The following is a 72089-nucleotide window of genomic DNA, read 5'->3' on the forward strand; positions in this document are numbered from 1 at the left end:
AGTAACTCGTCACACATTTTTGAAAAGGAAGATATCAGCTACGTTTAACATAATAAGACTCCAATTCCTAGAAAAATCAATAGTACATATTCTTTGTCTATAGGAGAAAACTCTAAACTGCAAGCTGCTCAAACGATCACCAGCAGAGAAAGATGGAGGTGGCTCCCCTTCAAAACTTTGTCTTAATGTCTGCATTCTGTCAACAGTTTGGAAGCGTACAGTTCTTCAGTAGGAATCCAAAACAATTACTAGTTATATATTTTTATGAACTTGAATTACATCTAGCTTTTAGTTTATCGAACACCTGAATTAACGATTAAGTTAAAAAAAACAAATTCTCTTTAGAAATTTATTATCTCAGAAAAGTAACGCATGTCAAATAAAGTGCGCTTATTTGGGAATAGTTAAATTAGTTTTATATTTTGTCACTCAATGATAATCTAGTTACTCAATTCTCTGTTTCTCCAAATATATACACTCAGAACTAATTAGTTTCGCAGGCAGCAACGATGACTAAAGTTGTATGTGAAACTTGTCTTAAAAATATTTTTCTGCTATGAAATAAACCTACTTCTGTTCTATTAATGTTCTCATTCTTTAATAAAATAAAGCAATACATACATTTAACACATGAGATCCCTAGTACCTTTCAATAACTCAAACAACTTCTCTGGTCATTAAATTAACATACTTCATATTACTTTAAAACTGGTATAACTAATTTAATTTGTTACAAAGTTTAAATATAACTTTTAATATGATGATCATTATGCACTTTAATATGAAGATTATTTCGCAAGATGACTTTGAATATGGACTTACAGCTAACTCAAACGTTCTAAATTGGTTGAATCTCGTGAATTATCATTGTATTTGCTGTCTAAAATGTTAATAATGGTGAGGGAATTCACCTTATTAATATGTATTTGTTTATAATATTATTTGTTTGATTGTTCAAAGTTAAGCACAAAGCTACACAATGGACTATCTGAGCTCTGTCCACCATGGGTATTGAAACCGCTTTCTAGTGTTGAAAGTCCGTATACATTCCGCTGCTCGTCTTGTCAATTTGGTATAAAAATATGTAGTTAACTTTACTAATTCATAACTTATTTTGTAATTAAAGTTTATGAAGTTAGTCTATTTTAATTGAGATTATTGATAATACCAAACATAATAATTATACATTAAATTGTTAGTCTCTCATAATACGCACACTACATCTTGCGTATAAAGTAAGTATGAAGTAAAACAAAAAAAAGAGTTTTCATTAATTTTTGTACAAAACTGTATTTTCAGTAAATAATATTAGAAATGATTATTCTTTCTAGACGTATATAATGTTACTTTCTATCTTTTAATTGAAAACAAAAGTGCGAAATCATTGTCACACGTAATTTTAAAATTGTCTGATACTAATTCATGGTTAAAACATCTTAAAATCGAAGAGCAGTGACGTATCATCTACACCACATCTGACACATGAAAAGGTCAAATGTCACATAAAATAATCGGGGAAACCAAATACTGTTATTCCCTTGTCTTCAGTAATCGCGTGAAAGTTTCACTGTGTCGGTATTTGGGTATTGATGTTGTTAAATACCCAGGAGGGTCAGGTACATTTGACCTCTTCCTCCCTCCCGAACGATTATAGCGTCTGTCTTTAGGGTTTTTTTTTGTTTTTTTTAAGCTTTGGGCCAGAGTAAAAGTATAACATCGTACTCAGGCCCATTTCAGGGCTCAATCCATGCATGGACGAACAAGAAGTTTTTTTTTCTTTCCTTTTATTATTTCTTTTGTATTTTTTTCTTCATTTTTGTATTTTTTGTATTTCATATATATATATTTTTTGTATTTTTCTCCTTTTTCTCGATAGAGAGAATGCTACTACTACTTGTAGTAACACACACACACACACACACAGAAAAAAAGAAAGTAATAATAATTATTATTATTCAATACTTGAATAATAATTCAAAAAGAGAAGGAAAAATGATTAAAAAAAGAAAATAATAATTATAATAATAAAAAGAAACAAGGACTAAGTGTCTAGTGCATAGTGGCCAGCTTGTGTTACATTTCTTAAATATATGTTAAAAGGGGAGAGGTATTTAGGACCATCTACATCATGTACGTGATATCTGTCGAGATCACACATTAACTCATTTTTATGCCAATTCTTATTGAAATATTTTAGAGAATTATGCAAGAGTCTTTCAGATATTGTGTCTATGTTTGCATACTTGTGCATGAATGTGGTTGAGGTGCTCGCGTGAAACAACATAATTGTTGGTGCTTTTTTGAATTTCGCGCAAAGCTACACGAGGATTATCCGCCCTAGCCTTTCCTAATTTGGCAGTGTAAGACTAGAGGGAAGGCAGCTAGTCATTATCACCTACCACCAACTCTTGGGCTACTGTTTTACCAAAGAATAGTGGGATTAACCATGGCTGAAAAGAGAGCATGCTTAGTGTGACAGGGATTGGAACCAACAACTCCCAGATTACGAATCGAACGACCTAACCACCAGGCCATGCCAGACCAGCTACATAACTACTATCTGCACTAGCAGTCCCTAATTTTGAATTGATAGACCAGAAGGAATACAGCTCGTCAACAGCATCCATTACCACCACTTGGTCTTCTCTAATCGAATAGTAGGTTTTGATAATTTCCCTAATAACAACCCTAAACTGTGCAACACAAACCATGGACCCTCGAATTTACAATTGGGCACGATTATACAAGGCCACATCAGGCCTCAGAAAATATCCAACTAAGGCCCGATATTGATTTTATTTATTTGTCCTGTGATTTTTTTTTTAATATGAAATCATTCTGTTCGGCCCCTCCAAGGGTAACACAAATATTAATAAAATTACGATTTGTCTTGTTAATGAAATTAGATTATTTAGTTTCCTGACCATAAGACTAATCTTTTAAAACACATTTCAAGGGCTCAACCACTAAAAATTTGTTTACTAGAGTGAAGTTTCAGTGCAATCAATGATAACTTTTAAGCCTCCCCCAGTAGATCAGTAATAAGCTTGGCTGGTTATAACGCTAAAATTTGAGGATTGGATCAGAGAATGTATTTTCTGTATGTGTTTTTAAACAAATAACTTCTGGTCATAATAAATTTTAATTTATACCAATTATATTTGTTATATGTGGCACATCACTTAACATTCCAAATTATATACACACCCCTTGAATGAATCACCTGACCCACTTTGCACACGCTCTACCAAAGAAATAAGAAAGTTCATGAAAAATTCTGATTTCTTCAGTAGAGCATCCTAGCGAACTGAATTGCGTTAAAAATGTATTCAGTTTACGTTCGAGATTGAGCAAGACAATTGTTTATAGTTTTATACGAACATGTTGAAAGAAATGCACCACGTTGACCATTTTCTAAAAACCGAGATACTTTTTATATTTAAATAAGCGAGATATTTAAATTTTGATCTCATACAACTAGTGTGAAAAGTGAATTGAGTTAAATATAAGCATTGCTGATGATAGACATCGCGTAATATTAAAATATATAACTCGTTTTATTAAGCATTGTACTGTTGTGAAAAGTGTTTACGGTAAGAAAATTAATAGCGTGTTAAAATTGTCACAATACTAAACAATACTTCCTAAAGTATGTTTTAGTCTTAGATATTGCCAGGCAGTAAGAGCTTTTAGCTCGTAATCTGCAGGTTGTGCGTTCGAATCTCTGTCACCAAACACGTTCGCCTTTTCAGCGGTGAGGCGTTATATGTGAAGGTCAGTCCCACTATTTGTCGATAAAAAAGTAACCCAAAGGTTGCCTTCCTTCTAGTTTGTCACTTACGGCTATCGCAAATGATCAGGATGGTTAAGGCATTCGACTCGTAATCCGAGGATCGCAAGTTCGAATCCCCGTCGCACAATACATTCTCGCCCTTTAAGCCGTGGGGGCGTTATAAAGGCACGCTCAATCCCACTATTCGTTGATAAAAGAGTGGCCCAAAAGTTGGCGATGGGTGGTGATAACTAACTGCTTTCCCTCTAGTCTTACACTGCTAAATTAGGGACGGCTAGCACAGATAATCCTTGTGTAGCTTTGCGTGAAATTTAAAAAACAAACAGTCTATCACAAATAGCTCTCGTGTAGCTTTACGCAAAAATTCAAAACAAAAAATATACTGTTAAATAAAGAAACTGATATGTGAAATAAGGTATGAATTCAATACAACTATATTGTTCAAACTAAATCTAACTTAAAATGTTGTTTTAATGAACACAAAAGTTACGAACTTAATAAAAACGTATTGATTTTTCCACTTGATGAACACGCTGTCGAAGCAGGCATTCTGTACATGTATTAAAAAATACTTCCATTTGAACCTTATACACAAAATGAATTGAATGGTAGAAAATCACAGAACGTTTTGCTTAAATTTTATTAATTGCTTGCTGAATACAAATTGTGTTAACGCACAGTTTTGGAAAGAAATATTGCCAGAGCTGGCCCTAAAAAAATTGTGCCCTTTGCAACTCTTGTATTCGATATCTCAGCTCCTGTAAAATTGACAAGAACCACTAATTGCAATAGTGATTTTGGCGCCATGTTCAGGGGTACACGTTGCCCACTCCAAAGGCCAGTCCTGAATATTGATTCATCATGTATAATACTCATATCACCTCTCATATGGCATCGTAAAACTATCGAAACATGCAGGGTTTTTTTATTATTAGCAATCCACCAAAACAAGTTTCCATTGGCTATTTTAAACATTGTTTTTGCTGCTAATTTTAACGAGTTTGCACAAGTTACTTTGATTGAAGTCTAAACAAGGTTTATTGTGTATGGAGAATCACAGATTTTGCACATCATCTAATGCATGTTATGTTCGAAAGAAAGTGCAATCAGAGCTTTACAAATCTGTTAGTTTTGTAGATACAAAAGTGCTGATGATTACTCATAGACAAGTCACTACGTGCATATTGAATACAAGTGGAAGAATACCATATATAAAGTTTATGCAGCGTGTCCGCCTTAAAAAGCAACTATTAACACCACATTCGACAGCCTTCAAACCAAATGAGTATATTTGAGATAACATTGAAGGAACATTATCCATCACAACTCCTTGTCAACGTATGAGGACTAACTCCAAACCGTTTTGAAGAATTGGTTTTAATCACACAAAAAGTATTTTTCGAATTTTTGAAGTAAATGATTGCGGAGTCAAAGCTGTTTCGGCAGGAAAAAGGTTTCAGCCTGATATTAACGAAGGAGGGGTGACTAATAAAGTGATTTAAAGCTGACTAATTTTACTCCATTATAACTAACAAGTTCGTAGTATAAACAATAATCCTCACACAATAGGGTTGTTGCACCTTTGTATACTCAATTGAACTTAATTATTGAATTTGTATTCACTTATTTTTTATTTTGGATACATATTTGATTATTATCAATATTCAGTTTAATTCAAATTTATAGAGAGAAACAAACTTTCACAAACACTGCAGTAAAAGCATGGAACAATGAGCCCTGATGCAGTGGAGCGCCGTTAAGCCGCGGTATTTGGGGGGTCAACCTGCTTAACCGCGGCTTAAGTGGTCCGCGGCTTAAACCTTTGTGACTGAAAAGCCGAAGTCGCCAACAACTCCGCCGAGGAGCCTCATCCGGGCCATTGCGTGATCATTATATCGGATTATCGAATTAAAAATAATACTTTAATTATTGATCACTTTTTTCACGGATTTACCGCGGATTAACTTTAATGTATGAAGAGGTGTGATTCGGTAACAATTGTGGCCTCCATAAAGCAGACATAGAGAGCGGATAAGGTAGATTAACGGTCGATTTCTATTGTAATATATTTTATTTATTTCCCAAATTAAAGCAAATCCTTTTTAAATATCCCCTTGAAGTTATAAAGCCAGGATTAAATTCCTAAGCTGCGTTTTTAAACGTTCTTGAATTAGTGGTCAGTCGCGATAATCCTCGCTCACATCGCTTACAAGACTTGCTACAGCGGCTTAAGCGATTTCGCGGTTTATTGGTCCGCGGCTTAATGGCGCTCCACTGTATTGTGCGAGAAGTTTCATCTAAAATTGATATAGACGATACACTCTGGTTGTTATATCGTTATATATTCTTTCTAGTTTATTTTCATTCATAATCTATTAGAATCATTTATATTGTCTATTCCTGTTGATGTTCTATTGCTTGACTCCCTCGTTGAACAAGAAAATTATACTACTAGTTCGAATCACCGTCCTAACAAACATGCTCGCCTTTCAGCCGTGAGGGTGTTATAATGTGACGGTCAATTCCACTATTCATTGGTAAAATGGTAGCCCAAGAGTTAGTGGTGGGTGGTAATGACAAGCTGTCTTGCCTTTAGTCTTACACTGCTAGATTAGAGACGGCTAGCACAGATAGCCCTTGTGTAGTTCTGCGCGAAATTAAAAAAAACAAACCAAAACAAATGTAATTAAAAAAATAAAAATAAGTAAAAATAATAAAATAATTAGTGTTATAATAAATAAATAATTTGCTGGTACTTCTTTTCCAAATTTTGATTTGCAAGTTACTTAAATATAATTGGAAAATAAAGGCTTTGCCAACTAAATCTCCACACCATAAAAGTTGTTGTTTATTCAGGTTGTTGGTAGCAAAACTTGTGTTTCAACACTACCACAGCTTTTAATGAGCTCTAGTGTTAAATGAAAGACTTCTTCGGTACTGAGTGTAGTAGATATTATGAGGTTGATATATTTTAGAATATTTTGTGTGTTTTGAATTTGGCCAGAAAACAAACGTTACACATTGACTTTTTTATGAAATTATTATGATGTTTATGCGTTTTCTGTTTTGTTTTCCGGTTTATTGTCTTGTATTTTTCCATTTTTAGGTTTATTTGTTTGATATTTACCACAAAACTACAAAAAGCTTTACTCTGCCCATTACAGATATCAAAACCCTGTTTCTAGCATCATAAGCTAGCAGACATACCACTGTGACACTGAAGAGTTCCATTTTTAAGCTTAATGGAGTTTTCTCACCTTAATTAACTTGGAGGTTTAACACTTCAATACCATATTGTAGTTATAGGTATGGAGGTCAAGAGGTCAAATTGTGTAGCTAAGAGAAGGAGTAAATGGGCACGGTTTAAAGTGGACAACGAGGCGTTCATTGACTAGGAGACTACTTTTCTGTTTTATTCATTCCGCTTAATATAATATAATAACATTTTTGCGATAATTTTTTTTTACATATATACTTTTATATTGGCAGTTGGTAAACACTTTTAAAACACCCTGTGGTCTCTTCCTGTCTTATCCTAGATAAAACCTGTCGACACCCTAGAGAGTAGCTGCTGTTTCTTATCGGTGAAATTCAGACACAGTGACGTCTTTCTGATCCTTTGGAAAGGAATTAATGGCACCAAAAGCGTTACATATGTGTGCCTGTCTGTACCAAATTCTTCCTATATTTACAAAAATAAATTACTTCCGTCACAACAAGTAATGCTGTTAGCTGCGTTTGGTTCCTCTTAAGAAACACTGAAGTTCATCTGTCATAGAGTTCTGTACGAATTTCAAACTGCTTTACATTGTACTTAGTATAACGCATCTCATTAAACACATGTTAATCGTAAAAGTTGTTCTTAAAATATAAAAGATTTTTAATCAGTTAGCTGTGATTTGACATAAATTCCTCTAGAGATATGCTAGCATTCTTCGCTTTCTTTGGAAAACAGAAAGACTCATATTAACGAAGACTGAAACGACATAAGCACACACAAATGAACTCAGAGTGTGTGTGTAATTGTCTTGATTTTGGTTTAAACTAGTATTTACACTTTTATTGAAATTGTATAAATAACTATTTGAATCGATTTTCAGTAAAGACCTTCTTTACTTTTGCGCAACAGCAAGATATGAATTAGATGAATGTGAAATAATATTAGGTTTGTGTTTTGCATATTGTGTACAATGTAAACAAATAACATATTTTACAATAAGTTTCCAGATCTGCAGTGACGTCAATAAATGAATATTTTAAGTAATCTAGACAAAGAAGAAGACTTTGGTTCTTGTTGCAAGTTCTATCATACTTGTAATCTAATAGGATTATATGACATATTCACACTTTGACTGATTTTGTAATTAGCGTTACAGATAATTTATTATTACCAAAGGGCCTGGCATAGCCAGGTGGATTAAGGCGTGCGACTCGTAATCTGAATGTCGCGGGTTCGAATCCCCGTCGCATCAAACATGCTCGCCTTTTAAGCCGTGAGGGCCTTATAATGTGACAGTCAATCCCACTATTCGTTGGTAAAAGAGTAGCCCAAGAGTTGGCGGTGGGTGGTGATGACTAGCTGTCTTCCCTCTAGTGTTACACTGCTAAATTAGGAACGGCTAGTGCAGATAGCCCTCGTATAGCTTTGCGCGAAATTAAAAAAAAAAAATTACTGAAGTAAATTTGACGGCTGTCATTGATTGATGTTTACATCGATAGTGAAAATGTATTTTACATGATTCTGTTAAATATTTTATCCACTTATCGATTAACATTGACAGGAAATACGGTTACCAATGAAAAACGTGAAATTTATCACGCAAATGAATATTAAAGACGATTATTTACCTTATTTCAATAACGTAGAAATTAAAGACTTCGTGTCAGTTATACATTTTCACAGACATGTATTTCATTTCATGTGCAGATTATCAGCCATAGATAAAATAAAACAATGTTTCACAAAAGTTATATAAACAACGGTAGCCATTGAACTATGTATAAATTGCAGGTCACAGTTATAGGCTCTTCAGGCAAACACCTGAATTTATTTTTTTCTTACCAGGATATTTTAATGATCAATAGCAGGGTAAAAATAACCACTTTAAACACATTATGTAAATCTACTGTGAAAAGTATTTTCAAAATATAGTAATTTCCTTGATTTAGTATATCAAATTGTTTGTTTTTTTTAATTTCGCACAAAGCTACTCGAGAGCTATCTGTGCTAGCCGTACCTAATTTAGCAATGTAAGACTAGAGGGAAGGCAGCTAGTCATCACCACCCACCGCCAACTCTTGGGCTACTCTTTTACCAACGAATAGTGGGATTGACCGTTACATTATAATGCCCCCACGGCTGAAAGGGCGAGCATGTTTGGCGCGACGGGGATTAGTATATCAAATTAAGCGAATGTTTTACCAAGATTAACCCATTAACATAAGCTAGTAAATCACAATAACTAGATGAAGCAATGATCTAATTGTAAAAAATCAATGATGTTTGAAGAATGAATAATTTTACCGAAGGAACTGACGCGTGTTAAACGTACTACAAATATAAAGAAGCAAGAGAGAGAGAAAAACAGAAGTTGCCATCAATACAGAGTTGAACTTGAAATAATATTATTTATTTGTTTTACTTTTGACTGAGCTGATGAGCTGGGATTTACCTTTACAGCAAGAACATGAATTGTGAACCAAATATAAAACACACATATCCAGTCAGAAATAAAGAGGAATGCCTCATCTCTAACTTTAGTCATCATACACAAAATTAAATGTGTATTTTTCTGGTAAGGGTGAGTTAAAAACATGGAATGTAATTTCTAGTCAGACACTGATACAATAATATAGAAATAGTTTAAAGTGGGTGTTCTCTGGAGAAATGTCGCAGTATATACGTGTATAGCACCAAAGTTGAATATGAAGCGTGATCTATCATTTAAATAATTGGTTTGTTTTGAATTTCGCGTAAAGCTACTCGAGGGCTATCTGCACTAGCCTTCTTTAATTTAGCAGTGTAAGGCTAGAGGGAAGGCAACTAGTCATCACCATCCACCGCCAACTCTTGGGCTACTCTTTTACCAACGAATAAGAGGATTGATCGTCATATTATAACGCCCCCAGGGCTGAAAGGGCGAGCGCTCCGAAAATACGTACGATGTAGAGGACTCTGTTTAGTGAGGGTGAGAGTGCTTCAATAGTTAGTAGAAAGATTGTGTAGAGAGACACGTGTAATTTGAAAATGGCTAGTATTGAATATGCTGTACATCTTTTACGTCAAATTAGTCGTTATCTGAAACGTTACGAAAATCTTTTAGCAGTTGTCGGTGCACTATATGCTAGTAAAATTTCATTTATTGTTGCGTGGAAAGTACTTCAAGGCTTACGTGTATATATTCTTTCTCGTCTCCGTCAGCAAGATTTCAAGGGATATGGAAAATGGGCAGGTAAGTCTAACCTTAGGACTAATACTAACAGTAACTAAGTAATGATGTCAGATTTAAAATGTTAATGTTGCTACCAGAACTTTTAGTTTCAGCTAATACTTATACAGAACAATTCAATATAGTTATTAGTTTACATTAAAATAATTATAGTGGAAATAGAGTACAATGGTAACCAAGTTGTCAGATTTTTGTGTGTATGTGCAAAATAGTAGTATTAGTATTGTAAAGTTTTAAAAGTTAATAACATTTAATTGAAAACATTGTCATAAGCCAAGTTAAAGTAAGTTGGTTACTTAATCTAATTAAAATACACGTGTATAGGTCATAAACATATGTATTGGTTATGTATCAAAAATAAATTAAGATTTGTTAACTTGAAGTAGGTTAGAAAAACAACATTGACTTGCTACTTTAAAATGAGATAGTTTGTGTATATCTTGAATTTCAAAGTTGGTATGGGCTTAGATTTAAATAATGGGTGTTTTGTTGATGTGATACTTTCATATTGAAGTTATCCTGTTGTAAATTTTAAGTGCAAACTTTACTTTCTATGTAGAAGTGACAATATAAATATTTTTTAAGAGAGTTCATAAAAATTTTGCAATTTTGTGACAATTCACTGGAAACTGAATCTCCTGTAAAGTAGTTCAAAAAGATCAGTCATGGGATCTTTTTTAAAACTATTAAAATTAAGTTTATTAAAGTCTGTTTAAAGATTGTTATAAAATAACATCACATTTGAAGATAAGATTTTTAAAGTATGTATAATTACTATAGAAACTGTTTTATCAAAACATAAAATTATTTTGCAGCATACTTCCATAAGGCATTTACCCCATTGGAAAAATAAAAGTACCTTAAATTCAGCCTCGCTCATTTTTCCAAATGATTTTAAGTATTGTTATGAGCTAAAACAACATGGTATTAAAATAATGTACCTCTCTCAAAAGCTGCCAACTTAGTGATGATGTATACAATTAAAATATTAAAAATTATTTGGATTTCTTTTACCAACATTTTGTGTTACATGCTAATTTTGGCCTTTCAAAATTACTGTAATTTTTTAATAGCCATGTTTTGAACTTACTTCTTGAATTTTTGTTTTATTTGTCAGGTCAGACAATTAAATTTTAAAAAAATTATTAGATAGTTACTTGGACATTAAGCACTGTCATAAACTTTGATTTGGGTGTAGGTTATTTTGTTGCCTTGTGCTATAATGTTTCTTTGTTAAAATCTCTTTCATGTATCAACAATCAAATTAGTACTTGTAGCTCATATTTTGTCATAGGTGAAAGAATGACTTAGTTCAATCATTGACTTATTTAAAGAATGTGAATCATCTGTATGAAGCCTAGAAGAAAGTAACACAGTTGTGATAGTGACCTTTTTTTAGTCATTAATATGTCTATCAGTTCTTAGATTTATCATGATACAATGTACATTATTATGGACAAATTGAATGGGTTTCAAGACTATGGTAGAACATACACATACAGAGATTTGTGTTTTCAGCCTTTTATTAAATTGTGACTTTTTATACTTTGTAGAATCAAAATTAAACACTGCAAGTATGTGTAAGTACATAAGATTAGATAGCAAACAAAGATATGTTTTTTAAATATCACAAAACTGGAGAGTGCATAAGCAGAAAATATTTCAATATATTTCCTTGTATGTGAGCAGAAGTTTTATTCCGATCATCTACATGTAGATGTGTGTAGAAATGTCTTTATACAAATAGTATATTTAGAAGGTTTTTTCCTTGTTAGCTTGACACTTGAATTTTTATGGTTTGTGAATTTGAAATGAGGAAAATGTTGCCTTTATGAATGAGGATAAAAAAAATGAGAAGTAAAAGTCGTGTTAATGGTTTTTTTTTAAGTTTTGGATTTCATAACCTTGACCCCATGACTTATTTTTCTATCTTAAAATGTTGTGTGTTTTGTGTAAAATTGTATGAAGAAGCTGTCCAAGCAATTTAAATTGTTAACAAAAATTACTATTACAAATTTTATTTCAAGATTTATGCAGGTTAGGGTTATAGGAATGTCAATTTTAACTAAAGGTACTCAACATACCTGAATCTAATTCAGTTACTCAGTTATAGTGATATTTCACATCTCTATTTCTAAATGTATACATTTTGTTAGTTATATTTTTAGTTTTAAGCATTTTGAGGTCTAAAAAATGAAATGAAGTATTATAATAATAATAATAATAATGATAAAAGTTAAATATTTTAATGCTTTCTTGACCAATGACTTAATGTTATGGTGGTTTTAAAAATAATCAGTATTGTACAGAATTTTAGTTAGTAATGTTTTCAGTTATCCTGTCAACATGCATATGCATATAAGGTATAAAATTTGATTTGAAACACATTGATCAATTCTTGTCAGATTTGTAAGCTTTCATTACCAATTTTTTCATTTAATTTGGTCAGTGTTTCAAGACAAGTTGAAAAAACTGTCCAATAAATTGGTACTTTAATAGTAGATCAAGGATGAAATCATCTATCAGTTGAAGCCTAGGCTGTCTTTTCAGTTGATTACATGTGTAGCTTATTATTTTGTCTTCAGAAAATGAGACATAGGAGTTGAAGATTTTTACCTACTAATTTCCTGAATAAGCTTTCAGGTTTCAATGAGATCACTTCATATTCCTCCTTTCACAAAAGTTATTTGTATAACAAAATTATTTCTTTTGTAGCTGCTGTGTATGAGTAATTTATAAAATCCTGTTATTGTGCTGCTAGCCACAGAGTACTATAATGGTTTGAGTGGCTAAGCTGCCACTATATTGAACTTATGTTGTCATGCCATTGAGTACTCACTCGTCTATAACAGATATGTGACCCAAATTGTGAGTACAGTTATATTACCATAAACCTAATATAATGAAGGTAATTTGCCGATTATATGACTTTTTTTTGTAATCAATACCTGCTATTTTGTAGAATCTCAACATCCTCAACTCAGTGAGAAATACTTTAGTGTTAAAGCAAATATTTTTAATTTACCAGTTATGCCCACTTTAGTGTACAGATATGAATATTTAATTAATGTATTTAAGTAATCTTAAGGTATCATATTTTAGTTTTGAGACTGCTTGCATTAACATGTTTTTTTATGTAGTTATTACAGGTGGCACTGATGGAATAGGAAAAGCATATTGCAGAGAATTTGCCAATCGTGGACTAAACATTGTCATCATTAGTCGTAGCCTGGATAAATTAAAAGCAACTGCTGAAGAGCTGGGTAATTCATATACTGTTAATTATATTTATAAATTGATTGATTCTACTCATGATTTTGTGTGTGCAGTTAGTTTGTTTTTAATATTTTGTACAATATTGCAATGTTTTTAAATTTCCATTCAAATTTTTATTTTCCTGCTAGTATAAAGTATCAGTTATCTGAGGGCTTTTCTTAGTGAGCCAATACCATTTTTCTTTTTTATATTTTGATGTTTAAAATTATTTACCACTTGGAAAATATACTGCTACATAGAGCAATATGTATTGACTAAAATGTTTGATCATTTTTTTAAACATGACATTTTATAATTTTTGTATTTTTATATTTTTATGCATTCACCAGTTTTCTAATTTTATCTAGTTACTGCTTTTTCAGTTATAGCTCTTAAGATGCTTTATCTTTTCTTAATTGCCTTATGAAACTCCAGTGTACATATGACTCGTGAATTTAGCTATATTGATTACATTTAATGTTTCAAATGTTGATGAAATGAAAGGACTTAATTCTTTTTAATTTATCTATATCTATTGATATAGAACTAAAAAGTTACACATAGTGCATTGTAAAGAGTCTTTTATAATTTGATGTTTTTTTTTAAATATTTATAAACAAGTCATTGCTCATTCTCTTTAGGGTGGACAAGTGTGTATTTCAACCATGTCTTCATCGCTTTTTAAATATATAATAATAAGTTATTAATTTGTGTTTTCTATTATATTATTTATGGATATTCCAATTTAGATTTTAATCCAGTCTGTATACTGGAACCTATTTCCTTGTATAAGCACTTTTGCACCTTTTTGATGGAAAGATTGGTGAATGATTGAGAAGGTGAAAGAATAATCATATGGAGTTTCAGGGTTGTACAAGGTAGTTTCATGTGCCACATGTATTACTTGATTCAAAAATATTTAAGGAATGAATTTTGATGCCAAAATCACACAATGATACATGGACATTTGTATTACAGTTGTATGTATTTCATTGCTAAAGAAATTATGTTTGTGACTCACACTGTTATACAATAAAAATCTGGTGACACTGCATTCCTTCAAGTTATAAGCCCGTTTTAGTTTCTATTAGCTTCCATATAAGGAACAGTTTTTTATTTTAATGTTCCATTGATATCCTGTCAGTAAATTTGGCATTGATTTTGAAATAATATTTTAAAGTTTTAACATCACATTGTTTTAACTTATTTGCATATATATTATATATTAAAGTATTTTTTTTGTATGGAATAATATTTGGCTTACAATTTGTAAATTGGGCTTCAACAAATCCCCCCTTGATGTGGATTCCTGTATGTGGTGAGGGCACCTTCCAGAGATGGTTCTGTACTTTCAGTTTACCTCCTCTGGGATCTAAACATCCACCTGCATGTTTGCCATGCATGGTGACCCATGAAGGGGAGAAGAGGGTCCTGGTGGTTGAGGGACCCAACTCCAACACACCATTTTGGCTTTGACTTCCTGTAGACGAATGGTCTTGTGGTGGTCCCCCAAGATCAATCGGCTACACCATTTGGGCCAGGGTCAAGTGAGTGCCAGCGTAGGACGTCCTCAACAGGTGTAGTGGACATTGTCTGATACTGGTGTTCGGATATAGTGCTCACGAAACCTTGGCATTGCTGCAGTGACCATATATGGGACTGAAGTACATCCCCTTGTAGGGCTTCATGGTGGGTGGGATCAGTGGGTACCGAAATATTCTTTTTTTTATTACGGATACCCCTCAAGTAAAAATAAACAAGCATGACACCATAGAGAAAAATCTGACTACTGGTAAATGACCGTGCATTGGTGACTGTATGGTCCAACCCACAACTTGAATCTGTTCTATGATTTTTAATTATATGTTCTTTAACTGAAAACCTTTAGGGCAGATGTCTCCATTTTCTATTCAGAAGGTTTAGAAGGGCTTGCTGGCTCTCCCAAATCGGTAAAAATAATTACAGCCTGACGATATTTTAGTAGAAACAGCTTCATCATAAAATTTCAAACTCCTCTTGAAATCAAAGGCCATTGAGGATATACCCATTGAGGTTACTCTTCTTTATACTTTGAATTCTTCTAGAGGAGTTATAGTTGAGAGGGATTTAAAGACCATTCCTGAGTCTGAGACACTCGCAGCAAATATTTACTCATAGCGATGGGATTATGGAGTCAACAAATGTTGTAATATTAACATTTACAGCATCACGTCCTCCCACCACAATCAAGGCAGGATATCTGAATTGTAAGGTATGGTCTTATATTTCTAACCCTGCTAGATGTTTTCATTGTCAACGATTTGGTCACTCAAACATCTTGCCATGGTTTTTTAACATATGCCCGTTATGCTGGTAAAGACCATGATGCTTTTGAATGCCAACTACAACCTCATTGGATTAATTGTAATGGTCCACATCCTTCCTATTTTACTTCTTGCCCTCAATGGGTGGAAGAGAAAGAAGTACAATGTCTCACGACAGTTCATAATATTACTTATCCAGAGGCTCAGATATTACTATTCCCAGTTACATCTCAGACTTATGCTGCTGTAATCTGTTTCACTACTGCACATCATAATCTAGTACCTTTTAAAATCAACAAAGTTAATTAATCAGTATCTTCTTCTATCTCTGTCCCAACCACATCTTCCAGTCATTGCCCAACTTCACCTTGTTCAAGCCTGGGTGTTTCCATGGGGTCTTCCTCTCTTGACACCCCAAAAATTAAACAACCCATTCATTTATGTCCTCAGTCACTGAAACATATATCTACAAACTCTGACCTGCCTACTCGATCTGGAGTAGGATCACTATAGAGTGACCGACCCACATCCTGTAAAGAAAAAAAGCGCAGTCACAAGCAGAAGATCTCTGTGCCATATTCTCCTCCAGAATAAAGAAAAATGGCCATGCTAATCCAATGGAACTGTCGAGGTTTTCAATCAAGTGTGGATTATATTAAGGGTTTGATTGACTTTTCCACAGTGTCTTTCTTTACAGAAAACATATTTAAAACCTACTAATACAGTCACAATTTGACAATATGCTTTATACCGAAATGACAGGTCATGTTTAGGACAAGGACATGGGGTGTAGCACTGCTGATTGATCAACATGTGCCCACCTGGTCCTTGTCATTGAATACGCTCACAGAGGCTATAGCCATTCATATTTCCATGGCTCATACCATCACTGTTTGCTCTCCGTTCCTTACGCCTGGAAAAACATTATCCCTCAGACCTTGATGCCATCATTGAGCAACTGCCAACCACCTTTTTAACTTTGAGGGATCTTTGTGGGCATAACCCCCTCTGGGGTAGTTCTAGTATTGATGTGAGGGGTTGTGCTGTAGAGCATATGCTTCTGAATCACAACCTGTCTCTTTTTAATACTGGCTCTTACACTTATTTTCATGCACTTAGTCAGATGTTTACTGCTATAGATCTTTCTATCTGCTCCCCTTTGCTTTTCACTTGCTTTTCTTGGGAGGTTGACATCAATCCATGGGGTAGTGATCATTTTCCTATCATATCAAGAGAGATTGGTCATGGTCAGTGTCACCTGACCTGTGTGCCTCAGTGGAAGTTGCACCAGGCCAAGTGGGCCTCCTACCATCTTATGTAAATCATCGATAGATGATTGTGTGGCAGCAATAACTAACTGTATTGTCCAAGCAGTTGCTCATTGCGTCCCCATAACTTTGACATCTTTCCCACGACATCCCTGCCCCTGGTGGAATTCTGCTTGTTCTATGACATGAAAAGCTCAGACACATGCTTGGGATACATTTCATAGATATCTCATGCTTACAAACCGCATTGCATTTCAGGAAGCCCTTGCACAGGCTTGGCGAGTTAGATGTCAAAGCCAGAAGGAATCTTGGATTAAATACACCTCCAACATTTCTTCAACTACCAGTTCAAAAGTCATGTGGGACAAGATCCTGAAGGTGAGTGGACGGTATACTTCTGCCCCCTCTCTATCTTATTATTCAATGGCCATGAAGTTGCTGATGCTCAGAGCATTGCCAGAATTTTTGGTGAATGTTTCTCTTATGTATCTAACTCTTCAAACGCATCCCCTTCCTTCTTAGGTATTAAAACATGAGTTGAACATTTGCCTCTTTCCTCTTCGACTGATCATCCCTATGACTACAATTACTCTCTTACACTGGTGTAACTCAAACTTGTGCTTCATTTGTCTGGCAATACATCAGTGGGACCTGATGATATACATTATGAGATGCTATGTCACCTTTCTCCTGCCTCTCTTACTATTCTCCTGGCTGTCTTTAACCAGATATGGCAGGAGAATGTCTTTCCTGATGCTTGGCACCAAGCTACTGTACTCCATATTCTTAAACCTGGGAAGGATCCAAAGTTTCCTTTGAGTTACCATCCCATTACTTTGACGAGTTGTCTTAGTAAGACCTTAGAGAGGATGATTAGTGCTCGTCTTGTTTGGTTTCTCAAATCAAACAACCTTCTATCACCCACTCATTGTGGGTTCCAAAGACAATGCTCCATGATAGACCACTTAATTTGCCTTGAAAAATCAGTTAGAGAAGCCTTTTTGAAGCAACAACATCTCATTTATATATTTTTATTCTGTGAAAGCTTATGATGTAACATGGAGATATGGCATAGCGAGACCTTCACTCATACATATTGCGTGGCAATTTGCCACTTTTTATTAAGTATTTTTTAATGAACTGCTGATTCCAGGTTCATCTGGGCTCAGCACTTTCCTGTTTTTCCCACAAGAATTTGGAGTCCTTCAGGGCTGTGTTCTGAGTGTCACACTTTTCATTATAAAGATTAATGCCATCAGTGTACAGCTACCCCCTACATTTGCAAATGGTCTTTTTGTTGATGACTCTCACTTCTCATGTCAGTCATCAAACATGAGGTTTATTGAGCAGCAGCTACAAACTGCAATCAGTCATATACTCAAGTGGACCACAGCAAATGGTTTTCAACTTACTCTCTCTAAAACTGTTTGCTGCCAACGGGGTATTCATCCAGATCCAGAACTTTGTATTGATAATGCTGTATTTCCTGTGATCCCTGAGGCAAAGTTCTTAGGTCTTATATTTGACTGTAAATTAAACTTTATTTCCCATATCAAGCAACATTGTGTCAATTGTATAAGAGTACTGAACATCCTCCATGTCCTCTCTTCCACCTCTTGGGGAGAGGATCGATACTCCATGCTTAAAATTTATCATGCCCTTATCCAATCCAAACTTGACTATGTGTCTATGGTTTATGGTTCTGTCAGAACCTCAGCAATGAAAATGTTGGATTCTATCCACCATCAGGGGCTTTGGCTTTGCACTGGGACCTTTTGTACTTCTCCAGTCCAAAGTTTGTGGAGTCTCATGAACCCCCTCTGTATCTTATGTATGTTTCCAAACTTCACTCTTTACCACAGCATCCTACTTGGGGTTGTGTTTTCCATCCTCAGTGGGCCACACTTTTCTATATTAGAAAATCTGCCATTGTTCCTTTTAGCCTTTATATTCAGACATAATCAGAAAATGTAGATATATCTTTGAATAGCATAACAGTATCAACAGTTCGGTCTCTTCCAACATGGCTAATTACTATCACCAACTGTGACCTATCTTTGAGTCATCTGAGGAAGGCCGGTACTCCTGATTGGAAATATTGCTCTTTATTTGCTGAACATCTTTCAAACAATCCATCCACTCCCATATTTATGGACGGTTCAAAATCAAGTGGCTCTGTAGGTTCTGCCATGGTTTTTTACAGTTCAATTGTAGCACACAGAATCCCCTCTACAGTTTCTGTGTTCACTGCCGAATTGTATACCATTTCTCTTGCCTTTAATCATATTGAAACTATGCAATATATGAATTGTATGATCTATACTAATTCACTCAGCTGTCTATTGGCCCTGACATCATTTCTTGTTAGTTACCATCCTATTCTTTTCAATATCCAAAACAAACTGGCCCATCTCTCTCTATCATCTGTCTCTGTCCAGTTTTTTTTGGATACCAGGTCATGTTGTTATTTGTGGGAATGAGCTAGCTGACAGAGAAGCAAAGTTCATCTGCTCTGGCTCTATCACCACCATACCTGTTCCATACATGGACTATGGTCCAGTTATTAAAACCCGACTATACACCAGTTATCAGTTGACTTTCAAATCAAGCTTTCTTTAGCTCTTTGGCCATCTTGTTTCTGTAAAGATGGAAGGGAAAAGGTTGTTTTGGTTAGGCTATGCATTGGTCACAGTTTTTTAACTCACCACTTCCTTTTATCTGGTACTGATGCACCAATGTGTGGTCTGTGTGTCACTCAGGTCACAATTGTACATATTTTATTATCATGCCATCATTAAAACCAAGAACAACGATGTCATTTTAAACATATTTTTAAGGTAGATTTGCCCTTGACATTAGCTAATTGCATAGGTGATACTGGCTGCCTCACTCGTGTTTTTATATTTTTGAGAGCCATTGGTCTTTTTAAGTTAATTTAAGGTTTTTTTGGACTATACATTGTTTTAGAATTTCTTTTACACATTTTAATTTTATTTTGACCTGAAAACCCAGGACTGGAAAGGCCAACTTCAGGTGACTGACAGCAAGTTTGAGCTTAATGCTTCAGTCTTCCTGGCAAGTCTTAATTTTACAGATTTTACTTATTTTTTACCTTCATTTCCATATATCATTATAGTGTACTACATCTTGTTTGGCACAGATAGCTGAGTAGCTTTGTGCCAATAAACATGAAATACCTACCTACCTACCTTCAACAAATCCCATCAGTGCATAAAAATATTTTGTGGAGCCTTGTATTTTCACCCAATTTATTTATGCATGTGGATGCACTAAATATAACTCTAATGTAGAACAGTTATGGATTCTAGGAAGTCCATAACTATTTTTGCATTCTTTGTTACCAAAATCAAACTTTATTTATAGGGTTTTAATGGCAAATTCACTACTTCATGTGCTTTCAAGAATCAAGTGCTGTTATTGCATAATGTTACTAATTTTGTACTATTTTTTTTTATGCTATCAGTTCAACCAATTGGTGAGTGTGTTTAGACTTGGACTGGGCCAAAGACAGTTATTTCAGGCAATACTACCAATTGGTTGTGGATGTAATGTGATAGTTAGTATGTATTTGTTGCTGTGAAAGCAAATATAGCCCCTATTACCTGCTACAGACAGTGGTGTAGTTAGGTTAAGCACACTAAAAGGCCTTTGGTTATAATTGTACAATGTTATAATGGTAAGTAGGTTAGACTTATCTTAAAACAACCTGCTTCACCTGTCAGTATCAGTGATTATTTTTATTTTACTTTCATTCATTGCAATAATCCAATTAAGATAAGGTATTTAGTCTACTATTTTAATAATTACATATATTGATGTGTAACTTTATGTTATATTATAAAGTTTAGTAATGAATCCTTTGTTTTTTAGAGTAAAACTGCATGTTGCTTAACATCAGTGTATAACCAACTCAAAACCATCTGTAACTTCTGTATCAAACCTGGTTCCTAGATCTGAGAATATTTATTGAATCCTGCTCTAATTATATCACATAGCCTTCTTTATAGAATAACATTTGTAAGTGAAGTTGAAGAAACTGGATAAATTGATGCAATGTTTAGACTTAAATTTCATGTGCAATATGTGTATGTAAGTGAATACCTAAAATATGTATTATTAGTAGTAATATTACAATAAATATGTATTATTAAAAGTAATATTACAAGTACAAGGCAAATATTTTTCTACTTTAATCAAAGTTTTTAACAAGTACTGCTATTTCAATTTAGAACCTAGGTTCAACTTTGTACATGTGTGTGTGTGTGTGTGTAATATAAACATATGTAATTTACATACTGAACAAAAAATGTTTTAATTTTGTATAGCTCTTTAAAAGAAATTTTAGTTATTAGATAAATTATACAACATTTTAGTTTTTATGAAAAATAATGGATTCAAAGTGTCTTCAGTCATGTTACATTTTTTAAAAAATATATTTAGTATAGCTACATATACAGGAAAAACATTTTATTTGGTATATTATAATCACTTAAACTGAAATTATTTTCACATAGAGAGAGATTTTCATATTTCTACCAGCATCATCCAAGCTGACTTCACTGAAGGTACTAGAAGCCTGTATACTAACATAAAGGAACAGTTAGCAGATAAAGAAATTGGAATTTTGGGTGAGTTTATTACTTTTAATTTCCATCCTCTTTGGCAGCATTGTACATGTGTATTTGGATTTTGCACTTTGGTTTTCCTACCTAGTGTTCTTATGTGAAAGCTTGTGTATAAATTATTTTTTATAGATGTTTTTTTGTGTGAAAAAATCTTGATTCAAGATTGTCTATTGTTTGTAGTCATATTAAAGTTTCAGCAGAAGTTGTAAATTGTAATTTTTTTAAAACAAGTAGTTTTTGCATCTAAGTTACTGTAAACCATTCTGTGTTGATGTCTGCATTCATGCTGTCAATAAAACATGATTCATAACATTTTGAATATTCTTCACATGTTGCAGATCCTTGCATCACTTACCTCCAATTTACTACTTTCCTTTTTTCCACATAACTTATTGTTTGTGTTTTAGAAAATACATATTTTTTTCTAGGTGATTCCATTTTTATGTGTATTTGTCCAAATGGGATTGTTGCTTGTTCAAGAACTTTGTGTTTGCCTTAGACACATATCAACTCTTTACAATGGAGATCCATGAAAGAAATTTCCCTCTGGAAGTGGACAATGTATGCCATATGGTTGCAGATATCTTGATAGATACCTTTGCCATCTCTATGTGAAGTTAGATACTAGTTCTCACTAGATGTCTTAGCTATAACCAGAATTGGGATCAGTTATGTTTCATTACTTTGTCAATAATACATCCATTGGACTGCCCTCAAGCTGTTCAGTCCTGTCTTTGGTACAGTGTGTTTTTTATTTAGTTTCTCTCTAAGATACCCACCAATTAGGATGGTTTAATATACCCTGTATTTTTAGGTAAAGATAAGAATGACTGGAACCCCTGGAATATGTCTTCCAATAATATTTGACTGGGCTGTTTCCTTAAGAACCTTTCACTATAGGAGCAAAATATAGTATTCTTTCTATAATTTTTAAACTACCATCTAACTTCACAATATTGGTATCCTTTCAATGTTTAGTAAGTATTTGGACTTGTGACATGAAAAATAGCCTGATACATGGCATCATGTTTAACAAGAAACAAACAAACCCAATGGTGGGTATAATAGATACAATAAACTAGTAGTGTTACTACTTTCTTTCTCTCTCTCTCTCTTTTTTTTGTTTTTGCAAGCTGAAGGCCCTACTCTGACTGTTTGGCTACATCTTTAAGTGGTGGTTGTCTACACTATTGTTTCCTGCACTATAATGCATAATTTATTTTTTAATATCATTTTTAGTCTTGCTAATTCTTACCTCCTTTTCAATTCTGGACATTCTGGATTACAATGTTTTTGGAGTAGGATTGGCTACCTTATATGAATGTTATATTCCACCCAACTTCCAGGTTTTCATACCTACTGCAACTTTCAATAAAATCTGAAATGTGGTGAGGAAGTCTAGATGTTATAAAACCCTCTGACATAATAAGTCACATACAAGGTAGAGTGGGAATTAAACATAAATGATGCAAACTCTGCAATGCATAATCTAGACATTCAAGGTTTTGAAGTCATACTTTGTTGACATCATGAGTACAAACTCAAGAAGAAAGTGCATATTTGAAGTTCATTTTAATTCTAAAAATTTAAAATGTTATTCCAAACAAACTGCATTGTTTCTAAACAGAGATTACTAATTAGTATTAATTCCACGCTGAAAGTGAAAGTATTTACTTAATAATGAAAATTAAATTTAAATAAGGATCAAAAACTGATTTTTACTGTGAAATAATTTGGCAATAAAAATTGAGATGCAAAATAATCTCTCTTTTTGTGTTCTCAAGATGGCTGATATTGGTATTAAAACAAAGTACAGGACAATGTTTCAACCTCATTAGGTTAACTGATAAAGTCAAATTATGAACAGTAATGCATTTTTTTTAAATCTAAAATATAGTTGAATTTACAAACATAGTAGTTTTTTTGTTATTTCTTGTGAACAAAAATTATTTGAATGAATATGGATTTACATACACAACAGTTGAGAACCGTAATACATTAACTACTGAGTGAAACAATAAAGATTTGAATTAAAATCCTAATGCATGAAATACTGAGTAAAACAATAAATATAGCTTTTAATTATTGTAATTTTAGTTAGTTTATTTTATTTTGTCACTAAAATAAAATTTATATATTTTTTCTTAAATAGTTAACAATGTTGGTGTAATGTATGATTATCCAAGCTATTTTCTGGAAGTTCCTGAGACAGTAAGTGAATGTGTCATTTATTTAACTTCATAAGGTTTGCTAGTTATTTTGATTTAAAAGATGAATCCTCAATTATATGAACAGATTTGTTTTTGTGTGCAGTTATGGATAGGAAATATTAGAAGTTATGAATTCAGTCACCTGTGTTTATAAGATCTTTGTCTCAAAGTACTATTTGTAAGAATTTAATAATACTAAATATTATTTGGTAATTTGTACAAGTAATTAGGCTCAGTACTAAATTATATTACTTGTTTAAGACCTACATTACGAACCTAGCTGGAGACTTGCAGGGAAAAAATAATGAGGAGGCATACCTAATACACAGAGAATGGCATTTAAATAAAGGAGGCATGGAATATGTCAATGAAAAGCTTGCCTTTGATTGATGTTACATAATCTATTCTGGAAAAGAAGAATACAATACACCTTATACCAGCATGTGTTAGTGAACCATCCACATTGTACATTACTGTGTTTGTGATGTCATTTTGTGGGGTTCTTGCATTTCACTGTGTAAATCAACCAGGACTGGGTTTTACAAAACTAACTTAGAACATATGACATCTATAACTAATTCATGGTACTTTAATTTAATGACAGTAGCATAAGACAACAAACAGGACAAGTTTATTTGAATTTAAAATATTCATGATGGTAGTGATTTATTTTATTCTAGAAATTTTATATTAGACTGAATAAATCTTCAACTACCAATCAATGGATGGACTAGTTACATGTAATTCTGATTTTAATGTATGAATCAACAGTGCTTCTTTCATATGTAGATTTGTCATTACTAGTTGCATGTAATTCTGATTTTAATGTATGAATCAACAGTGCTTCTTTCATATGTAGATTTGTCATTACTAGTTACATGTAATTCTGATTTTAATGTATGAATCAACAGTGCTTCTTTCATATGTAGATTTGTCATTACTAGTTACATGTAATTCTGATTTTAATGTATGAATCAACAGTGCTTCTTTCATATGTAGATTTGTCATTACTAGTTACATGTAATTCTGATTTTAATGTATGAATCAACAGTGCTTCTTTCATATGTAGATTTGTCATTACTAGTTACATGTAATTCTGATTTTAATGTATGAATCAACAGTGCTTCTTTCATATGTAGATTTGTCATTGTTGTACTTGGACAGGATCATAAATATTGGTCAGTGTTATCTTATACTAAATTTATTGTCACTTCACATGCTTTTCTTGGTGGTAAATCAGATATACCTAAAACTGTTTCTAGGACAATTAAATCTATAATAGTATTTGATGCTATTAAAGGTGATATTCTTCCCTTAGATTTGAAAACAATTTTGTAGACTGTGTTTTGGTCTAAACATTGCATGCAAATCTGTTTGGGTGTAAGCTCTACAAGAAAGTTTGTGTAATTGATTCATTACTAACATCTCAGATTTCCTTGTGTAGAGTAGAGCAATATATATGGTTAGACTTCATAATATTCACTATGAGATGCTGCATTGTCTCTCGTTACAACTGTGAGCAATGGCACCAATTTAGACATGATTTTGCCAAGGGCTTACCCCTAATACTGGACAGTGTCATTGGTGAGAGTGACACTGTCCACCTTAGTTCTTTTTTAAATTTGTAAAGGACATTAGCATTTTTAATTTTGTTCAACTTTTTTGTCAGAATTAGCCATTGTTTTACTTTAACCTGATTTTCTTTTACATGTTTTAATAATTTTACTCTTTATTTTTTACTATTTGTTTGGCACAGATAGCTTAGTTGTTTTGGACCAATAAATGCCTTAGAAAAGAATTGAATAGTCACTGATAATGTTCAGATTCAGAGTATTTTGTTCAGTTCCTGGCTTCTTAACTTAGGAAAGACATTAAATAGTTTTGAAAAGGTTCTTAGAAGGTTTAAAAGAATGGTTCCTAGGATGGAGGGATCATCATACGAGGAGTGGCTGAAATCTCTCAAATGGTTTTCTTTTGAAAAAAGTTTGAGGATGGAATCTGATTGAGGTTTTTAAGATTGTAAAGGAAAATGATAGTGTTGATGCATCATCTTTTTTTGTGTTTGACAGTGAGAACAGTAGGGCTAGGAACACAAATATAAATAGTGGCAGCATAATAGTCATCATTGGCTAAGAAAATTTCTAATTTCTGACAGAGTATTTGGCCTTTGGAATGGTTTGCCTTCAGATGTTGTAGAGGCAGTAAGTTTAAGGGAGTTTAAGAAGGTTCTTTAAGTATATGAATGGTAAGGGCTAGATTTAAGATTTTTTTATTTATTTTCCTAATTATTTTAACTTAGTTTAGAGAATGGAACAGCTTGGATGGACCATTAGGTCCCATGTTTTTTCAAAATATGTTATATATGTAAGCTGGTTATTAAAATTGTTTTATTTGACAGTAAAATTAATACTATTATGACAATTATTGTTTCAGACATTTCTCCCCTGTAGATTAAAGTGAATGTGTCACAATGTTTTGGAGCATTATTTTCAAAACATTTTATAAAATAACATTCTTACTACTTACGTCAATGAGACCAACATCAAAACATAGCATATAAGCTAAATTTCAAAAGTATATATGTTTTAATTTTGTAATTTAAAAGGAAATGTAAAGAAAATGTGAAACATTAGTTTTTTGTTACATAACACATACAGTTGTTTTATTGCTCATTTTTTATTTTATTATGCCAATCATACATGTACAAGTATATAAAAAATTATAAACTCTAATTTGAAGTAAAAACGAGCTAAATATAAAATAAGAACCTCCTAACTCTATGATATGCTGAGATATCAATATATTTAGCAAATCTACTAGAATGTCTTTGCCCTTCAAATCAGTCATTTCAAAGTTCTTAATTAGTACCATCTACTACTAAGTAGCTCAAGTTTATAACCAACTGAAATAGGATTTTTCTCTCTATGTAATTTGCTGAAACTGTAAATGTGTTATTGGTAAGTTGTTGCTCTGAATAGGAATGAGATTTTTTTCACTACACATTTATCTTATTTAGAGATTCTTCTAAATTACAGGGATTTTGAGTATACTAGTACAGTACTTTGATAATTTTTGAAGCCTACAAAAATTGCACATCCCACTGGCAAGACTAAATGAGGCTTAGCATTTTACAATGCACAAGCACAATATCTCGTAACATGGGTATTTACTCAAAATCAATGTTTTTAATTGTGTTTCTCATTTACTATTTCTGTTTTAAGAAATATAACTGAAATTTAAACATTTATGACTCAATAGTAATATGTATATGTAAAGTCCAGTAGTTGAAATATCACTGGAATTTTTAATATACTTATTATAGTTACATTTGTGTTTTGTAGGCCATACTTAGTTTTACCTACTGCACTTGTGTTATTCTAATTGTTTAAACTGAAGTAAATTTAAAATCACATTATAACACATTCAAAAATTTTACAGCTTTAGAACTAAAGGGTAATAAAGGTAGTAAATTTTATAATTATGACCCCAAATAACATCTTCATATAAATTTCTTCTATGGGGATGTTGATATACATTTTGTATTAAAAAATGTAAAAACAAGTCACAAGTTAATACTATGGATCAATTTAACTAGTTCATCCATTACCTGGACAATAACAAGTTCAATGACTTATTGTTACAAGTATTTTTTTTTGTCTGTTGGTATGAGTTAAATGTACTTAAAGTAATATTAGTTTTTCAATCTAAATATCAAGATGGAATGTTATTTTTGTTTATTTTGTAAATATCACATTGGTAATTTGAATATTTTTACACCATCCTTGTTTTTCACTCAAATATAAAAATACTAGATGTAATTGGACAAGTTTACAAAGCAGTCAGTTTAGATAAAGTTTGAATTTATATAATATATTCCAAAGGAGAAAAAGGTAGCTCTTTAAATTTTGTAGAAAAGGAAAGAGGTAGATTATCTTTTAAACTTGTTGTTTCTGTACTTGTGAAAAAATTTTGAAAGTATTTCAGCATTATATATTTATCACCTGTTATGTCATGCATTCTGTATAAAAACTTGCCACTGGCAGCTTATGTGCTTTTCATGTGTCTGAATCGTTATTGTAAAACCTTTTGCTCCTAATTACAAACTTAGTTTATTTTGTTTTTTGTAGTGTATTTCCGTGTTGAACTGTGTATTTTCTGAATTGCATCCTATTTTACAATTGTGTACATGTATATTGATCAGTAGTGCATTTGAATTTTATGCTCTTAAGACATGAATACAGCATTTACAGTAATCTGGAAATAAATAATTAGTACAAATGGGTGTTATTGTTTTTATTTTCTTGTGCCAGTAACTGAATTTGGAAACAGAGGCTGGTTTAAATTAATAATTTTTATTTTTAGAAACTGTGGCAGTGTATCAATGTCAATATGACTTCTGTTACTATGATGACATATATGGTTTTGCCACAGATGGTTCAACGGTAAGCTTATTTTTAATGACTTGACTTTCTAAAGATATATGCATTAAGTGATTTATGTTTGGTATGTGTGTGGTATGGTATAAAACATGGAAAAGTTAAGTTTCATTTGTTCTGTTCAGAAAGTATAAAATAAAACAAGGGTATCTCTCCCATATAAGAAATTGTTTGCTAGTTTTTTGTCAAACCTGTGTGATAATAAACAGAACTTTTATAATATTATATTTAAAAGTTGTAGAGTAAAACAAATATACATCTCCAATATAAGCTTTATTAATAATTGGCTAATGTTTTTGTTTTTCTTTCATACTGTTTGTAAAGTTAAGCTGGGCTTTATATTACTACTAAAAAAGGTTTTCTATTGCAATAAGTATTTTGTGATAAATTTCACATTCATAAAGTTATGGTGCCATGTTTTTTATTTTGATTGGGTTGTTTTTATAATGCTTTATACATTATATGTTGGCAATGTTACTGGAGAATGCTGTGGATTTCATTGTAATACTTAGCTTGTGTTTTAAGATCAGAAAATTATTTTTTACAAGTCATTTTAGTTTATTTCTGAAGATTTTATTTTAGACAAATTTTTTTCCTAGTAAATGTATTCTTTTATTTTTAATTTATTATTTTGTGCATGAGATTAGTGGTTAGCTTTTTGTGGTAAATATTACAAATTTTTGTAATTCATATTTAGCCTACACTTATCTAACTTTTTACTTTTTATTTTACTATATTACTTGGGTTGAAGAGCTTAGGATAATAGGTGTCATACCAGTGAACACATTTCAAGACTAAAATTGTGTTTCATAAAAGTGACAGTCAATTCAGTCAATTTTATTCTGTGGTTCAAGAAATGTGTCAAAACTTTTAGTGGCAGGTACTGCTAGTTAGGTGCCTTCCTTCTGCTTAGTAGTTCAGAATTATGAATTGTTATTTTGAGAAATACAATTGTACAAAAAATGTGGATTTCAGTTGTTTGAGGAATGTAAATATGCTGAGCTCTTATTGTAAGGTTCTTGGTCTGTTAGAATTATGTTGTTTATAATAGATTATTTAATTTTTGTCTTGTCAGTTGTACTTAGACAACTTGAATTTTGTGTTGTTTTGGTAACCTTACTCTTGATGTGTAATTTATTACATATAACAACATTGCTGTGAAGGATGGTTAAGTTCTAATGGAAAATGCACAACACCATTTAACCCTTTCATAATAGGTCACAGGTCACTGCATTTGTTGACTTACATCTAAAATTTTATTGAACTACTATTTTATAAATTTATGTAAAGAAGTCTGAAATCAAACTGTGGATTATAGCTCAAATTTTTATATTATGTATGAGTTAATTTCTTAAATGTAAATATTTAAAGAATCTACCTAAATATAGATTTTCGTGAGTCATGTGATATGATGAATGCAACACTAATTACAAATTAGATGTTTGTAATGTCAAAGTACAAAGTAAGTGGTTTTGTACAGATTAGGAACTCAAATTGCCAATATTAAAAACTAGAATATAACATAACCTCATGTCTATTTATTTTGCTGAGATATGGCTTATGTACTGAATCAAACACAGTGGCACTGTTCATCTCTTCACATTTGTAGAAATAGTCCCTTATATACTCTACAATATATGACATGTGAATAACCAATCGCCAGCTCAGAAAGTTACACTAGTAGTTTTGTCAGTCATTGTAATCTGTGAAAAACTACCCCATTCTTTTGTTCCAAGATTTAAATGAGGTAGGTACTGTCTTTAGTCTATTTGAAGTTTTTTTTTGTTAAACCTAAATACAGCTTAGTTATTAAGCTTAATAAATTATAGTGAATTGTATGGTATTAGTACACTTATTTATGGTAAGTACAATATTGTATTTTTGTGTGGTTCAGGGGATAAGTGTACTGTTTCACTATTAAACAGTTTTACAATCTTTTAAGAATCATAATGTAAGCCTTTTACAAAGTGGAAGAAAATGGCTGTCTCTTAAAATACTTAACATGTCAATTTATGGCACATTTGATTTATAAGTATCTGTATTCGTTAGACTCTTGATTATTAATATGAGTATTTTATATATCCATATTTTAATTTGCTTTAAGATATAATTGTATCATTTAATTGGTAACAATTCTATGATATCAGTATAATTATTTGATTTTTTTTGTTATTCACCTGTGTATATAAAACATTTTGTGTGATATCCTTGACATGTAAAATTTTAAAAGGCTTATCAACCTATGTCCAGCAACAACAGAGTTCAGAGGTCATAGCTAGAACAGATAATTGTTTGCTTTACTTCTTTATTTTAAGAAAAAGTTTCATAAATTATTTCTAAATTGGAATATTCTGTATACATATATATTGTAATAATTAAAATGTTACTGTATAATACAAAATACTAGTTCACTAAAGTACAACAAAGATTGGGCAGTTTTTATATTATTGGATATTGTAGCATGAAAATGAGTGAACCACTTCAGTGCAACTTATGTAATTTTAGCTAGGCATGACTAGAAGATCAATATAATAAAAGATAATACACAATGTTAGGAGACTTTAGATACTTAGACTAAACATTTATATTTTTGTGTTAGAATATTTAGTCATCCGAGTACAAAAACAAAAAATCAGTTTACTTCCTAATTTTTTTATGATGGTTATGAGGTCAGTCAGTTGATGGACCCAACATAGGATAGAGAAGATTACATAAAATATAAAGTCTTACTGAAAACAAACATTTGAAATGTAGTTAGGACATTTTAGAGATTACACAGTTAATATTTGATATTTTGGAGATGAGAAAGTTTTACAATCATAACATGAAATCAGTTTGCACTTGGACCAGTAACCAAACACTTTATTTTTCACAACCAAATTTCAGTAAAAATATATCATTAAAAAATCTGATTTTTTTTGTGCACAAAAAAAAACTTAATCTTTATTAAAACTATGCCAAATTTTATGAAGGTATGTATACTCTATGAAAATTTATGGAGTAATATCCTAATGTCAGATGTGTAATTGAACTCTTGTGTATCATACTGAGCCTGTTGCAAGAGGATTAAGGTAACCAGGCCACTATTAGGAAACATCAAATTTGTATGGATTAAAGTTTTGACACTTGGTGTCCTTCTTAGTTCAACTACTGTACAGAAGGTGATCTGCTGTATTGTTTATACACATGAAAGTATATATTCTTGCATTCATATAAACTTTTTGCTTCCTAATAGTGAATCTAAACTTTAATTTTTTAAGCAGTTTTGTTCTCTTTTCAGTCATGATTTGAGTTTTAAAAAAACAACTTTACTACAGTATTCCTTATACATTGCCATATTGATAATAGTTAGGAAAGGCTTGAGATAAAAATATAAATTACAATTTTTATTTAATAAGTCAGTCTTTTTATCATTTTTCCATCAAAACTTGTGATACTTGTATGTATGCATTCTCAATTTTTAGAGAAATACCTCTAATTGATTCAGTATCTGTGAAACTATACATGATAATAATTAGTGTAATTCTGAATTTATTTGTGTGTTTGTTCACAAAAATTGGTAAAGTTATAATAAACATTACAGGTATGTTGTACACAAGATATTTTGATGAAGAATTATTCCTAAAGATTTGTCTGTGAATTTCCATATTCACTACTGAGTTAGTCTGAGTGAAAGGTGTTTTTTATGCTAAGAAGTAAAATAGTTCTTCTCATCTGAGTTTTCTATTTCTTTTTAATGGATAACTTCTAGAATCTAGGATCTCCTTAATGAAAAAATCAAAATTTTATCTCTTATTTTCCCCAGCCTAAAATGTGACTGTAGTAAAACTGTCAGTATACAATGCAGTGAAAAGTTGACAAATGTGAAATACAGTGAATAACATTTTGTCCTCTGAACTGTCTCAAGTACTGGTCAGAAATAATCAAATTAATAATGTTAATTAACAGTCTCTACTTCAATTTTTCAAGTTTACCTTTTAATTTCATGATTTACTGTTTTATTTTTTGAAACTACTATTAGATTACTGCATGCAAAAAGAAACAAATTATGGTGGGAACTAATTACCTGTTTCCTGTAGAGCTAGTGTAAACAACAGCCATATTACACATGCTTGTGCCCAGAAAATGTTAGACATTTTACTTTACTGAGGTTTTGTCAAGATAAGCTAAGTTTTCAGTTTTGCACTTCAGTTAGAAAATATGTAGCAAAAAATAAAATATACAAGTTAAAACAAAGATTTGCAATATTTACTGTGTAATGAAGTTTGAACTCCAAAAGTTGTTATTCTTTCTCAAACATAGCCAAGCTTCGTAAATTTAGGAGTTCTAAAATAAAATTCATATAGCTTTCATATGCATTTTAGAACACAGGTGTATATTAGTTAGTAGAATATAATGTCTTAAATTGCTTTGATTTATTTGATTGATTAAGTAAGTTATAAATTGGTTAAAATTCCTTAAAGCTTGTAGCAATGACATATAATAGCCAACAAACAAAATTACATTAACTGATACTTTAAGATAGCAGCATCTTCCCAAATTTAAATATGAAATATTTATCAAATTAATTTAGTTTACCAATATTTTTATATTTTCTAAGACATTGACAACAAAATTTCTTTCTCGCTATGGGATTTTAAATACTGATTAAACGATACAAAAATTCAGTTATATATACAAGAAACTAAACAAGTAAAAGTATGTAGACATTATGAAATGTATGAAGTTTGTGCCTCGTAGATGCCTCTATTTTAGTCATTAAAAATATGGCATATGGTGAAGTTTTTTTTTTCTCAAATTACTGAGCTTTGTTGTCTTTCAGTATGAAACTGGTATTAATAATCAATGTTTCTAATTATGTTTCAATTGTGTGAAGGATATCAGCAGTGCAGTGCATAAAAATTACCAAAGTTTATGTGGAAGAATATATGTTTGTAAGGCTTAATTTTCACATCACTAATTATTTACAGAATCTAAAATACCTAAGGTTGCATGTGTGTTTTTTACTTTTTCTTTGTTTGTTTTATAGTGTATCCTTTTTCCTTATAAGTACCATGAATTATAGTGGTTAAATATGTTACATTAAAGTGGTTATTAGATCCTGTCAATATGATTACAGTCCATGATGACCGTGCATTTTGACAATAGCTTTGCAGTGTAATTTCCATTGCTAAATGCTTGATTGAAAGGCTATTTTGTCAAAACGTACAACTCCTCTCTCCATGCTTTTCATAATCCAACTAGCATGTCAAGGTGAAAGTTTCCCAGTGCCCATTTCAGTAGTCTGTTCACAAAGAAATTCATAAACACTACATCTTGTAACATGACTAGTGTGTCTTCATATATAATATTATTAATATATGTTCCATTCTCCAGCTGCTTAAGGTATGAAACTGTTGAAAGAGATGTGTTGTAAAATCATCATCATATACAAATAAATGACTTGTTACTTTTACAGATGTAGATTTCTCACAATTGTTTCACTCTGTTGTCTAAGGCATGTGGACAGCTTTAGCCCTGATATTTTGTTCATCTGTAACAAAACACACCATTTGCTTCCTACAGTTGGGGAATGACTTGTTGAAGGTCTTTTTTTAGATTGTCCTGGTGCCTCTTAAGTTGGTCTTAGCTGTTCTAAATCATAATCTGAAGAAATATTTGATATTAGTATCTAAATGTTTTCCATCATAAAGGGCTGTTTCATATGTTTTCCAAAACCAGTCAGTTGTTGGTTGTTTCAAACAACCTATGGATTGCCAGACAAATGTTAAATTGTACTTTTAATATGTAATATTCCTCCTCAACTTTATATTTGCTCTGATTATCATGTGAATTAATTCTTAACGCACTAAAAATTGTTTTAATGTAACATGTATAACATGGAAGGTTTTCTTGATAGGGCTTTTATTTCTAAAGAAATCTTTCACAAGAAATTGTAAGTTTAAGCTTTTTTCTTGGATGAAGAATATGAAAAAAAAAATCTGATGCTTCTAGTAACTTTTTTTATATATGTGTTTATGTTTGTTCGTTAACTCTTGAATTTCTAATGTAAGTACACTACCATATTTTTATTTTATGGAATAAATGTACTAGTTTATTAGTAAACAGTTTTACAGTCTCTTATACGAATCGTAATATAATCCTTTTATAAAGTGAATAAAGATAGCTGTCTCTTTCAAAATCCTTAGTATATCAGTATATGGCACTTTTTACTTATCTGTATTCATTAGACTCTTGATTGCTAAAGTGAGTACATAATGTATCCACATTTTAATTTCCCATAAGATATTAACAATTTTTCAATCATATGTGTGTGCATGTGTGTATTATGTAATATTCAATTTACTAAACCTCTCTCTATGAAAGTTTGGGCAATTAAAGTAAAAGTTCTGTAGAAGGTGTATGGTAGGTGTGTTTTGATCTTTTGGTAAAAAAAAGAACTTCAGAAAATCACTTGAACGTATGCTAATATTATAGGTTTTTACAAGAGAATTTCAAATTTTTTTAAAATATTGTATTACTAATCTAAGTTAGTATGCTATGGAGAGTATAGTTTTAAAACTGAATCCAATATTTTTGAAGCGGGAAAGGACTTGTCATCAATATGTCATCCATTTCATCATTCTATCCTCTCCCATTAATGGCAGCATATTCTGCATCAAAGGTAAGAATGTTATTGTAATGGTGAGTATTACATTAACCTGTTTATACTTTATGAATAATTTATATTCATCTGGAAAATAGCAGTTGTATATTGTGTCAAATAAAAATACGATATGATTTATTATATATTATAAAAGAGCAGTGTCTTCTAAGAGTTACAGTATGATAATAAACAGTTCTTACAACATTTTTTTATATTTGAATATGCATGCATTATTAATGCAGTGCTTATTGAAGCACCTTTATCAAATGATAAATTATGAAGATTCAAGATAAACTTCTGATACTTCTAGTCAAGCTAGAGTCAGTTTAACAACATGAATTTTCTCTTGTAGCAGAGCTGGGCACTTAGTAAAACTTGCAAATTGATTAATCATTGAGCATATTAATCAGTTACATTCAACTAATTGATTATTCTCATGTTAGTCTAATCTTCCTATTACCACCATGTTGTGGTTAATTTTAACCCCTTCTTGATGGGTTAAAGGCCATGTTATCACATTTGTTTACTTGCATTCAAAAGTTTATTGAACTACTATTTTATGAATTTATGTCAATAAGTTTGGAATCAAATAGTATATTTTATAATTCAAAATAACATTATGTGAGTTCTTAATTTAAAAGTAAATATTAAAAAAACACATTTAAATATAGATTTTACTGAGTCACATGGTATGTTGAATGTAACACTGTTTAAAATTGGATGTTTGTAATATCAAAATACTATATCTATAATTTTGTACAAATTAGGAACTCAATTTACTAATATCAAAAAGCTAGAATATAAAATAAGACTTTTTATCTATTTATTTTTCTGAGTTTTGGCTTTATGTACTGAATCAAACACAGTGGGCCCCTTCAACTCTTTTCATTTTTTAAAATAGTCCCTCGTATACTCTTACCAGAGTATATGACATATGAATAACCAATCAACAGATTAGAATGTCCCAAAAGTGTTTTTTTTGGCCATTTTAATCTGTGAAAAGCCGACCACATTTTTTCAATCCAAGTTTTCAAGGACATTGGTTGTGTCCTTAGTCTGCCAGTTTCGTTTTTTTTTTTTAAATCTAAATAAATCTCAGTTACTAAACAACCTATGTCCACCAACAACTGAATACAAAGGTTGTAGTGAGAAGTGATAATTGTTTGCTTTACTTCTTGATTTATTGTTCTATATTTAAGATAAATTTAACAATTTATTTCCAAATAGTAATAATCTATATGCATGTATATAATATATAATAATTAAAATGTAATTCTATATTACAAAATACTGATCCACTAAAACAGTCAAGACAGGGCAGACAAAATGTCAGTTTTATATTATTGGATATGTAACATGAATGCACATACACTGCATCAGTACAAGCTGTATAATATTTGGTAGGCATGACTGGAAGGTCAATATGATAAAAAAATAATAAATACATATGCAGATGTATGTAGCATTATGAGACTTAAGCTACTTAGAGTAAACATTTGCATATTTGTGTTACAACGTATATAGTATTTTTAGCATGAAAAAAGCATAATTTATATTTCAGTGATGTCGAGAAAACCCACTTGTAGAGAAATATATATGCAAAAATGGCTCATTTGGGTTGAGAAAATATTTTACGTAGAAAAGCGCTCTTCTACATAAAATGTTTTCTCAACCCAAACAAGCCGTTTTTGCATATATAATTTATATTTATTTCCTAATTTTTATGATGGTTATGAGGTTGGTTAAGTGACATACTTTACATAGTTAAAGTATAGAAAAAACAAATTATAAAGTCTTACTGCAACCAACATTTGAAATGCACTTGGGAGGTTTTAGAGATTACACAAATAATATCTGAAACTTTTTGGGATGAATGTTTTTTTTAATCATAACATAACGTCACTTTTCAATCAGACTTGTAACAAAATACTATTTTCACAAAGAAAGCTTTAATAAATATATTTCATAAAAAAACTTATTTTTTTGTATACAAAATATTTATAATATTTACTAAAAGTCTATTAAATTTTGTGAAGATACACTTGCTGTATCAAAGTTATACTGCAAATACTTAATGCATATAAATATGTAGACAAATTGGTGTATATTATACTGAACCCACAGTAGTATTTAGTGTGATAGGTGTTTTGAATTACTGATTGTTTTATTTTAAGCTATTGTATATGAAAGTTTCATATACACAGTCTAGTATGAGACCTGTACCAAACTTGGGATATGATAATCATTCAGTGGATTTCTCTTTACAGATTTTCACATGACTAAAACTACTACTTTTTTGTACTTAAAAATAACTCTTACCTCATTAGAGTGATTATAAATTAAACACTAAACCTAATATACTTTGGCTTGTATTGGATGTTACTCTTGTGTGTACAATTTAAAAATGTTTGTAGCTTTGTCAGTAGAGTTAGAGATGGTATGTGACCAGTCAAATTGGGAAAAGTTGAGAAAACAGAACAGGATTCTTCCAGAAAACAGACATTTATTACTAATTAGAATAATTCTTTGTTTGATACCAATTAGACTAGTTCTCTGTTTTAAAAAAAATGATATTTTTTACTGATTAGACTAACTCTTTATTTAAAAATGGGGATATTTATTACTAATTAGACTAATTCTTTGTTTAAAAATGGAGGTATTTGTTACTAATTACACTAACTCCTTGTTAGAAAAAAAAATTGGGATAGTGTAACAACTACTGTTATACTTTCATTTTAGTACCTACATTTGTTTCAGTTTGATGTGACATTGATAGATATATGTTGCAAGAGTCAACAGTATATATGTTTTGAGAAAACACTAGTGTGTCTTTGAATATTGTTGAACTTTGAGAATCTCATCTAATGAGTATATAAACTCACAACAAGAGACAAATAGAATATTTTTGGTCTGTTACAGTCAGTACACTATAAGTCTCAAAAGTTATAATTGTGACAAATGGTTTTTAATTAGAAAATTACAGATATTTGACTTGGAATATTTATAGATTTCAAACATTACAAACCATTTAACTTCAGATATTAGTATTTCTATAAGGACATCAAATATCTTCGTCAGTACAGAGACAGCTTACAAGAGGCTTGAGTGTGGTCAAGCTAGTTAGCTTAAGTGAGATTTAACAACATACTCAGAATTAATTTGCTCATCATGGACTTACACTGTCAATGAAATATTCAGTTCTAGACTGGTTAGAAGATTCTGTACAATTCTTATTTTTGTAAAACTTGTATATAAACCAATACTTTTAATAATGATTTGTAATAACTGTTGTTACAAATTTTATTGTTGTTTGTGTGGTAAAACATATTTGTGTTAAAAAAGAAATTTGTGTATCAATCTTGTTGGCAAATATCATAAGTTTGATACATATTAACATTTAATTAACTTGTAAAATTAAAATGGCTAGTTATTTGAAATAATGATACATAACATATGTAACATAATAAATCAGAGTCTTGTTCGAGATAAATTATGATATGTAACCATATTTATTACAAATTAGACTAAGTCTTTGGTAGGAAAAAAGAGGTATCATTGTGACTAATTAGACTTATCTTTTGTTAAAAATGGGAATATTTATTACTAATTAGAGTAATTCATTGTTAAAAATAATTGGCCCAGCATGGCCAGGTGGGTTAAGGCATTCCACTCGTAATCTCAGGATTGCGGGTTTGAATCCCCATCACAATATAGTGCCCCCATGGCCGAAAGGGCACGTTAGGTGTGATGGGGATTCAAACCTGCAATCCTCAGATTATGAGTGGAATGCCTTAACCCACCTTGTCATCACCAGCTGCCTTCCCTCTAGTCTTACACTGCTATATTATGGATGGCTAATGCAAATAGCCCTCATGCAGCTTTGTGCGAAATTAAAAAAACAAACAAAAACTGTTGCAAAATGAGAGAGTATAGTATTATAACGAACTGGATATCTGACTTCTGTATGTCATTACTACGTAAAAGTAACTGTAATATGAAATTAATAGCTTATTAACATTTTCATTATTTTTAATAAATAATTAATTTAGTTAGTGTTAGTAGTCTTGTAAAAATTTGTTAGAGGAAACTTGCAGAACTGTATTTTCAGCTTATTACAGGTTTTTGCATATTTTTGTGTGTAACACTTTATAATCCAGAATGTAACTCAGTAATGTGGTGTTCTTGAAGATGCTTATTATACTAAAGTGTGAAAATAGGAAAATTAGTATTGTGAGAAAAACTAAATTTTTACCAATCGCTCAGTTCTACTTGTTGCTTGGCTTGTTTGCAGAAGTGTTGCATGCATACATATTAGGCTTTCATGTTATTGGTCAGTGATTAGTTTGTTTAACTGGAGTTACAAATCTTGAGTGCACATACATGTCAGTATTTTTCTTTCCTTTATTGTAGGCATATGTGGATTGGTTTTCTCGAGCTTTAACTTATGAATACAAATCCAAAGGAATAAACATTCAGACACTCTTGCCATCCTACATATCAACCAAACTTACTCGCTTCAGTCATTTTTTACAAAGACCAGGTTACATTGTTCCTGATGCTCACAGTTTTGTAAACAGTGCACTTTGCACTGTTGGAACAACCAGTCGAACAACAGGATATTGGACACATGGCCTACAAGTTAGTATATCTTATAGGTTTTTAAAACTGATGCTTATATCTATATATTTATTTAGGTTATGGAAACTACTTTTACTTCTTTTTATTAATTTCTTTTAATAAGTAGTTTTTAGTAAGAAATTTGTGTATATACATATATGATGTTAACAGGTTAGTGGTTAAATTTAACATGATTTGTGTGAACAAGCAATTTTTTTAATTCATTTTTTAATTAATGACCAAATGTAATATTAGTTTTTTTGCTACACACAACAAAAAATGGTAGTTACTAAAATTATTCAATTTGTCAAGTTGTGTTTTGCATCTTCTTGAGGCTTGATTTATTACACTACCATCATAATATTTATTAAAAATGTAAGAAAAGGAGTTTATGAGATGATAGAAAATCATTTAAAACATGAAGTATGAAACACTATATATTTCTGAAAAACACATTAGAATTTAATTTTAAATGTTTCATAAATATTTACATTTATTCACCATAGCTGATTTTCACAGTGGAAGAAACTTGTAATTATCTTTTTCTACTTAAGTATAAAAGTACATTGTGCTAATACCATAATAGGTAGACAAAGAATAATTTATAAGCATAAAGAAGAGTTTGTTGTTCTCTATGGTGGAATGCATTGTGTTTCAACAGAATATATTTGAATAAGACAGATCAATGTTATGACAAACATGTAGTATGTTTCACCATCAATAAGACTTTTTTCCTTATACTTTTAAATCATTGTATTCATATTTATTATTACCCACTTTATACTCATGTAGTTTATAATTTGCTGTACAAAATATCTCAAATGTCTTTTCTCATTTCAGGTATAGTCCTTGAATGTTAAGCAAGTCGCTGACCTATTTTCTGATTGCGTATAATTATTTTTTTTTTTTCTAGTGGTGGTGGTATGAACACATGCCAGAAAGTTTGTGGAATCTATCTTCATGGGTGCTGTTACAGATGCTTGACAGTGGTGAGTTACATCTGGATCTGCAAAAAAACAAACATTCATAGCTACATTTCTGTGCAAGAATGTGTTTTGCTTTTGTAAAGGAATGCTATTTTTTGTTTTGTATACATATTGTTATTGTATAATGTATATAAATATAATAGGTGTTGTGAGATGTGCAGTAGGGACGTTATTCTTATTTTAATCTATAATTGACCAACTGTTAAGGAAAAATTGTTAAACTATTAAATGTGCATTTGTCATCTATAACATAGAAGTCAACTTTGTGTACAACTCCATTTTGTGGTATGGATTGCTAGCATGACACCTACTTGTTGTTTTTAGCCTTAGATAATAACTTTTTATCCAATCCAAAAAAATACTGTCTTCATATACATGAAAGCTTCTCTCCCAGTATCTAATTACACCTAAAAATTGCACCTACAACAAATAGTTGATTTTTATAATTAAAACAATTGACTGAGTCTGTGGTTTGATGTGGTTTTCACATTTCTTTTTATCTGTATTAACATAAGATGTAAATGGTCAGGAGAGGGAAGGTATAATATTGTAGAGGTTAAAAAACAATTAAACAAGTCAATTATTGTAAGTAAAGTCAAAAAAAGTTTAAAGTTCTTTGGTGTTTTTTTTTCCAATAAATAACTCAGTTCACCCTTGAAACATGTTGTTATAATATATGCAGTTATATATGTATATATAAATATGAACAAATACTTGAATGTACAAAAAATAAGACAAGATTGTCTTTTTTAATACATTTTGCTGTAAGGTAACATTGTGTAGCAAACAATAAATATTTACTTAAAATCATTGATATTAAGAGATTAACAGGCTGTTGTGATATGTAATATTTAGTTTATTTTAATAAGTGTTTGTATGCCCTAGAAATTAGCTTAATTGAAATTGAACAATGCAGTTCTTTAAAAGGACAAAATCCAGATATTATTGTAGGAACTTTGTACTTTTGTGCCTTAAAATTGTATGAACTAGTAAACTTGTAAGCTTTTATTAAGCTGTTTGAAATAATCACATGAGGTTACAAAAATTACGTTGCTCAGTTTTGAGGATTGAGAATTTGTTTCCATTTACTGTGTTGTTTTTAGTATCCTTAACCTGCCAAGTATTTCAGCTGCTACGGCAACTCCGAACCAAGTTCAAAATAAACTCTAATGCTTCTTCATTTTGTAACTTTTTTTGTGACTCCATTTTGGATCAAAAGTGAAACAATTTGTAAGTAGGTCAAATGCATGTATGGTGCTGACTTCTAGCATTGAAGTCAGGTATTATTGAGAATGAATTAACTCATCCATGGCACTGTTACTGATCAGCTTGAATGAGTTATTTCATCTATGGCACTGAACAGGTTATGCAAACTTTATAAACATTATATGTGCATTGTTCAGAAATTGATGGAAAGACAAAATGTTCATTATGACCATGATTTTACATACACAAGGTCAGTTTATAGTGATTTTCAAAGGTAGCTTTAAAATTAAACAGTTTAAAAGTTATTTATTATGTGGTTTTATGTTTTTACTAAATCTTATTTTTCATTTAATGTTTTGTAATACTGAATTATACAATTTGTCAGATGTGTCTTGAGATCTACTAGTTTAATCTGCAAGATGAGATGATAAAATCAACATCATACATGTATTGTTTTAATTTTATGGAGTTTAATTTGATAATTATGTTTAATTTCAATATAATAAGCTTTGCATTTTCAAACTTTGTAGGATTGTTTGTGTGTAAACTAACATTTGGAATTAAAACTATGAAATTTAAATAAAATTACCAGGACTGAATTTAGGTGATAGAACACAACATTAATTTCAAGCATTGTAGTATTTGAAAGGAAATCTCAATATACAAAAAGCTGATAATAATTTGAAGAACTTTGTTGTTGCATTAGAAATTTAAAGGAACCATCCATAAAAAAATTTTAAACACAACTTTGACTATTCATACAAATGAATCAACTTCAATTAATATTGTAATTGTGTTTGAATTTTATTACTTTCCTTATATAATAAAAATAATACAACACAGTATTACAAATCATTATTTTTTAAATAATTGGATTTCTTTTCTTTTTTTTGTATTTTAAAAAAAAAGGTTCACCTTTACAAATCTCTCAGTTATAGGGTATAATATTTTTCCTAGTCCTGTACCACATGTATTATCAGTATAAATTATCTTGATGTACTACAAGTTAAAGCAAGGTTGTCATTACAAACATTTGTACAAGAGCTGGAGACTTAGTTCTCCAAGTATTCATTACCTCCCCAGTAGAAAAGAAAATGAGTAATCAAGAAACACGTGTAAAAATATTGACGTGGTTTTTGCACACAATTATACATTTATTAGTGTAATTGTATATTTGATGGATATGCATTCTAGTATTGTTTCACACAATATGATAGGTTGTTGACATTAACATAAACTTAGAAATGAAATTTTTATGAAGTAAACAGCAGTGGAAAGAAACTTGTTACAGTAATTAAACATTCTTTTAAAAGTTTTCAGTATTTTAGAACACGTTAAATAGATTGTCACACTAATAGATGCATATGTATCCTTGTGAATTTTATAACTTTGTTCAAATAATAGATGTGTAGTTGTCATGGAACTTCTGCATATGTAAATGCTGTAAGATGTTATAATTGATAAATCAATTTGTTTAATAGTAAAGGCTTAACAGTACTGAAACACTTGTATCGTTTGTTTCACAATAGTATATTTCTCATAATGTTGTGGAGGATTAAACAAGCAGTGTGTGAAAATTCATATATTCAGTTCCCTTTGGGAATGTCATTTACTAAATTTTACTTGTAATCCTAACTTGGGTTGATGGTTAACATCCTAAACATTGGTTCGTCTCCCATTGATGTAAAGAAAATACTTATTGCACTCTGCACATTGTGGTCATGGGTATATTATAAAAATCTTTATTAAACCCTCTCTTTCAATTAGAGGATCCCAAACGTTGGCTTTGGGTGTTGTTGACTAACTGCTTTTCATCTAACTCATGAAGTCAGCTTAACAGTATGCAAGATTCTTAAACAAATCATTGCAGTAAGAAGCAATTTTTGAGTGGTCAAATTTGACACATGATGTGTGAAAAGCAAACTACGAGCATGCAAAACATTATTTCTAGGGAAATCTGGGGTTATGTTCCCCAAAAATGGTTTCGAGAATTCAAAAATATAAGGTTGATTTTTGCAGACAACAAAACATAAGGTATTCAATTAAAAGAAACAACTTTTAATACATAAGCAAAACCTATACAGGTTATGACCTACTTGGCATTGCCGCATCTTACCGTTTTGATATTAATAAACAGAAAACTCTACTGGTGGACTGTTTTAATTTTAATACACAAAATAAAAATAAAAACAACAGAAGATATATATGTTTTAACATTTCCTAGTTTATCTTAAACTTGAAACTTTGGGAAATGTGGAAGGAAATAGTTTTTCTTTGTTGTGGTAAAAATTTTCAAATTCGCAAGTGGCTAATATCACATCTAAAATAAATTTTTTTCACCTTTTTCTGTGTGTTTTTGGTAGTAAGTGTTAACATTACGATCTAAACAGTAATGTATATTACAAAGTCTCGATATTTCGTCTTCACGAGGATAAGTTGAATTGCAAGTGGGTTTTAAGATTAAATATACACTAAGAATACAAGCATCACTTGAAAAATATATTCACCAATTTACATTAAACAGTGATAAATGGGTATCATAACTGTATTATTGAATAGAATTTTGAAAATAAATACTATTTAAGTGTTCGAAAGATAATGCATAGTTTGAAACGGCTGATTAACAATTTTCGAATGTCAATTGGAAGTTAATGTATGCAAAGTAAATATGCATTTGTTTTATTAGGCTCTCCACGTAAATTTATTACTTCCACCTCTGGCGACTCGTAATCCGAGGGTCGCGGGTTCGAATCCCGGTCGCACCAAACATGCTCGCCCTTTCAACTGTGGGGGCGTTATAATGTGACAATCAGTCCCACTATTCGTTGGTAAAAGAGTAGCCCAAGAGTTGGCGGTGGGTGGTGATGACTAGCTGCCTTCCCTCTAGTCTTACACTGCTAAATTAGGGACGGCTAGCACAGGTAGTCCTCGAGTAGCTTTGTGCGAAATTCAAAAAACAAACAAAACAAACACACTCCCACCTCCGAATGAACGTTTGACTGTGTGTGTGTGTTTGTTTGTTTATCGGCAAAACGGCTAAATGGATTTGATTTGGACGAAAGTTGGTGTACATTTGAACTGTGACACAACTTTAAATTTATTAGTTTTGGACGGTCAATGCCATGAAAAATCTAAAAAATATCTACCTTTTAACATGCTCGATGTTTCATACTATTTTTGCTGTATAACATTTTTATTGTTGTTGTTAGCGTGTCATTATGTTTTTATGATTATGGAATGTTCTGGAAATATCGTGAAGTATGTAAAAATAAGGGTACGATATAAATACCAGAATCGATTGAGTAGTGAATTGGAGTGTAAATCAGTTCAGCTCTGCGATTCAGTTTTTCAGTAAATTAATGTGTTGGTTTGCAAGATGGGTCCATCAGTTAGTCTTGTAAGTACTGTTCTAACGTTGTTTATGACGTTAGGCACAAAAGAGAAAATGCCTAAAGCATATTTTATTGAAGAAATAAATTAATTCGTTATCATTACGTGAACTGCACCCGCCCGACGATAGAACACGTTACAACTATATCATTCTTCCGTTCAAGTGTTCCTATGTTATTTTTACTGTATTTATCAATACTCTAGGACGTTAATGTGAACGACGCTACATTGTATATCAACAACAAAGTCAGTGCTAACTTTTATCAAATAACAAAGTGAAATCGTGGCTTCAACATTTAACGGTTTGCTACGCGCGACTGAATCATGGTAGTAAAAAAGAACGCACCATAGCAATAAATAAGTCCACACTTCATTCTGCACGTTAAATCGGCTCTTGGGCTGACATGGCAAGGTGGTTAAGGCACTCGAATTGTAATCCGAGGGTTGCGAGTTCGAATCCTGGTCACACCAACCATGCTTGCCTTTTCAGCCGTGAGGGCGTTGCAATGTTACGGTCAGTTTCGCTATTCGTTGGTAAAAGAGTAGTCCAAGATTTGGCAGTGGATGTTGATGACTAGCTACCTTTCCTGTAGTCTTACACTACTATATTAAGGACGGTTAGCGCAGATAGTCCTCGTGTAGCTTTGCGCGAAACTGAAAGGAATCAAAACGGCTCTAAGCCAGAGACAGCCTTAATTTTCCACTTTTATTGTTAGCTGAACTGTTTTCTTCTAATAGTCATAATATTCCTGCGAGTATAGCATCATATATACGCATGTACACACACACACCCTAAAGCTGTTCCTAACCAACTAGGTTGATAAATACTGATGATTTAAAGTGTTGACTTTTTTAAATATCTTAATCAGTGTCAAGTTTTAACAGTTAATTGGTTAAAGTTATATTATATAACACACAAGTTTTCAGTGAATCAATAGTAATCTGCTGATATACGATGCTAAAATTCAAGATTCGATTATTTGTAGTTGACAGAACGAAAATGCTTGTTGTGTAGTTTTGTAATAAAACAAAACAGATATTACTGTACAGATTTATTAGAACATTCCATTGCTTTTGTATTTGTCATTTGTTGTTTTCATGAAATGAAACCTTTGTGGTTTAAAACGTGCGCAAAATCATCAAAATAAACAATTAATTAACCTTCTTGCTGTAATAGTCACTTGCATATTCCATACGTTTAACTACTTTAAAATGTTAAAACATCCTAGTATTTAACTGCCAATTAGAAGAACGGTAACTAGCTGGTAGTGCCTACCACCAATTCTTGGTATTGACCGTTACATTGTAATGCTCCCAAGATTGGAAATACGAGCATAATTACCGCCGTCTCGCAAGTCGAGCGCCCTAACAATCGGGTCATTTTAAGAGAAATGCAACACGTAACCACAAATGAGTAAGCGCAGTATTTTGATTACTAGGAATTAAGAATGGAACTACCTGATTGGCTAGCTGTTACCTGCCTACCACCGGTATCGAAACACGGTTTCTAGTGGTGTGAGTCCGCAGACATGCCGCTGTACGAAATGGGCAATAAATATCATATTATAATGGAAGTCTTACGTATAAAGATACTGGAAGTTTTTGTTGTTATTACGCGATGTACAACCCCTGCCAACTCTGTCCAAGATTTGCAATATCCAATTTTCTCGTCACAGAGAACTATATTTTTCAACATTTGCAATGAATTTGCTGCGCGTGGAGCAAAACGAAGGTGAAGAGGTCAACGCAGATTCAACCTTTACGGAGTTATTAAAAGATGAATAGCGCCAGGAACAATTTTATATTATCAGTTTTTCAAATATCTGGAGAAAAACTGTTATTTCAAGCCAGAAATTGAGAAAATCTTGGGGAAATGTTCTCGAAGCGGTGCTAGTTGTTTACAAGCATGCAGGGTGCAGATATGACGTCGTGAATACGTCACATGCAGACCTAATGCACTGGCATCACGGGTAATTGGCTAGTAGGTTAAAAAATTGTTCACCATGTATAACTGAAGTTCAATAAAGTGAAACAATGTTATACAATTTCCTTTAATTTTTGGGTCAGTCATCAGTGACAAATATTTTTCCATATTCTGAGCTTTTCATACAGATCTATAAGCATATAAAGTTGGTTCGTTTTCAAAATGTCGTTGGAGAGTGGAAGAAACAGGAAAATAGTCGAATCAATCCAACGTAATGGTTAATAATAGCGTACTAAAAAGTGAGAGGCACGTGCCCCGTGCATCAGACGTCTATGCCATGTAATATATGTGATGTTGCCATTAAAATGCCAAAACATAGAGAATTATCACTCCTTTTACAGTCGTAAACAAATCGTGCTTTTTTCAGAAGTTGATATTTATGAACATGAAGGGCCTGGCATGGCCTAGCGCGTTAAGGTGTGCGACTCGTAATCTGAGGGTCGCGGGTTCGCGCCCGAGTCGCGCCAAACATGCTCGCCCTCCCAGCCGTGGGGGCGTTATAATGTAACGGTCAATCCCACTATTCGTTGGTAAAAGAGTAGCCCAAGAGTTGGCGGTGGGTGGTGATGACTAGCTGCCTTCCCTCTAGTCTTACACTGCTAAATTAGGGACGGCTAGCACAGATAGCCCTCGAGTAGCTTTGTGCGAAATTCAAAAGAAAACAAAAAAAATAAATACGTGAATCGTTGACGTCAGTGCAAACCCTGTTTTGAGATATGATTGTTTAACAATCAATAAGAATAATACACAAATAGCCCCCGCTAGTCCAGCGGTAAGTTTGTGGATTTACAACGCTAAAATCAGTGGTTCGATTTCACTCGGTGAGATCAGCAGATAGTCCGATGTGGCTTTGCTATTAAAAAACAACTAACCAATACGCAAATAATAGTGTTAAAAGTTTTTACTACTGGAGAAAATAATTAACATGCTCATCTGCTTATTTTTTTTTATCAGAATTTATCAATCTACAGCGATATTTATGAATATATCTAAACTGGAGCAGTAGTAAATTAATAAGATTCGAATATGAAAATGAATGTGGAATAAACATAAGGACCATAAAAAATACGTCGTATATTTATCTGCAGTGGTATGTAAGGAAAGTACACTAGTAATGAAAACTGATAGACACGACCCTGAGCATACGTCGCTGAATATGGGGCATTAAATAAAATAGTTTTGAAATATTTCAAAATTACCTTTTACTACATGTAAAAATTACAGTCATAGTTTTTAATGCAGTTTATGTATGATATTTATCAAATACTAGGATACATAAGGTTAACCCGATTTCACTGTTGGTCCATATAACCTGGGATCTTCACTAATTATGAACGTCGAGAAGATTGTTTCGTTTTGTTTTGTTTTTTATTTCGCGCAAAGCTACACAAAGCTGAGCTATCTGTGCTCTGCCCACCACGGGTATCGAAACCCGATTTTTAGCGTTGTAAGTCCACAGTCATACCGCTGAGCCACTGGGGAGGCGCGCAAGGCTACTCGAGGGCTATCTGCGCTAGCCGTTCCCAATTTAGCAGTGTAAGACTAGAGAGAAGGCACCCACCGCCAACTCTTGGGCTACTCTTTTACCAACGAATAGTGGGATTGACCGTCACGTTATAACGCCTCCACGGCTGAAAGGGCGAGCATGTTTGGTGCGACCGGGATTCGAACCCGCAATCCTCGGATTACGAGTCGAACGCCTTAACACAAATTGCCATGCCGGGTCCGTCAAGAAGAATATCAATCTGAAGTCAGCAATTAGAATAGCATATATCCAAATCATAAGACAAGTTTAATATAATCGCACAAACTGTGTGTGTCGCAACTGCTAGGATTGAGGCAGTTGTGACACTCAACAATGTGTGTATGATCGTGTCATATATTAACCAAAAAATTAAACACATTATTCGGTTTGTGGTTCATTTCTGTTAGGAGGTTTGTCGAATGAGGATCGCATTTAGAAATCAAGAGAATGAAGGCTGTGAGATTAAACGGGATCTGGTAGGGATTCTCTATGTGCACTGGTTTGTCTGTTCTTTAATAAATATTATGCTCCTTCTTGATAAATTTGTTCAGTCTCTTTATTTTACGCACATTAAAAAAACACAGTTGTCAGGTCAAGATAATTCTCCTTATTTCTTCAGCGAATATGTTGTTATTAGCGGGTTCAACCATCTGACACATATCGAGAAACGAGCTTTACCTGAAAGTACAAAAAAGATTATTATCATCATGCTGTTCTATGACTTCTCTTTCTTTGCATAAACTTTATTTATATGATACACATTCCTACCAAGAATTGACTCATACCAGTGCTGTTTATTGCTACCTATAATCAGTGGCATGTAGATTTATAACTAGGTTTCCTTTCTTACTGGCAGCATGTTACTTTCTTCTCTCGCCTATCACGGTTTATTCGTTCTCTCTGACATCTTCCTGTTTGGTGCCTGACAGAGCCAGGTGATTAAGAAAGTCGACTCGCAAGCTTAGAGTCACGGGTTCAAATCCCCATTCCCCCAAATGTTCTCGTGTTTTTTTTTTCTCAGACGTAAGGGCGTTATAATGTTATGGCCAATCCCACTATTCGTTTGTAAAAAGAGTAGCCCAGGTGTTGGCGGTAAGCGGTGATGAATAGCTGTCTTCTTCTGGTATTTCCTTGCTAATGCAGATAGCTCTTGTGTAGAATTTCAAAACAAACTAAACCTTCCTGTTTTTGTTTTTAATATATCTGACAGAGATCCACACCGAAGAATTCCATTTTGATATATCTGATAGAGATACACACCGAAGAATTCCATTGTGATATATCTGATAGAGATCCACACCGAAAAATTCCATTTTGATATATCTGATAGAGATCCACACTAGAGAATTCCATTTTGATATATCTTATAGAGATCCACACCGAAAAATTCCATTTTGATGTATCTCATAGAGATCCACACCGAATAATTCTATTTTGATATATCTGATAAAGATCCACACCGAAGAATTCGATTTTGATATATCTGATAGAGATTTACACCGAATAATTCCATTTTGATATGTCTGATAGAGATCCACACCGAAAAATTCCATTTTGATACATCTGATAAAGATCCACACCGAAAAATTCCATTTTGATGTATCTCATAGAGATCCACACCGAAGAATTCTATTTTGATATATCTGATAGAGATCCACACCGAAGAATTCGATTTTAATATATCTGATAGAGATTTACACCGAATAATTCCATTTTGATATATCTGATAGAGATACACACCGACGAATTCCATTGTGATATATCTGATAGAGATCCACACCGAAAAATTCCATTTTGATATATCTGATAGAGATCCACACTAGAGAATTCCATTTTGATATATCTTATAGAGATCCACACCGAAAAATTCCATTTTGATGTATCTCATAGAGATCCACACCGAATAATTCTATTTTGATATATCTGATAAAGATCCACACCGAAGAATTCGATTTTGATATATCTGATAGAGATTTACACCGAATAATTCCATTTTGATATGTCTGATAGAGATCCACACCGAAAAATTCCATTTTGATACATCTGATAAAGATCCACACCGAAAAATTCCATTTTGATGTATCTCATAGAGATCCACACCGAAGAATTCTATTTTGATATATCTGATAGAGATCCACACCGAAGAATTCGATTTTGATATATCTGATAGAGATTTACACCGAATAATTCCATTTTGATATACCTGATAGAGATACACACCGACGAATTCCATTGTGATATATCTGATAGAGATCCACACCGAAAAATTCCATTTTGATATATCTGATAGAGATCCACACTAGAGAATTCCATTTTGATATATCTTATAGAGATCCACACCGAAAAATTCCATTTTGATGTATCTCATAGAGATCCACACCGAATACTTCTATTTTGATATATCTGATAGAGATCCACAACGAAAAATTCCATTTTGATATACCTGATAAAGATCCACACCGAATACTTCCATTTTGATACATCTGATAGAGATCCACACCGAAAAATTTCATTTTGATATATCTGATAGAGAACCACACCGAAGAATTTCATTTCTTTCTGATCCGACATGCGTGTTTTGTTTTCTCTATATATCGGATTACTCATACAATAATAGGGGGCGTTGTAATCTCTACACCGGCTAAACAAGAAAGGCGGTTGTTCATTCCAATCACTTTCTCATGCCTTAGAGTGTTATAATGCATAAATCCTTTACAGACATATCAAGAACTAGCCTCTTTCAATTTTTATTTATGTACCTTACTCTTAGCATTTTAATAACAGTTATGTGCGATTTAGACAAATGTCACAGGCTTCAAGAGACAAAACACTTTTTATTCTGTAGCTTATATACCATTTTAATAGATATTTCACTATTAATCAAATTATTACTAGTATACAAATCGAAGTGGAGAAGCATCGACCACCACATGTATTTTGACGAAAGATTTTCATAACACTGTCGACATAGCAACTATTGAAAACCTAGTAACTAGCGAACCCTATCCTTGCTACATGAAAGTGATTTTAATTTCTTACGTCTAATATTTTGCTCAGTAAAGCATTTTATAAATAAATGGAGTTGTTTTTTGTGTGTTTTTTCAAAGAACAGAACTGTTATAACTAATCTAGATAGGAGTATACATCATATAGATATATATAAATTTCCCTAATCGAGTATCACCAGCACATTATTCAATGTCCCAAGATTCGTGATCTAAAACATTAATTTCTACGTCTAAACATCATATATCATTATTTTTTATTATTCTTGAGGTTGCTTACGACCGTTGGGCTACCTTAAATGATGATACATCATCGTTTGATTTTGAGCAGATTTTATCAAGTGACGCCCCTCTCTTCTCCAGGGAGCTGTCCATAATTTAGGAAAGAAAGACTAGAGAGAAGTGAACTAGTGAACACCACCGCCAACTCTTGGGTTTTTCTCTTATCACGACTGATAGGCCGAGCATGTTCAGTGACAGGAATTCAAGTCCACGACCTGCAAACTGTGAGTCGAGTACCCTAACAACAGACCATGCCAGGCCCACAGTACATCATAATGAAATAAAATACAAGTTTAGTTATCAGTGCTGCTTTATACAACATCAGATAGAGTATGCTTTTGCAGATATGTTTCCTATGTAACCAGAGTGAATGGTTACTTGTGGTAAACATGAAAAATCAAAATCCCGAAGAACACAATAACTCGTAAAGAGTTTTCGTTTCGATCTGCATTGTAATTATGAGGTAAACATGTCTCTATGAGTATCAGTTTATAAGTTTAGGAAACACTTAAGTTATGCCAATATTTTATTAACAATAGTATTTCGTTTGCAATGTAGGGTTGAATTTTTTAAAATTTTTATTGTTGGCTATGATATTAGAAGCTACACTCTCTATATTTTTAGTTTCTACGCTTTGTATGAATTATTTTAAGTAACGCTGATACAAAGTAGAATGTATACAGATTTTTAAAATTTGAGTTCAAGAATTGTTTTGTTTTGAATTTCGCGCAAAGCTACACGAGGGCTATCTACGCTAGCCTTTTCTAATTTAGCAGTGTAAGACTAGAGGGAAGACAGCTAGTCATCTCTACCCACCGACAACTCTTGGGCTACTCTTTTACCAACGAATAGTGGGATTGACCGTAATATTATGACGTCCCCATGGCTGAAAGGGCGATCATCTTTGGTGTGACAGGGACTCGAACCCGCGACCCTCGGATTACGAGTAGAGTGCCTTAACCACCTGGCCATGCCGGGCCTTTCAAGAATGGAAAGATATGTTTGAAAAGTCAGTAATATTTCATGCCAATATAATAGTAAATCGGACTGAAGTTTTTGCTCATATAAGTCAGTTTCCATCCGTCGAATATCCAAAATAACGTTTTTCAAGATACGACGTAAAATATTTATTGCATTACGAAAACTTTGCCTGCTTGTTATTAAGCACATGGTTAGTGGGCTATCTGTGCTTTGCCCACTATGGATATCGAAACCTGAATTGCAGCGTTGTAAGCTGTAAAACTTACCACTGAGCAGCCAAGAGCACTAGGAAAACAGGATGTTTACAGATAAGACGATAATTATAAAAAGCTAAGTGATTAAAAATTCAATATAAGTCGTTCCGTTATCTTATAACTAAAAGTGATGTATTGAATACAAAATACAAACAAGCTTTTATAACATAGGTTACTTTAATCAAAATATAAAAATAATAATAATAATTTAAAAGATGCATCAAGAATGTGTATAATAAAAATACGATAAAACTCTCAGCTGCATGACGTTTACTTGCATTGGAATCGAGATGAAGTTCGATTACTATTTTTAGGTACTTTCGTGTTTCTTTTTTTAACTTTGATCCAATAATAAACTTGAATTGAGTTGTATGAGTATCCTCTTTATATACTTTATATATTGAACAGTTAGTGGATTTTATACTATCATTTTGGCCTATACATTAGTAGTCAGATAGCTATAATGCCTTCCATAATCAAAGTACGATATGAAGCTTCTCGTCCATTTACAATATTTACAATTTGATTACATACATGTATGTCTATTTCGTTACAAGGTTTACAACAGAGAAATTTAGCTATATACGCATTTCATTTAGCTTTAACAATTACCTGTTACAAAAGACACACAAAGCTGGAATCAGCGGAATGAGATCTATATCTACTTTTAGGTTGTATAGAGTAAAAAAAAAAAACTACCATGTGTTCTAATGATGTCTCGCCCATTCCTACCTTGTTGTTTTTACTTTATGGAGCTTCCATTCCTAATTCCTGTTGTTTTTTATTTAAACGTTTTTCGCACTTGTACATATATTTACTAATGCTAAGTACGCAGAATATACTTGTAATAATACTTACGGGGTTAAATTCCTAGTGGATGACCTTTTTAGATATGAGACACTTCCAAGTGAAATTACTACTATGACCACTTAATATAAATACCATTCTGATAAATTGTGAAAAATATGTGAGAGTAGAGAGATAATCTTCCAGCTTAATCTTAGTAATGCTGCTGTTAAATGAAGTAAGTTATTTAGAATCTTTGTACAGGATTTTGAATCTTAGGGAAGATGTGAATCTTGAATAGAAAATTATTAAATAATTCTGATTGTGCAAGAGGTGAAACTAAGACCTGCAAAAAAACCACTCGGTGCTAACAAGACTGAGCCTAAGAACAGAGAAATGTGCATGAGTGTTGAAAATAGTAGTTGTAATGTAGGCCCCCCCAAGTGGTTCAGCGGTATGTCTGCTGACTTACAACGCTAAAAACCGGGTTTCGATATCCGTGGTGGACAGAACACAGATAGCCCATTGTGTAGCTTTGTTCTTAATTCAAAACAACAACAAAAACAGTTCTAATGTATCTGAATAAAGAGTACCATAATATGCTACAGTAAGATATTAGAGCATTTTCACAATCCGCTGTGATGGTACAAAACTGATGCAAAATACATTATTTTCTTCATCAGCATTTCCTATGTCTCTTAGGATTTATAGTCGAAAATAAACATAGTGAATAAAATCGGTCAACTTGTAATTGACTGGGTACGTAGAATGAAACTGATAAAAAATATGAAATTGTAAGAAGTAATGTAGTGCATCGGATGCTTTGTTGTTATCAAAACAGTCTCACAAAAATAAAAAAGTACTGAAAAAACTACATCAAATTATATTTTTAAAATCTATACTATTTAATAATGGTGTATCAATTTTATGCAAGTTGTTTAAGAATTTCTATTACAAGAAGAAATAGATGAAGGGATATTAATGGCACACCTCTTGAGGTCCAGAAAGGGATAAGTTTCCAATATTACAGCTTTATTGTGTAAAATCGACCAACTTAACAGTACAATTAGACTGATAAATTATCTCGCCATCCTATAATTAATTCCAGGATTGTTTATTGAATGTCTGGATCATAAATATTATACAGTAACAAGAGTCATTGCGATAGCAGTGATGATAAAACATATCCTTCTGTTCATGGATGGATACCATAATGAAACTGATGAATGTTGTATTGATGCACAACAGAACTGACACTGAATTAATAAAAGTAATGGGTCTGCGCTAATCATTATCCTAACTGATCTGTTGGTTCATACTTTGTAACATTCTACAACTGATGTGTTGGCTGATAACATGATTCAAAGCACCTGAAATAAAGAAGTAAAGTCTTGCAGTCAGTTGTTTGCAGGTTTGTGTTAATTGCTAGATGTTGTCATCTTCAGTTTGATGGTTTAGATAAGTTTCACGGAGTGTGAAATGGAGGCCCTAGTTCATGGAGATACAAATGTGTTTCACAGATAGTCCAAAACTATCACATCAGCAACTTTATAGGTTGTCTAGGTGTCACATCAGTTGGTTTTTGACTAAAAATAGCGGTTCTTATTGAGAGTCAGTTTCCAAGCCTATCTGTGTGTATGATATTATAATGGCTAAGATCTGCAAGCTAACCCCATGCAAAAGATCGTTTTTCCTTTAAGCAACTATGGATTTTGACAAGGCAGTTTGCCTGAAGAATTATATTTTAATCAATCTATTATGTAATGTTGAGTGCAGATATATAGGAAAATATGGCTAGGGGGAGGGGTGGAAGACAAAGGGTAGGAAGAAAGCTTCGACAGCAGCTGACGATCATGTTCTGAAACGCATGAACATGCAAAATCGTCGATTGTTGTCCACAAATTTCAAACGAGCCTAATAGAAAACTTCAGGGTCATTATCATTGCGCAAACTGTCCAATCTCGCTGTCCGAGTTCAGCCAGTCTTCCAGCAATATAGACTAAAAGTAAACGATGCTCAACTTGGACAAAGATCACGCTGGCGGGATTGAAGTGATGTGTAGTAAAGTGATATTTTCAAATAAAAGTTCAACCTGCACATGTCTGATAGGGAACACTTTGTACGACGTCCTTGTGGGACAGAGTTTCATCAAGTGTATTTGCGTGGAATTGTGAATCATCCACGAGGCCACGTGATATTGGGATTCATTTCTAGCCAGGGTGTAGAATTCCTGTATTTTATGAAAAACACTCGGAATGTCAACAAATACATCGAGATCCTCAATTCCATGATAAAGCCAATAAAACGGGATCACTTCAGTGTAGCTGACAGGTACACATTCCAGGTGACTTTGCTTTCTGCCATAGAATGTTCGTAACCATCTTCTGGTTCTGAAAGTTCCTAAATGCACAATTTTATAAAAAAAATTACAGCAATAAGAAAGCGTGAAAACATTGGGAGGATCTATTTTCCACCAGTGTAACTAATATAGTTAATATTAATTCGGTATATTATATGGAAGATAAATTGGAGAGTTGTATACTAAATGTATTTGAGTGTTCATTATCTAAAACAATATGTGAAATTTCGCAGTTCTTTCTGTATATTACTTCCAAATGTCAGTATAGAGTGAATACTAAAGTTTTTTATCGTTTATTTGTTGAAAATGCTTCTAGTGTCCTTGTACATCGATAGATTTTGAAAAGTTCTGATAAGACATGGCAACTGAACACTATGGGAAAGGCAAAGGTGTAATCAAAATACTTAGATGAAACTGGCTTAATCCTCGAACAGAAGAGTAGGCCTGCCTAATAACAAGAGATTTGCTCAAAATATTGATTACAAAGAAATGCCAAATATCTGAATAATTTAGTCATGGTGTTGAAAGGAATAATAAGAGTGGACACAAAGTTAAAAGCAAAAAACATTATATTTATTGTAACAGACAGGAACACAAACATAGTGCATGTACTTGGAATGATAAATGATCAATTTTATTTCATCCTGTCTTCAAGATGTTTTTTTAATTTTCACAATCCTGTTCCAGCGTGTTTACAGTCACTGTTTCTTTGTTCACAGGAAACGTTGCATTTACTTATAACAACAAGTACTGTCCACGTGAAGCCGTATTCTTTATATATCACCTGAAGGACACTGCTGTTTCCAAACGTATACAACTTGCAGTGTTGTAAAAATATCCTCATCTCCAGGCAGAACAGGTATTATCACGACGAATAAAGGAACAAAGACAACTAGAACGAAATTAACTGGAGATCTTCCTTAATCACTTGTTATTAAAGGAAAACTCGCGTAAAGAAAATATTTCAGGTTAGTTAATAATGCGTAATGTTTACTGCATGAAAAGGAAAAATACAGGAACAGTAGTAAGGAGACATAGCGAAACACACCATCAGATGGCATCACAGAGATGTTGACCTAAAGCAATAGGGGAGGGAAAGGGGATGATATATTCAAAGAAGATTACGTAACATGGCCTCAAAATATCATCAGATAGTTCGGTTGTACGGCCGTGACGGACGATTATGTAATAGTTCCACGAAGTTGAGAACGTGTTGATAAGCCGTCATGATATGTGGTCATAATGTTGTTATAGTTCCACGAAGTAACACCAACATAGCGTGTCTGAAAGTAACTATAATAAATACAGTAGGTATAGAACACTAATTCATTAGTCAATTAATTTTCCTAAACATTTAAATCGTCGTTAAAAGAGATGATATTTTGTTTTACAAAAGTGAAAGGTGTTATACACATAAAATTGATCCACTAAAACAAAGTAGTTTTTAATGTGTTTCTACGTATCATTCCGCCATCAATCAGACGATTATTAAATATCATGCAATATACTAAACTTACAATTTTACTGATTTGACTTTCATATTATACCTTGATAAAATATTTCAGTTAACACACGATGCATTATAGTTTTAACTTGCACGAGTTTCACAAAGGAGGACGGACACTTGTGATGTCTAGATTTAATTATGTTAAAACCATTATTTACATTTATTAAAATCTGTACTAATACAATTTACTACAATTAAAATTATAAATGAATGACTATCTGTTTATCCACCCACCTTCTGTAGAAGATTTAACGTGACATAAACTTGAGTCCATCTAACGCTATTAGGAATTCATCACTGGCAAACATACCTCTAAACGTTTTCGTGCACACAATCTTGTGAAAGTATGGAATACATTTCTAAACTGTTTGTAGCTTTTCGTTTTCAGAAAGTGTTCCATAGGACGCCTGTTGTTTCTCAGTTTTATGCTAAATATTCACAAAACTAAATACCGTATTTTCCGCCTAAAAAGCCGAATTTCTAGCCCTAAATTTTGGACCTAATTTTTGGGGTCGGTTTATTGGCCGATCACCAGCTTTGGACCAAAAAATACCGAAGACCAAAATCGGTTCCAAAATCATACCTTTGATCTCACAGTTACGACAGAGTTATTTCAGTTGAATAAACTTTATTTATTAATAGAAAAAGGTCTATACATTACGAATGACATGTATTCATAGAAATAACAAAATTCATAAAAAAATACACACTTTAATCTCAGAAATTTATTAAAATCCATCAAATTCATCATCTTCATCGTCAGAAGCACCAAATAATAGATTCCAATCCTCGGCAGAGACCTGGTCGTCGTACGGGTCATTCTCTGGTGTTATTAGCTGAGTGAGTGGAATGTTGTCTTCCTCGTCGTCGTCCAACCACAATATATCATCTTCCGTTCCATTTGAGATGCTGCATTTTTTAATTGACTTCTCCACAGTTTCAACACTAATACAGTATTCCCTCGCTATTCGCGGGGGTTACGTTCTTTACATAACAGTTTTAAAACTTCTATGTATGAGATTATATACGGTACTAAATGCTTCCCAGACACTTTCTAAAGATACTCTTACTCATTAATACAGTAATAATGTAGTAATATTGTATGCAGTCATGTATTTTACTAATGTAGTAATGATAATGTAAACACATTTTAATTTTGTACTGCAACAATATTTTAATCAAAAAGAAACGTAAGTGCAGGAGGACAGTAACACCGCATAGTATAGTTACCCATACTGTATTACTGTACCGTAAAGTCATTTTCTATGCGTACAACACATGTATTAGAATTGACAGAAAGTGGAACAAATTTAAAGGCAAACTTAGACAGATAAATACAGTACGCACAGTTCAGGTAATAATAATACAGTACAGTACAATTCAGTTATAATATGCAATTAAAAACATTATTAATACACGGTCACAAAAATATGCACTGTACATACAGTGTATGCATTTATAAAAAAATACGTACTGTATTGCAATAATAATTGAAAACAAAATTTAATATTGTTTGTGCACTCACCAATAATGAATGATAATAAAATGATGATGAAATTTGCTGTGCCATACGATGATGATGATAACACTAATGTACAGTATGGCACAGCTTAGCTGCTGCTTTACAGCACTTTAGGTAATGACTCCTCCTCTTCAGGCACTTAAGGAGAAAGCTCCATTTCTTCAGGAGAGTCAAGAGGTTGTGTTGTTTCTTTAGCAGAGTCAGGAGGAGGTGTCGTACTTTCTTCGGGTGTGGCTTGGTTTGACGTTTTGGGTACCTTCTTTAGGAACATGGTTATTGGCAGCTGGTTCCGTTGTTTTTTCATAATGATGAATAGAGTTTTGTAGGTCGACATGGTAGAGTTAATTGCATTTGAGAATTGCAGCGAACGAACCATGTAAGGGTCCCATGACTTGGCAGTCTCTTGTAAATCCTTTGCTTTTGACATGAGTTCAGCCAACCGTTCTAGAGTTAGACCCTCGTCCTCTTCCTCTTGTGATGGTTCTTCCTGGCCCTCTGTTTCTTCTTCACTGGCAGATTTCGTCAACTCTGTCAACTCTTCGTTCGTTATAGGCTGAGAGTGGGCGTTAATCAGGTCATTGAACTCTTCATAAGTTATGTCATAAAAGCCTTCACCACCGATTAACTTTGCTAGTTTAACTGACTTGTTATCAGCATCATGTTGAATTTCATCTGGTGAGAACCCTTTGTAATCATGAACACATTCTGGCCACAGATTTCTCCAACATGCATTAAATGTTTCTTTTTTCATGTCTTGAAGTGCCTTGTGTATGACTGTCAGGTACGATGTAATTGTGAAATTGCGCCAGTACACTTTCAACTGGAAGTCCTCATTCTCGTCTATTTCATCAACTAATTGTTGAAGACAGTTGCCAGTGTAAAGTGCCTTAAAGGCACGAATCACTCCTTGATCCATAGGCTGGAGGAGGTATGTTGTGTTGGGAGGGAGGAACTCGATCTGGACTCCCTCGTGATACAAATCCACAGGGTGACCGCCAGCATTATCCATGATCAGCAACACTCGAAATTCGAGTTCTTTTTTGCGAAGGTATTCTACCACTTGAGGGATGAAACACTGATGAAACCAGTTGGATGTCAGGAGCTTCGTAATCCAGGCCTTGGAATTATGCATCCAGAAGACAGGCAAAGTGTTTTATTTTTGTTCTTCAGAGCCCTGAGCTTTGCAGATTTATAAATGAGGCCGGGTTTCATCATCCAGCCAGCAGCATTGCCACACATAATAAGTGTCACTCTGTCCTTTTGTGCTTTGAATCCTGGGGCTTTCAGTTCGTCCTTTATGATGAAAGTTCTGGGAGGCATTTTTTTCCAGAACAACCCAGTCTCGTCCACGTTGAAGACATGCTCTGGCTTGTATCCCTTCTCCTCAATGAGTTTCTTAAAGGCCTCAGGATACTTCTGTGTCTGCAGATGCAGCTTCTCCGTGGGATTTTCCAAATCGTAGTTGGTAACGTTTCAGGAAACGATGGAACCAACCCTTGCTGGCATGAAATTCTTCGGCATCAGCTGCTGTTGATGGTCCTGGTTGTCCTTCAATGAATTGAGAATATAATTTCAATGCCTTCTTTTGAATGATCTTGGTGTCCAAAGGGATATTTTTCTTTCGCAAGTCTTGTATCCACAATGCTAAGGCAGATTCAATCCTCACGATTGCCTTGTTTCTTACAACATTCACCATCTTAGCACTTCCACAAAAATTCGTATTTACACTAGCTCTGATTGCTTGTTCATTTTTCTTTATGTAACGCACGGTGCTCTCATTCACTCCGTAATGGCGTCTTACAGCAGCATAACCTTTTCCTTCCTTTATCATATCAAGCAGTTGTACCTTCTCATGCAGGGTCATAACCTTTTTCTGGCGCTTAGGTTCCTTGCCAGAAGCTGGAGGTGTAGGGCGTTTGAATGGCATTGTAGGGTGTAAATAATATTGTAAAAATAAACACTTGAATTTATAGTCCAAACAACCACGTTGAAAACTCACGCGTGAATGAAAGAGAGAAACAGCTGATCAGCAGCACGCGTATGCAGCCAATCAGCAAGAAGGAGAAACTAAGGCTGTCAGCCATTGGCTAAATTCAAACCTATTTCCTAGCCTCCTCGGGACCGAGCGCTGTGTGTGTGCGTGTGTAGTGCGTTACCGGCTGTGCTTTGCCGTTTGCGTTGTGGGGTAAGCTGAGGCAGTCAGCCAATAGCAGCTCAGCCCATTGTTAGATAAAGACGTCAATCGATAAAACTGCTTGAAAGAGTAAATACAGACATACCCTCGAAAAGCGCTTTTAGTCTCTGTGACCTACAAAAACCCGGTTTACCGAGCATTCGTTTTTATGACGTTGTGACGCTAGTCCGGTATACCGGCATACGATACGATAGGGTTAAGAGCCTAACCCGCTGAAAATTGGCCTCGGCTTATTCGGCGATTCGGCTTATTAACCGGAAAATACGGTAACTCTTAGATCCATATGATCCCAAATTGACGTCAAGCTAGTTAAACTTTGATGCAAAGGTAATTCACATGGCCACAGACATATAGACAGCTGTTCCATGACAGAAGAATTATGACAGCATTTTCTCAATACTTCATCAAAGCCTAGATTTGATCACAAGTAATACAATACATAAAACTACCGTTATTATCGTCCACACACCTTTAACTCAGCATGAAGTTCAGCAAGTCTGTAGTATTCAAGGTCATTAACCGTCTTGGTATTAGAAAATATATAGGACAGAGATTCAAGTTTAGGGAAACCTTTAGTGTTAGCTAAACTTTGACTACTGGAACATAACGTGTTGTGGCCTAGACAAAGTTGACCTTGTGCTCTTCTAATCGTTCCTTATATATCACATACATTTATTCACATTTCATCATAGACCAATATAATTTTATTGTATGTAAATAACATCTCAGACTTTAGTATCACACATACTAATATATTTATTAACAAAACTTCAAAATAAAATAATATATTATTAACTTAAATGTCTTAGTTTATAAAATACGGACTTACAGTCCCATACCTTCGATATATACTTGTTTTAGCCTATTATTTATCACATAAAATAAATCACTCAAATACTTGAAGCGAATTGAGAGTCATAATCATAAAATAACCTTTAGTTGTAAATAAAGTCAATATTCTTCGACTCGATATTTTCTCACGTTGATTTTGAATTTATTACCGTGTCATGAAACATAGAAAGACAATCAAATGTAAAAAGTTCATCAGTTACAAATCAATTTTCCGTAAATTTTATATGAAACTCACTTCTCATAATAGACTAATATACTATCTTAAGTATATGTAAATAAAATTTCACACTTAACCATAACACACACTAAAACATTTGTTAGCAAAACTTCCACGTAAACTATTTATGAAATGATCCTACTTTATAACATATTACCTTACGATCCAGTGCAATACGTGAGGTATATATTTGTTCTAACACATGATTCGTCACATAGAATAAATAATCGTAATGAAACATAAGGGTATTCCACAAACTAATCGAAGTTTCTTAATTTAAAAGCTAAGCAAACCATATTATGCACTTCAAATCCAGAACTAAACTGACTGTGAAATATGTGAAAATAAGCTGAATTAACGTGACAGATCGAACCAAAGACACGTAACTTCGTATATAAATAAATGATTTAATGCAAAACAATTATATAATATTTCAGTTAGCAGGCTTAGAGAAAAACTACTACATCAATTATTTCAATGTTTCCAAACATAGCTTTGAAAACCGTTACAGTAACATTACTTATCTTCCCATTTAAAAATTACACAGATAAGTATTCTGTGACTTTCTTATATAACACTTTTTAATCATAGCATAATACGCTATTTTACTAAGTGTAGGCAAAATCTGTCTTAAGTATACTAGAACATTTTTAAAATAAAACTTCAAGATATATTAATATGATATTTATGAAGATATTTTGGTTTATAAAATATTGACTGAACGTCATATTACCTGCAGTACATGTTTGTTCTAGCATATCATTAGTCAAATAGATTAAATCATCATAAAAGAAACATAAGAACATTCCCCGAAGTAATGAATGTTTCTTTCTTTATTTTATAAATTATACAAAACAAATCATGCACTTAAAATAGGTAACTAAATTGACTGTTTCTGCGTGCTGAACATTACCACTCACCTACAGCTTAAAAGTGAAGTGTTTCACCACATGGTATCTTAAAAAATTACAAGTGTTACACATACTCAAACACTGGGATATATTTAAATGTTTAGTCATATAATGGCGTCAATAAAATAAATCTCCTGGACAAAAATATATATAAAATACACCAAAATTAGTTATATGGAGATGAAGATATACTACAGAAGAGATATTTAAGGGTAAAGCACTGTGACTAATGCTTTCACATTTCTTTATTAGTCACATGATAAATGCTTGAGAAAAACAAACATTTCATTCGTTTATACAAAACGGACAAACAAATAAAAAATTCTATTTCACTATCTTTCAATTTTCTTATGATAAAAGTTTGTTTGTTTGTTTTGTTTTGAATTTCGCGCAAAGCTACTTGAGGTTTATCTGCGCTAGCCGTTCTTAATTTAGCAGTGTAAGACTAGAGGGAAAGCAACTAGTCATCACCACCCACCGCCAACTCTTGGGCTACTCTTTAACCAACGAATAGAGGGATTGACCGTCACATTATAACGCCCCCACGGCTGAAAGGGCGAGCATGTTTGGTGCGACCGGGATTCGAACCCGCGACCCTTGGATTACAAGTCGAACGCCTTAATACGTTTGGCCATCATGATAAAAGACAAGATGATATACCTTTCTCTCACATTTTATAAATTTAGCACGTTTAGAATCCAAATAAACTGTTACGTTCTCTATACTTTTAAGGGACTTCAATAACATGCAGCTTTGATAATTATAATTACTAATAATGAAACCAAGAGTACCAAAACATTTTATTATCAGAGTATCATAAACCAAAAACACTTGGTGGGGCTATATTTTACAAAAACAAAAATAGCAGCATGGTACAAATTGAATATAAAGAAAAGTATAAAACATTCCGTGAGATAAAGAAAACATACATATATATTACCCAAACGACCTCAATCGTTGCGTGAAGATTATTTTGTTCGGTTGGAGATAACTACACCAGAATCTGAACATTTGGTACAATAGAGTCATTGTACCAAAAAAAAGGCAGCATGGTACAAATTAAATATATAGAAAAGTATAAAACATTCTGTGAGATGAAGAAAACATACATATATATTATCCAAACGACTTCAATCGTTGAGTGAAGATCATTTTGTCTGGTTGGAGCTTGCTACACCAGAATCTGGACATTTAGTTCAATAGAGTCATTCAGTGAATCTGAAGAGATAGCAACAATTTCTGTGACTAAAACTGTAAAGTTTAAATGTATTCAATGAATAACGACATTCATTGATAAGTTCAGGTGCCTTTAATTATCATGAAACCGCTTTAAAATTGAGGAAGTAATTACCGGCTGATGATTTAAAATATTTTCACATATCAGTTGACTTTCAATTTTGCTTAGTTTTCTTTAGTTTGAACAAGTTGTTAGAGAGTGTTTCAGAAAGATTTAAAAAGTGCAACTGTTCACTGTGCATTCTAATTGCCAGTTAAGTTACAAGTGCCCCAGACATATACAAAAAGTATGTTGACAAAACATTACACAGTTATTTTCTATCAAGAACTAAGCCATTAGCAAGAAGGTGCATACATCATTAGATTATGATGAGCGTATTTCCTGTGATGTAAAAAGAAATCTTGTTATACAAGAACACGTTCAGGAGCACGTGTTTAACTAATAACAAAACAAAAATCAAAACTGGTAAATGTTAGTATAGGAAAGTGTTGAGGCAGCTGTTATTAGGAAACAAAAATGTAAACAAAATTGAATTAGGGCACTTGAAGTCAATGCATTTCTAACGTGCAACAACGAATTTTTTAAAGCAAAACGTAGATTGAATGTAGATAATTAAAGTTAAGTTTATAAAGTAAAATAACAACGTATTGAAGAGGAAAATAACATTCTGACTACAAGATAAGCAATAAGTAGAAAATATGTAAAATATTCATGTTATACATTTAAAAATTGACATATTTAAATACAACTAAAATCAGTAGAGAAATGCAAAGAGATTTCATAGTGCAAACATGTTAAAATACACTGCAGGCCAAAATCTTAAGGCCAATGAACACAAAGAAAAAATATGCATTTTGCGTTGTTAAACTCAACCACTTATTTGAGTAGTGTTTCGAAAGATGAAAATAAGAAAAGGGAAAATAAAAATAAAAAACTTTTTTTAGCATTTAATAGGGAAACTATGAACACTATGAAATTAGCCTAAATACTAGCTGGTCAAAAGTTTAAGATCATACTGAAACGAAGCGTTAATCGATAAACACGTAACGAAATTTAGTCATTTGTGTTCAAGTATTAGCGTTGTCAACATTTCCCACTGACATTTCCTGTGTTACATTGGGTAAAAACATGGCAAAGGCTAAAAAGTTGACAGAGTTTGAACGTGGCAAAATTGTTGAGCTGCAAAAGCAAGGTCTCTCTTAACGTGCCATCGCTGGTGTAATTGGGCGTAGTAAAACTGCTGTTGCAAATTTCTTAAAAGACCCTGAGTTATACGAAACAAGAATTTCAAGTGGTCGGCCCAAGAAAATTTCGCCGGCGTTGAGCAGGAGGATTCGACGGGTTGTCCGGCAAGACACCAGCCGATCGTCGAACCAGATTTAGGCCCTTACGGGCGCAAAATGCAGCTCAAGAAAAATAAACGGCGTCTACGAGAGAAAGGCTTTAAAAACCGTAAACGTCTTGATAGGCTACGCCTCCTTCCACACCACGAAACATCTCGGTGAAACTTTGCTGAGAAGCACCAAACACGGGACATAAAAAAGTGGACGAAGGTTTTGTTTTCTGATGAGAAAAAATTTAACCTGGATGGTCCAGTTGGCTTCCAACGTTACTGACATAATAAGGATATCCCACCGGAGACATTTTCTACACGACACAGTGAAGGAGGTTCCATCATGATCTGGGGTGCTTTCTTCTTCCGTGGAACAATAGTTATATAGGGGCGTCAAACAGCAACTGTCTACATTAGCATGTTGGAGAGAGCATCCTTATTGATTGAAGGCCCTCGCTTGTGTGGAAATGACTGGATCTTTCAGCAGGACAACGCTGCAATCCACAATGCCCGCAGGACAATGAAAGAGAAGTATTATAACGTGGAGAACAGTCTATGTATAATTCTGCATACCTATGTTTGTTCGAAATTTCGCGCACATTTACTGAAGGGTTCTCTGTGCTATCTGTCTCTAATTTAACAGTAATAGATTAAACGGAAAACAGTTAGTTAAAATCACCCACCTGCATCTCTCAGACTATTCTTTTATCAACGAAGAGTGGGATTAGCCGTCAAATTATAACGCCTCAATGACTGAAAGGACGAGCCTCATATTACGAGTCAATCACCATGGCTTGAAAAAAAGGATTCCAAAATAATCTAACAAATTACTTTTACATGATGCACCAAATACTTCATCACAATTGCATTAACCCAACGTTATCCAAAAATACCAAGGCTTATGTCATACCTTCGTGCTGTTGGAAATGCACTGGAAGAAGAAATAATTTGAATTTGCTTCATCCATTTCCTCCTTACCATTCCCTTGACTCTTCTGCGCAACTGGGCTTCAATAATTCCACTCTTTCTACTAAGCAGACTTGATGCTAAATTTGTTCGGTACTCTTTCATTGAAAACTCTTAATCATATGTAAATACAGTTTCTGCAAGACTTATATTATTTACGGATACAAGTCATACACGTTTTATTTTAAGTTACTTTTTAAAAACATTAGAAATTAATAACTTGTATGGAGCAAAACTTCGAATAAAAACAGATAAAAATATTTCAATTACAAAAATAATAAAATGGAGTCAAGTTATTGTTAAACACAAAGCTATATATTTAGCTCTCTGTAATATTCCCACTGCGGATATTGAAACCATATTTTTAGAGGAATAAGCTTCGAGACTTTCCGCTGAGTCACTAGAGAATGTGTTCTTATAGCAAAACCACATCGTACTATCTGCTGTGTCCATTGAGGGGAATCGAACCCTTGATTTTAGCGTTCTAAATACGAAGACACTGTTTCAATAGTGTTCCAGCTAGGGACGAGACACTAGGGAAGAAACTACACTTTGGAAAAGAATATAGCACCTTATTATTTGGAATTACTCCCCAATGGCACAGTGGCATATCTGCGGACTCACAGCGCTAAAACCCGGGTTTCGATATCTGTAGAGGGAAGAAAACAGATAGCCCATTCTGTAGCTTTTTGCTTAGTTACAAACAAGTTATTCTGGAATTTAAAGTCAGAATGCTGTCTAACTAGTACAAATCGCTTCTGGATTTGTAATTGGACTACAACGTGGTATAATATTTGTTGAAAATTCACGTACTAATAGTTTTACAATTTTCCATGAATGTCCTTATGTTTTATGAAATTCACCGATTAATTGTGGTTTTATTAAACAACAATTATTATGGCGTCAACACCTTCTACAAGCTGGCGAAACACGATTCTAACTAATTATATTTATCATGAGACATTATATTAGGCTTATATATTTTGAAATTGCTTTCTTAATCCAATCTCTTAAGGACTAGCTCAAACGTCCAGACCAGATCTCTTTAGGGTTTAGTTATAGTTACCCCTAATTTTGAGCTACTGGCCAGAGCTTGAGGATTTACATTTTAATGCATACATGCACACAACACATACAACAATAAGTGCAGTGTATGTTTAAGAGTATCGCAATACGAACTTTGGGCTTTTCGAACCGAAGTCCAGCTTACTATTCTGTTCACATTCAACTTTGGAAAAAGTACATTACTAAAGACTTAATTGAAGATTTATACGTACCAAAATAATTTATTTTTGAATAGCACTTTAAAAGTTTAAAAGCCACACAGGTCATATAGTGTTGTTTTATTTACTTCTTCTCGCATGGTCGTGTTCTGTTTTGTGTTTGGGCAGAAAATACCAAAATCAATGAGAAGAAGAAAAATCAGGCCTGTTGAGCCCTCATTGTTTCATTTAGATTTTAACACTAAAGTGCGGAACACAAAGGCAAGAATTAGCTGCATACAAACCCTCTCAGAGGCTTAGTGACACTTCTATCTTTTGACGCCCCCTGGTGATAATGAAAATAAAAAGTGATGATACATGAAAACATATTAAGACATTCATCAGCTCGAAAGAAAAGTGTAACATAATCTGAATATTTAATTTGTATAAATAATTTGTAGCTCTAAGATGAGTGTGTAAGTGTGTGTATATGCACTTTTTTGATCTAACTGGAAATCACATATAAACAAGTCGCGAAACGTAAATGTAAAAATATAACAAATGCATAAATTTAAGGTCCCATTTGACCTTGAGGCCCTGGCCAAATGGCATTCCTCCTTTCCCGATCTAATTAGCCCTAACTGTATATCATTAGACAGTGATAGTGTCAGTTTTTATGTTAACATGCTTTTAATCTGTAGTAGTTAACTATCTTTTCCGGTAACACTCGTTTTGAAGAATGAAACTTACCTTCTTGTTACTGATGTTGTAAGAGCAAAACGTTAGTGGTTGATTTCTTTCAGCCTCCCAGTGGCAGAGCGGTATGTCTGCGGAATTACAACGTTAGAATCCAGGTTTCGATACCCATGGTGGGCAGAGCATAGATAGTTTGTTGTGTAACTTTGTGATTACTTACAGATAACATTGATTCCTTTTATCCTTCCTTTAATGCTTAGTGGATACATTCCTTAGCTCCTTAGCGCAAATACAAATATTTAGAGGTAAAATAATTTTCTTGACTTTTTCTAACGGTTTGTTTTTGAATTTCGCGCAAAGTTACACGAGGGCTATGTGCACTAGCCGTCCCTAATTTAGCAATGTAAGACCAGAGGGAAGGCAGATAGTCATCACCACCCACCGCCAACTCTTGGACTAATCTTTTACCAACGAATATTGGGATTGACTGTCTCATTATAACGCCCCCCACGGCTGAAAGGGCGAGCATGTTTGGTGCGACGGGGATTCGAACCCGCGACCCTCGGATCACGAGTCGAACGCTTTAACCCACCTGGCCATGCCGGGCCCTTTTTTAAGGGGAAGAATGAAGTGAACCGTATACTCACGTAGAAGGAAAACTATTTGCTCAAGCTCAAAGTACGTAAACAAATTTTAAGTAGGTCGTTTGAAATACATTTTTAATGTGCTTTCAACATTTTCTACCATTCACTAACTAGTTTCAGTGAATGAGATGGAGAACTAGAACTATACATGATGAGGTGAGTAGACAGACACCAGAGATTAGAGAAAGTAAAATCAAACGGAATGAAACAAATGGTGATTTTATATCAATATAGAAAGGTTTTAAGGCATAATACAAATGGAATAAGTTATTTTCTGTACTTCTAAACTCGTTAACGAGATACTATTTTACGTGTCTTGTTGTAGAACGTAAATGAAATATTAAACAATCAAACATGAACTGAACTAAATTTCACGATGTATTTATGACTATCCCCACGTTGCTCACATAAATCACTATACCATTTGATATAATTAGTGTTATAGACAATAATATTTTGATAAACAGTATTAATAACAAAATGACACGTTACTTGAAGAAACCATAGTATAAAATTAAAAAAACACACCTGTAGAACGTACATATTTCATATATATTTACTTTGGGTGGGTGGTGATGACGAATTACTGTTCCTCTGGTCTTACACTGTTAAATTAGGGGCATGTAGAACAGGTAGCTTAGCGCGAAATTCAGAAACAAACAAACTGTCCACGGACCAGGTGTGGCTTATTAGTTACTATAAAAAATATAGGACCGCACGCTAGTGTTCGGTTACCGGAAAATTGCACTCTGCATTTTGGAGCTGTAAGTTCGCGAAATCAGTGTTGTGGTTAAATCTCACTACTCGTGTAGAATATTTGCACTGTATGCTGTTGACTAACTGTGTTTCCTTTGATCTAGGATTTGGCATGGCCTAGTGGTTATGACACTCGATTTGCGGTTTGTGATTCACGGAATGGAAACCAGTCATTCCCAAAGTTACTCACCTTTTCAGAAATGGGTGGTGTTGTAACGTGAAAGTCAGACCCATTATTCGTTGGTGAAAAGCCGCCCAAGAGATAACGGTGGGTGACGTTGACTAGTTGCCGTCCCTCTAACCTATCAATTCATAGTTAGGGACAGCTAGCGTATAATTTTATAACTTTCCGTAACTTTGCACGAATATCCGATATAAAAAAAAATTCCATCTAAAACTACGTAACATCGTCTTTAGTCCAACTTATAAATAATCGCATTAAAAACATAATCCTACGAAAAAATCTAAGATGTTCGACACATAATATGTTTACTGAACAGTAGTAAGTATTAAACTTAGAGTGTAGAGGTCATAGTACTGCAACAAATGCAGTTTGGCTAACTCCTTCAATAAATTTCAAAATAATCAAAAAATATGCTCACTTGGCAATTGACCAAATATGTTTTCTTAATCCTAATTTTAATGTGTCTAATCTTCTAAAACCAGCTGGAACATTAATGTATTTTAATTTATTTTTATTGGGTGATTTATAGAAGAAGAAAACAACAACAAATAGAAATACCTCTCTTAATGTTGCGTAAACCTAACATTATAAGCATGTTAGTTCAATTGTCTCGCAATCAGTTGGGTACGGGATCAGAAACCGTCAACCATTGAAGTGTTAATGTGGCAGTTAATCCAATATTTATTTAGTAAACAGTAATCAAATTATTCGTGGTGGATGATATTGACCTTCTCCATGTGTGCATACTGCCATATATTCTATATAATGTTCATACTGAGACTTGTGCAGGCCATGTACTAGATTGTGAGTGTTCCAACGGCGTTTTTAATGTCAAGATGTCAACACATTTGCTGCATTCGTTGGATTATTGTCTTGTTGGGAGGTAACACTCTGCCGAACAAATTTTGTTCCAGATGGAATGGCATGGTGGATAAAAATTACCTGTCTTAGTCATTAGTCATATGTAAATCATACATATATAACATTTCCTGTTATAGTTAATATATATTTTGAAGAGTTTCAGTTTCCTACGCCAAGAACTTCTACTACACTGTATTAATGATGTGGTAGGTTTATTATTATATTTCTATTTTAATATCGATTTTTCTTTAAGTTAAATTTATATTTCAAAATATACATAACTTATACCGTTAAATTTGTTTTGAGAAATTCCCGCGTATCCACTAGAATTTTATAAAATTCTGGAGTGTAAAAAATAAAAAATATGTGTGTGTACGTAAACTATATCGTTTTTATTGTTGCATAAGCAGAAATTTCGAGAAACTCTCCACACGTCTATAAATGTAACCAACGCGACGTGCTAACTGACAGTATATGCTATTGGTTTGCAATAACTCAGGTGTTATAAACCTCTGAATCTATAACTATGATTGATATAACGCTTATTAATTGGGAACTTCAAATATTTGACCAGCAACATTTATAGACTTGGAACGTTATAAACTATTTAACTTCAATGGATTCAC

At 32.9% G+C, this 72089-nt stretch overlaps 1 protein-coding gene across 1 annotated transcript; it reads left to right on the plus strand.

The window, feature by feature from the left end:
• Positions 1–9811: 9811 nt before the first annotated feature.
• LOC143240974 (inactive hydroxysteroid dehydrogenase-like protein 1) lies at positions 9812–42400 on the plus strand. Its single transcript, XM_076484325.1, has 8 exons — positions 9812–10245; positions 13383–13505; positions 21604–21717; positions 23867–23925; positions 28287–28366; positions 34943–35024; positions 39417–39644; positions 40537–42400. The coding sequence occupies exons 1-8, from the start codon at positions 10041–10043 to the stop codon at positions 40651–40653; spliced, it is 1008 nt and encodes a 335-aa protein (XP_076340440.1). The 5' UTR covers positions 9812–10040; the 3' UTR covers positions 40654–42400.
• Positions 42401–72089: the final 29689 nt, after the last annotated feature.

The sequence above is a fragment of the Tachypleus tridentatus genome, chromosome 2 (assembly GCF_004210375.1).
Source record: "Tachypleus tridentatus isolate NWPU-2018 chromosome 2, ASM421037v1, whole genome shotgun sequence".
In the NCBI taxonomy this organism is placed as follows: domain Eukaryota; kingdom Metazoa; phylum Arthropoda; class Merostomata; order Xiphosura; family Limulidae; genus Tachypleus; species Tachypleus tridentatus.

Coding starts and splice junctions, on each gene's coding strand:
- LOC143240974 (XM_076484325.1), top strand. CDS start 10,041: ATGGCTAGTATTGAATATGCTGTACATCTTTTACGTCAAATTAGTCGT. Junction 13,506..21,603: donor AGCAACTGCTGAAGAGCTGG/GTAATTCATATA, acceptor ATTTTCACATAG/AGAGAGATTTTCATATTTCT. Junction 23,926..28,286: donor TTCTGGAAGTTCCTGAGACA/GTAAGTGAATGT, acceptor TTTTATTTTTAG/AAACTGTGGCAGTGTATCAA.